At 44.2% G+C, this 72,089-nt stretch overlaps 1 protein-coding gene across 1 annotated transcript; it reads left to right on the top strand.

Annotated features, from left to right (window-relative positions):
* Window positions 1-26,453: 26,453 nt before the first annotated feature.
* Window positions 26,454-71,751, top strand: ARHGEF3 (Rho guanine nucleotide exchange factor 3). The gene is made up of 11 exons (XM_044301065.1): window positions 26,454-26,873; window positions 50,035-50,142; window positions 55,165-55,176; window positions 57,039-57,197; window positions 58,484-58,546; window positions 58,712-58,808; window positions 58,895-58,971; window positions 64,779-65,036; window positions 66,713-66,883; window positions 69,839-70,025; window positions 71,052-71,751. The coding sequence occupies exons 1-11, from the start codon at window positions 26,784-26,786 to the stop codon at window positions 71,393-71,395; spliced, it is 1,566 nt and encodes a 521-aa protein (XP_044157000.1). The 5' UTR covers window positions 26,454-26,783; the 3' UTR covers window positions 71,396-71,751.
* Window positions 71,752-72,089: the final 338 nt, after the last annotated feature.

The raw sequence follows: 72,089 nt of genomic DNA, 5'->3' as shown, positions 1-72,089 counted from the left end.
GAAACGAGATGACAAAGTGAAACCAAAACAAAGAACATTATACAAGAGGTAGAGAAGAAAGTCTGCCAGATCTGGTGGTGACAATTTGGTCAAAAAAGACTACAAAAACATGCACAAGTCAGGCAAACTATGTGTGGCTGCATCCTAATTCTGAAAGAAGAAAAAATGTCAATAAAAAAAGTAAACGAGTGCTTATTGACTTCCTTTATCATTGTTCATTATCTGCACATGTAAAAGGGTTAACCTTATTACCTATAGGGCAACAGAGTAACTGCTGGATTTTTCCAGGATTCTGCCCCCGAAGTGTGTGGAACCTACAGAAAGAATCTCATCTGCTTCCTGCCATTCCAGTCTTGCGCACCTCAGTTCTGCCATCTTCCGGTCCCAGCTTGTTTGGTAGGGACTAAGGTCACATGCATCGCTGCAGCCATTGACTGGCATCACTGGCGATGTGTCCTCAAACTGCACATCAATGCTGGGTCACGTGCTGCTTGGGAACACGTCCCCACTGAGGCCTATCATTGGTTGCAGCAGTGTATGTCACCCCCATCCATACTGTGCCTGGATGTAAACACTTATATTATATTCCTAAACTGTTACATATGACATAAGAGCCAAGAGAATTTTGTTGTATGTACCTTTCCATGTTCTTTTAAGTCAAAGCAGATTCTTTTTTACGCCTCTGCATTTCTTCTTACTTTGTGTTTGCCTTTATAATAGCTCATTCATCGTTCTTGCCACCTCACCTTTCCTCTGGTTTCCTGACTGTTTGATTCCACCATGATATCTAGGCAGGGTTTTCCTCCCTCCCTGGTACACAATGCGGTGTGGACACAAAGGACAGTCAGGATATTGACAAGTCTGAGAGTGGAGCCAGGGCTGTTCCTATTGAAGTGCCTGCGGCGGCGTTCACATTGGGTTAATATTTGCTAAGCTTTTGCTATATAAATGTTTAGTATATGTCACTCTAGACACCAAAGAAACGTAGTTTACTGCTTTAAACCATGGGAGAGCATGGCCATGACTTGGTACACCCAAGTCTCCTTGTCTATGAAGGGAAATCCATCAAAACCAGCCATTAGTTTCAGCAAATCTCCTGCAAATGACACAGTATTAGGTAATGTGTGACTGGCTGCAGTTCGGAAGCTTTGAACATAGCTAAAGGGGTGGTACTTTTGTAGCAATTTCGTGTCCCTGCCGGACTAGAAGTGGCGTGGTTCCATGACTGCTGCAGCAGCCAATCACTGGCCTCAGTGGTCACGCATGCTTGAACGGTACATGCCAACAGATGGTATTGGAGTAAATAACAATCGCGCATATTGCATTTCAACATTTGATTCTTTTGGTAACGAAAGACCGCCATACCAGGTGGTACATGGCTTCCGGCATCTCCTGACTGAGTACACATGCATGCATGTTTATGGGCAAAGCGGAAAAATAGGTGTCTATAGAATAAGCGCTCGACCAACAGCTATTGATGGTGTATGTGTAAGGCTACTTTCACATCAGGGATCCGTCATGGATCAGCAAAAAACGCTTCCATCGCGATAATACAACCGGCTGCATCTATTCTGAACGGATCCGGTTGTATTATCTCTAAAATAGCCAAGACGGATCCGTCTCTAAAACCATTGTAAGGCTACTTTCACACTAGCGTTCGATCGGATCCGTTCTGAACGGATCCGATCATATTAATGCAGACGGAGGCTCCGTTCAGTACGGATCCGTCTGCATTAATAACTTAGAAAAAATTCTAAGTGTGAAAGCAGCCTGAGCGGATCCGTTCAGACTTTCAATGTAAAGTCAATGGGGGACGGATCCGCTTGAAGATTGAGCCATATGGGCTCATCTTCAAGCGGATCCGTTCCCATTGACTTACATTGTAAGTCTGAACGGATCCGCACGCCTCCGCACGGCCAGGCGGACAGCTGAACGCTGCAAGCAGCGTTCAGCTGTCCGCCTGGCCGTGCGGAGGCGAGCGGAGCGGAGGCTGAACGCCACCAGACTGATGCAGTCTGAGCGGATCCGCTCCATTCAGACTGCATCAGGGCTGGACGGAGGCGTTCGGGTCCGCTCGTGAGCTCCTTCAAACGGAGCTCACGAGCGGACCGACGAACGCTAGTGTGAAAGGAGCCTAAGTCAATGGGCGCTGAATCCATTTTCTTTTGTGTCCAAGAAAACAGATCTGGCACCATTGACTTACTTTGTTTTTCACGCCAAATCAGTTTTGCTCCGCATCCCATGACGCAGTCAAAAACGCTGCTTGCAGCGGTTTTTTTCTGTCTGCATTGAAACGCAACCAAACGGAACGGAAAGCATTCTGGTGCATTCCATTCAGTTCAGTTTTGTCCCCATTGACAATGAATGGGGACAAAACTGAATTGTTTTCCTCCGGTATTGAGAGCCTATGATGGATCTTAATATCGAAAAGGAAAAACGCTGATGTGAAAGTAGCCCAAGTTGAAAGGGGTGAGATGGAACACCAGTCACAGCCCATAAACAAGATTGGTGCTGGTTCTCGAAAAAAAGCAGACCTCCTTTTTTATGTATCCTGGACAAGTTCCAACCCATTATTTTGTCTGTAAAGGATACTTCATTATAAAAGATGCCCCTTTATACTGCTTAATTGAGCAGACGATTGTCAGGAAGAAAGTCTTCCTTCCCAACATTCACCTGCTCGTCAGTGGAGGAGACCGCTGTATTTACATGCAGGGATCTCCTCCACAGTATGGGGAGGAACGTATGGCAGCACACCATTACACATGCAAGCAATAGAACTAAGGATTAGGGATTATTCTGGATTAAAGTGGTAGAATACCTACTATACATAAAAAATGGAAGCTCTTTGCGGTCATTTTTGATCAAACGTGTGTCGGGCCCATCTACCGGCGTCAAGGTGGCTTCCGCAGATGGGAACCTAACACTAACAGAACTGCCTCTCCTGGGCCTAATATAAGCCTACAATGTTCAGGGCGGTGTATGAACTAGCTATGTTTATACTCTGCTTAGAAGCCCTGGGCAGATAGTCAGGGAGGGCTTCATCTAAGGGTCCAAATACACATCCGCAATTGTTTTGCAGTCTGCAAATTGCGGATCCGCAAAGCACAGACATTGGACATGTGCGTTCCGCATTTTGCAGACCGCACATTTCCGGCACTATAATAGAAATGCCTTTTCTTGTCAAGAATAGGACATGTTCTATTTTTTTGCGGGGCCGCGGAACGGAAGTGCGGATGCAAACAGCAGATGGTGTTCTGACCACATCTTTTGCGGCCCCATTAAAAATTAATGGTTCCGCGCCCGTTCCACAAAATTGCGGAAGGGATGCGGGGGACCCATTTTGCAGACGTGTGAATGAACCCTAAAGGAGGGAGCTACCCTCCAAACATCACTGCAAGAAAATTCAGACCAGCACATCCAAAGTCACAGGTATACATCCATAAAGCTACTGTAGCATGCTAGCTTTATAAATGTGCACCTGTGACTATGGATGTGCTGGTCTGAATTTTCTTGCAGTATGGGGAGGAATGATCGCTGATACCATCGTTCGTCCCCATACAAAATCATTGTTTGCCGGCAGCAAAGGCTGTATAGATGGCACGATCTGCGTTATGCTCATTCATCAAGTACTCGGCAGTGCCTTTACACCGGCAGATCATCACTAACGAGCGTTTGTATGAATGCTTGTTAGCAATGGTTTGCCCAATGCTTGGTCAGTGTAACGGGGCCATTAGAATACTTATTAGTATTATCACACTTTGGAAATTCTGTTATTCGGCATAACCAGGCCTTTTTATGACGACCTGTAATCTGGAGTTCACTGTCGGGAGCAAATAGCATCTCTATCTTCTGACAGGTCTAAGGGATTGTCACATCGCTTACATAATCCATCCTATAGCTCATTCCTGGATATTGATTTACAGCGGCTAGCCTGCCAGCACTGCGTTCCTAGAAGATAACAACCCACTCGAAGTACTTAAAGGGACACCAGACTGGGATATTTGGATCCGACTAGTTCCCATTAAGCGATCTCTGTTTTGCTTTATTATGTTATGGGTGCAAATGTGACTTTTTTCTTGGTTAAGTGCTATTGCAGCTTTAGTCTAAATCCTGAGGTGATAAGCGGCATTAGAATGTTAAGTAGCTGTAAGTCTGGCTTGTGTGAGTCCATGTGACCTTTATTCCATTTACCAATATGGAGGGAGTAAAGCACCCGGCTCTAAATGAGAGGCTCATACCGAGCTGATGTATTACTGGCTCCATCTATTATTCTGTATATCTATGTACTGACCACTTATGCTCCTGCCGAATATATACAAACAGCCTGTAATATATAGGCAAATTTTGTCATAATTCACTTGGCGCCAGTTTCTGCGATGTAGCAGAGACATAAAGTCAGAATAAACAGCGGGGTTTAAATAGAAGTGTTCACGACGGTTTATTTGGTATTTGGAGGTTTACTGTAAATTCGCCTGCGCAAAAGATAGTAAGTGGCAGCCTAGATTATGATATGATTTTTATTATATACACTCTGCACTGGAGGATTTAAGGGACCTTTTCAGTGGTCTGTGTAAGCCTGTAAAGATGTAATTCCTAGGGTAGAGATCACACGCTATGGTCCCCGGGTGCAAACATCTCTGCTTAGCTTGTATAAATAGTATTAAAGTGTTAGTAACACAGTAACATAGTATATAAGGCCGAAAAAAGATATTTGTCTATCCAGTTCAGCCTGTTGTCCTGCAAGTTGATCCAGAGGAAGGCAAAAAATTCCTTCCCCCCTCCAATCAGGCAATCAGACTAACTCCCTGGATCAACGATCTCTCTCTAGTAGCTATAGCCTGTAATATTATTACGCTCCAGAAATACATCCAGGCAGCTCTTGAATTCCTTTATTGTACTCACCATCACCACCTCCTCAAGCAGAGAGTTCCATAGTCTCACTGCTCTTACTGTAAAGAATCCTCTTCTATGTTTGTGTACAAACCTTCTGTCACGGCTGAGGATGGGGAAAACCCTCAGCCGTGCCATGCCAGAAGATGTTAATGGCTGCTCGGCCAGGACGAGAGAATTAGGGAGCAGGTCGCCTCCTAACGCATCCCTAATCCGACCCTAACTCCTAGCTGCATGAGCCGACCTTGAAGGTAGGAGGGCCCATGCTCAGGAACCTCGGATCCCTACTCACCCTCCGCCGGTCCCTGAACTAGGAGTAGGGTAAGACGACCTGTTCCTTCTGGACACTGAGGAACAGGAGTCTCACTGGCCAAGCTGCAGGGAAAAGGGGAACACAAACAGTCCTATGGATATGGCAGGTGAACTGCACTAGTTCCAGCCACCTGCCACAGCCTTGCTGACTGGATCCCTGTGCTGGCAAGCTGAAGTCCACGCAATACAAAATGAACTCAGCACACACACATCCACACACAGGAACCCAGATCCATAGCTGCACCGAATAACAAAGGAAAACATCAAGTAAACATCACACATAAACCTATGACCACAAGGGTGGCCCCCACTGGCAGATTGAATACACAGGAGGATTCTCCAGCTAACCATGGCTGAAGTACCCATCAGACAAGTGCTATTCACTGAGGCTTTATAGGCCCAAGTAGTCACACCCACACAGACACACCCAGTGTTCACACACACAGAAGGGAATTAACCCTTCAAACACAAGGCAAGGGAAGACGGCCACTTAAAGGGGAATACACACATAAACAAACACACTTCACCTGTTGCCACGGGCAACGGCATGTGTGGCAATCATGTCCTGGGGATCAGCCAAAGGACTGAGACACTGCCACCACATGCACTCAACACCACACGTTGCCACGGACAACCAAGTGTAGGAAAGTGTCACACAACATACCATAGGCTGTGACACCTTCTTTCCTCCAGACACAGAGGATGTCCCCTCATCACAGTCACGGTCCTGGGGATAAATAGATGATGGGATAGATCTTTGTACTGACCCCTGATATATTTATACATAGTAATTAGATCTCCCCTCAGTCATCTTTTTTCTAAAGTGAATAACCCTAATTTTGATGATCTTTCAGGCTACTGTAGTTGCCCTCCTCTGAACCTTCTCAAGCTCTGCTATGTCTGCCTTGTTCACAGGAGCCCAGAACTGTACACAGTACTCCATGTGTGGTCTGACTAGTGATTTGTAAAGTGGTAGGACTATGTTCTCATCACGGGGATCTATGCCGCTTCTGATGCAACCCATTATCTTATTGGCCTTGACAGCAGCTGCCTGACACTGGTTTTTACAGCTTAGGCTACTTTCACACCCGCGTTTTTGACGGATCCGTCATGGATCTGCAAAAAACGAATCCGTTACAATAATACAACGCATGCATCCGTCATGAACGGACCTGTTTGTATTATCCGTAACATAGCCAAGATGGATCCGTCATGAACTCCATTGAAAGTCAATAGGAGATGGATCCATTTTCTATTGTGCCAGATTGTGTCAGAGAAAACGGATCCGTCCCCATTTACTTACATTGTGTGCCAGGACGGATCCGTTTGGCTCAGTTTCATCAAGCGGACAGCAAAACGCTGAAAGCAGCGTTTTGGTGTCTGCCTCCAGAGCGAAATGGAGACTGATTAAAGGCAAACTGATGCATTCTGAGCGGATCCTTTTCCATTCAGAATGCATTAGGGCATAACTGATCCGTTTTGGACCACGTGTGAGAGCCCTGAATGGATCTCCCAAATAGAAAGCCAAAACGCGAGTGTGAAAGTAGCCTTAGTTTGCTGTTCACTAAAATTCCTAGGTCCTTTTCCATGTCAGTGTTACCCAGTGTTTTACCATTTAGTATGTACAGGTGACTTGCATTATTCCTTCCCATGTGCATAACCTTACATTTGTCAGTGTTAAACCTCATCTGCCACTTCTCTGCCCAAGCCTCCAATTTATCCAGATCCCTCTGTAGCTGTATACTGTCCTCTTCCGTGTCAATTAGTTTAGGCAGCTTAATGTCATCTGCAAAAATTGATATTTTACTGTGCACAGCCTCGCTGTCAAGTCTAGAACTTACCTCCTTATAGAAACTGATTAAATTAGTTTGACATGACCGATCCCTCATGAAGCAATGCTGATATGATGTTATTTGCTTATTTTCATCGAGGTACTCCAAGATAGCATCTCTTAGAAAACCTTCAAACAGTTTACCTACGACAGATGTTAAACTTATTGGCCTATAGTTTCCGGGCTCTGTTTTTGGACACTTTTTGAATATTGGCACTACATTTTCTATGCGCCAATCCTGTGGAACACTCCCTGTCAGTATAGAGTCCTTAAATATCAGAAATAAGGGTCTGGCTATGACATTACTTAATTCTCTTAGGATACGGGGGTGTATGCCATCTGGTCCTGGCGATTTGTCTATTTTAATCTTTTTAAGATGCTGCTGTACTTCTTCCTGGGTCAGACAGGGCACTTTTAATGGGGAATTAACTTTTACATTCTGCAGTACTGAGGAGGAAATAGAAAGTAGTGTCGACAAACTGCAGGGATATCAGCAAAGCCAAGGTAAAACACTCTACTGGGTCTGTGCCAGGGGCGGAAAGTAACATAGTATTAAGGCCGAAAAAAGACATTTTTACCATCCAGTTCGGCCTGTTATCCTGCAAGTTGATCTAGTGGAAGGCAAAATAAAACCCTGTGAGGCAGAAGTCAATTCTCCCCACTTAAGGGGGAAAAAAAGTGGTCCTGAAAAAAAATAAAACTTAAAGTGGCCACATGTTGTTGGGTCCAAATTGACAGAAGTAGGCAGGGGCAGCAATACTGTAGTGCAGCACAAAGTACTGCCCCAGCAGAGCCAAATGCTGCAGCATTCAACTGTATCCGTTCATTTTAGGGGTGCTGCAGGGGATATAGGGCCCCTGTTCTCATGATCTAATAGTTATTCCCTATCCTTTGGATACCTGAGAATAACTTCAAACAACCGGAATACCCCTTTAATGCTGAGATTACCAGATCTCTATCTACCTGACCGGCGGCAGTGAGGGGGGCTTGGGTGGGACCACTGGTATCAGCCCACTGGGAAATTTCCCTGTAGGGTGTATGACCTGTACGCCTCTGGTCTCTGTATATTGGACCAGGTTATATCGGTCCAGTTATATGCCTTCAGTTACAGTAGGAGCTAGGGCATTTTTCTCAGCATCAGTATCCAATGTTTGTACTCTTTAGCCCTCCCTGGAAATATTTTCCACAGAATCGGAAGGGTGCATTGTTACCACCACAACATGGCTTCATTAAATCACACCAACTAAACCCATGAGAACATTTCAATAAGTAAGATATACTGTAGTTTGGCACACTTGCATTGAAAATAACGGCATTCAGACTTAGAGGGGTTTCCAAGATTTTGCTATCATCAGTATATGATTGACAAGAGTTTGACACCCTCACTGACAGTGGCAGATCCAGAGCCTGGTCTCGGGAGGGGCACAGACTGTCACTGGCACCGCCACAGTTGTCTGCAACCCGTGAGGTGAGGTTCCGTCCCTGTCCCGACTCCTGCGCGGCGCTCCTCTGTTCCGGACTTCTAGTTCCCGGGCCCGGAACTTGCTGGGCAGCCTAATTAGAACGGCGCCGGCTTGATTCTGGCTGGCTGATAGTAAGATGCACGGGGGTGGAAGGGACAGGGCGAGCCACCAATGTCGCCGGCGCAGCGCCAGTGTATGTGAAGGGGCCCTGAAAAGCTTATTAAAGAGGACCTTTCATGGGTCCAAACATTGTAAGATAACTACTAACTGCACTTACTATTATCCCTGGGCGCCGCTCCGTTCGCCTGCTGTTGCCCCGTTACCTTCTCCCGCGCTGTATGGTAATTGCTACTATCAGAACACCAGGGAGGATACTACTTTTTGTGTCCAGTCCCAACCTCGGGGGCTGGCCACAGAAAGGATGAATGCTGCCTCCTTATTGCCCCCTTAATAAGTGCTTCTCCCTTAGTGCCCCTTCACAGTTGCATTTCGCCTCTTTGTGCGCCATCACAGTACTGCTTTCCCTTTAGTGCCCACCTTACAAAAGTTCTACCCCTTAGTGCCCCCCCCTTTACAAAAGTGAAGTCCCTGTAGTTTAAATAAAATAAAAAGCACTACTCACCTAGCCCTGTTTCCGCCCATGAACAGAGCGCACCACCCCTTCCCTTTGCTCTGTGCACCCGGTCCAATGCAGAGGTCGGCGAATGGTGAAGCAGGGAGCTGACAGCATTTCATTCAATGCAGGATGCAGATGCAATTGAAATCAGGACATACCTCAGCCAGCCCATGACTGTGGTACAACCACCGAAATCAGGGACTGTTCTGGTTGGGAGTTATGCAAAAGCATTCTGCAGTAGACTTATTATGGAGTTCTTTTTATATTTTTAGCACTCCTTTTGGTTTATGTATATATCTCTCAGCAACTAAAACCTCAGTGTTTGCAGTACTTTAAAATTCTTAAACCTTTGCCGTCTGATAATCAGGGTGTGTCCTCCATAATGACACACCAAGACAAGACCACCATAGTCAGTAATTAGCATGACTGAGAACTACAAGGGTGTGTACATGGGAGAGGCAGTGGCAATGTCACTAATTTCTTCACTGCTCGTTGCCTGAAGCAGAACAGCAGCGTTAGGTCTTTTTACATGGGACAATGATCGGAGGTTCCCACCAACGTTTACTCCTGATCCCAAGTAAACATCTGCCAATCAGCCAACTAATGGGCTCCTTTATTAACTGATTGCTTCTTTTATGTGGGCATAAAATGCTCATTTGTTGGCATCACATTTCCCCATGTAAACAGGCAGCAAAGTGTATGAGAGGAGTGGGGTATGAGCGGCTGCATGAACGAATGCCCATTTACCACCATTTACTCATAGAACAGTGAGAATGAAAATATAACAAATGCTGATTGACTTGCATGTTGTTGATGGGCACTTGTAATTGGCAGAGAAACTGCCTGTGTAAAAGGACTCCTAGGGAACAACCATTGTAGCATGCAAAGTGTATGGGGACGAGCAATGGTTGCTACTATCGACCTCCCCCATTCAGTTTAAATTTGACGGCAGCGCATCCCTTATTTCCACAGACAGATGTGCCTCCAACAAGCACTGATTTTTATGCTCGCTTAGAAGATGTAATCAGCCAGCAAACAGCATTTGCACATTCTTCAGCTTGTCTATGGGCACCTCATTTATGAGTCCACATGCTGCGGCTGGCCGCACAAAGCCAAGCTACGCCCGTCAGCAAACGCACAATTCATTAATTCATTTCACTCCAGATTTATCAACAATGACTTTTTACAAAGTTGAAAAAATTGTTGCAGTTTAACTCCAGCAAAGGGGTGACGTAGAAAGTGGAGCTAGGCCGAGGTCATATCACCGTTATTATTCTGTTCTTCTGATCCATCAGAAGAACAGAAAAAAATAACGGATCCGTGTGTTGCTGCCTAGTCTGACTGGCAGCACAGACTGGATAGTGCGAGACTGTGCAGGGACACCCACCCTTTCCCCCTTTACCACAACTGGTAACACCCTTCCGGACCTTAATTGCAAACTGCTGGCAATTAATTCATAAGCTTCAAGTAAGAATAAAAAGAGTCAGATAGGTGCAGGTCCCACCTTTGAGATCCGCACCAATCTGCAGAACGGGCCCCTGAAAGTGAAGGAGAGTGCACCGCGCATGCGCGTCGTGCTCCCCATTCATTTCTGTGGGAGTTCCAAATATAGCTGAGCAGGTGCGTTCTACTGTTTTGGGAAATCCCATAGAAATGAATGGAGAACGCACTGGGCAAGCATGGCCACCACTCCATTCACTTCTATGAGTCTGCTGCAGAGAGCTGAGCCAGCACTCGGTTATTTTCAACAGTCCAATAGAAATTTATGGAGGGTGGCCGCACATGCGCAGCTGCTCTCCGCTCACTTCAGGGGCCCCGTTTTGGAGATAGTTGTGGGTCCCAGAGGTGGCACCTGCACCTATCTGACTATCATGGTACATCCTAGCGATATGCCAATCTGACATGACACAACTCCTTTAAGGAGGACTTTTCCCTTTTCTCTTTACATCCAGTTCTCTGCACTTAACTTTTATGTAAAAAGAAAAGGTCCTGGCGCCGGCGATGCTCTGTACGTAAAACTCACCAGTGCAGGAGCTGGAATGGAACATATAACTTCATAGAGACTGGTTCAGGAAAGGTTTACCTCTTTATTCCACCGTGATCTAAGCGTTAACCGTTTTCTGACCTGCTCTTCTAATCACGTCTGAAAATGTTCTTTATTATTGCCCAGAGCAAAAGTAAAATGTCTTGGCTGACAAGTTGTAGAGAACAGTGAAGCCGTAGAAGTGAACCTCTGCTTTCTACTGCTTTCCCCAGAGGCAAAATTCATTTCTGCTCTAAAGTCCATACTTTCCTCTGGAATTTTCATTGCTTTCATAATTGAGAGGATTTTCCTCCTATTGTGCGTGCCAGTTCTAAATCCCTGTGATCGCTCCCTAATGTTTACGGTTTATAAAAGCTGTGTGTGCACAGAAAACTAGGAGCTGGTAGCCGGCTGCTGCTTAGCAAGTGAGTAACTAAGCAGGGCTACCACCAGGAGTAAGACGGCACATAGAGCGCAGTCGGAGAAGCCGGTCCCTGGATCAGTAGCATGTACAAGGCCTAGTCTTCACAAACTAGAATGTTAAGGTATCCATACACCTTAAAGGGGTATTCTGATTGTTAGAAGTTATCCCCTATGCACCAGATAGGGGGCAACTATTAGATCGGTGGAGGTTCTACTGCTGGGACCCCCACCAATCACGAGAGCGGGAGCCCCGTACCTACTGCAGCCTCTCTGAAATGAACAGATATGCCACTCAATTTATTTCTGTAAGAGTTCCGCGCCACTGCTTCCGGAATTCCCATAGAAATGAACAGGCCTGACCGGCCACTCCATTTATTTCAGGGGGTTTCAGTGGGTACCAGGCCCCCGTTCCAGTTGTCTGTAGGGATTCCAGCGGTAGGACCCCCACGATCTGTTATGCCCTATCCTGTGGATAGGCGCTAACTTCTAACAACCGGAATACCCCTTTAAGGCCTCCATGCATATTAGTGTATTTCGGCCAAACCCACCAAGAACAGCAGGTTCAGCCGGCAATGTAATGTGTATAGGGTGCTCCCGACTCTCCCCCGACAGATGATGTCAAGGGAGAGAGTGAACGGGCAAAATTACATTTTCTTGCCTGATTTTGTTCTCCCAGGAGATAAGCCGTCCTCGAAAGTGTTTGGCAGGGACTTTCTCCTCTCTCCCCATTGACAACACATGCACACTTGGCCAAACTGAACGTATATGTGAATGGGGGAGTAGAGAGACATAGATGTCGGCCAAACAATCGTTCATCCGACAGCTATTGAATGTGCATGGCCAGCATTGGATAGGTGTCTGCTAAATGCTCAGAAAATAAACTACAGAAATAGGAAGGATTAGCCAATATTCATATAATGTGTATGGACAATGTAAAGATCACAGACACTTTTAAATCATTTTTCTTTATTCAAAGAAATAGTAATATTTAATTTAAAGGGGTTATCCAGCCATATACACTCACCTAAAGAATTATTAGGAACACCTGTTCTATTTCTCATTAATGCGATTATCTAGTCAACCAATCACATGGCAGTTGCTTCAATGCATGTAGGGTTGTGGTCCTGGTCAAGACAATCTCCTGAACTCCAAACTGAGTGTCAGAATGGGAAAGAAAGGTGGGCTACAACAGCAGAAGACCCCACTGGGTACCTCTCATCTCCACTACAAATAGGAAAAAGAGGCTACAATTTGCACGAGCTCACCAAAATTGGACTGTTGAAGACTGGAAAAATGTTGCCTGGTCTGATGAGTCTCGATTTCTGTTGAGACATTCAAATGGTAGAGAATGAGAACATGTATCCATCATGCCTTGTTACCACTGTGCAGGCTGGTGGTGGTGGTGGTGTAATGGTGTGGGGGATGTTTTCTGGGCACACTTTAGGCCCCTTAGTGCCAATTGGCCATCGTTTAAATGCCACGGGCTACCTGAGCATTGTTTCTGACCATGTCCATCCCTTCATGACCACAATGTACCCATCCTCTGATGGCTACTTCCAGCAGGATAATGCACCATGTCACAAAGGTCGAATCATTTCAAATTGGTTTCTTGAACATGACAATGAGTTCACTGTACTAAAATGGCCCCCACAGTCACCAGATCTCAACCCAATAGAGCATCTTTGGGATGTGGTGGAACGGGAGCTTCGTGCCCTGGATGTGCATCCCTCAAATCTCCATCAACTGCAAGATGCTATCCTATCAATATGGGCCAACATTTCTAAAGAACGCTATCAGCACCTTGTTGAATCAATGCCACGTAGAATTAAGGCTACTTTCACACTAGCGTTCGATCGGATCCGTTCTGAACGGATCCGATCATAATAATGCAGACGGAGGCTCCGTTCAGAACGGATCCGTCTGCATTATATTAGCATATAAAAGCTAAGTGTGAAAATAGCCTCGGACGGATCCGTCCAGACTTTCAATGTAAAGTCAATAGGGGACGGATCCGCTTGAAGATTGAGCCATATTGTGGCATCTTCAAACGGATCCGTCCCCATTGACTTACATTGTAAGTCTGGACGGATCCGCACGCCTCCGCACGGCCAGGCGGACACCCGAACGCTGCAAGCAGCGTTCAGCTGTCCGCCTGTCCGTGCGGAGGCGAGCGGAGCGGAGGCTGAACGCTGCCAGACTGATGCAGTCTGAGCGGATCCGCATCCATTCAGACTGCATCAGGGCTGGACGGAAGCGTTCGGGTCCGCTCGTGAGCTCCTTCAAACGGAGCTCACGAGCGGACAGCCGAACGCTAGTGTGAAAGTAGCCTAAGGCAGTTCTGAAGGCAAAAGGGGGTCCAACACCGTATTAGTATGGTGTTCCTAATAATTCTTTAGGTGAGTGTATATTGATGACCTATCCTCAGGATAGGTCATCAATATCCGATCCGCTGTTTGAAGAGGAGGCGGTGGTCCATGCGAGCGCAGCTTCCTGGTCATTACACTACGCGTCGTCTCCTGTGGAGCGGCGGTGTAGTGTAATTACAAGTACTTGCTGTATTTAAGTGAATGGAGTGAGTGCTCGTCATTACATTGCACTTCCGAGACGACGCACAGTGTAATGAACAGGAAGCAGCGCTCACATGGAGCACCGCTTTCCCTTTTAACAGCTGATAGGCACGGGTGCCAGGTGTCAGACCCCCGGAGATCAGATATTGATGACCTATCCTGATGATAGGTAATCAATATATATGGCTGGAAAACCCCTTTAAAGGGCTCATGCACAAAAACTTATTTTTTGTCCGTGGCCGTTCAGTTTTTGAGAAAATACAGAAATGCCTCTGTGAGCTTTCCGTTTCCGTATGTCCGCAAGTCTGTTCCGCCAAAAAATAGAACATGTCCTATTTTTGTCCATTTTGTGGACAAGGATAGGCATAGTTAAAATGCATCCGCAAAAAAATTGCATGCAATACGGATGTCATCTGTATTTTTTGCGGATCCATGTTTTGAGGACTGGTTGTGTGCATGAGCCCTAAAGCTGATTTTGATTTGAGAAAGTCATTCAGGAGAGGAACAAGAGAGAGGAGCTGTCAGATTGCTGGATTCGCTAGCTAATGACATGCCGCAGACTGCTATGTATTGAAATACATGCAGGCTGCAGAAGCCAAGCTGTCCCAGTTTTTTTTTTTTTTTTTTCTATAAATACCATTTCAAAAATGTTTCTTTTTAGGCCAAAATATATGCAATTAAATAAAAAAAATGACATAAAGGAGTCCATAGCCTTTAAAGGGGTTGTCCAGGAATTGACCCCATTATAAGACTTCTGTTGTGCAATATTGTGTTGTGGTTTCCGTTTATGATGGAAACCACAGCGGAAATGTGAACAGGGCCCACAGTGTACGGGCAGGTTTAGGAAGAAAATGGAACAGTTATAAAGCTTCACTAAGTACAGCCATAGTAAAGAGATTTATCATAGTTTGCCAGTGATTTACTAAGGCTACTTTCACACTTGCGTTGTGAGGATCCGGCAGGCAGTTCCGCCGCCGCAACTTATGCCGGATCCAGAAATTCGTATGCAAACGGATCCGGATCCCTCTGACAAATGCGTTAAAATTCCGGATCCGTCTCTCCGGTGTCATCCGAAAAAACGGATCCGCTATTCCCCCCCCCCCCCCCGCATTTTTAAAGGTCTGCGCATGCGCAGGTCGGAAAATCGTATCCGGTTTTCCGGAACACTTAGTACCGGATCCATAATTAATACATTTTAATGGGAATGTAGGCCGGATCCGGCATTCCGCAAGTGTTCCGGAATTTTGGTCGGAGAAAATACTGCAGCATGCTGTGGTATTTTGTCCGGCCAAATACCGTAAAGGGACTGAACTGAAGACATCCTGATGCATACTGAACGGATTACTCTCCAATCAGAATGCAATAGGATAAAACTGAAGCGTTTTTTTTCCAGTATTGAGCCCCTGTGACGGAACGCAATACCGGAAAAGAATAACGCTAGTGTGAAAGTGCCCTAAGCTTACCACTATTTTGAGTCAGAAATATGCCCAGAGTGGTTTCAGTTTTTGGAGGGAGTTCCCTTTTAGGCTCCATTCACACGTCCGCAAAATGGGTCCGCATCCTTTCCGCAATTTTGCGGAAAGGGTGCGGACCCATTCATTCTCTATGGGGACGGAATGTGCTGTCCGCATCCACATTTGCGGATCCGCACTTCCGCATCCGTGCTTCCGTTTCCGCAAAAAAATAGAACATGTCCTATTCTTGTCCGCAATTGCGGACAAGAACAGGCATATTCTATTATGTCGGCAATGTGCGGTCCGCAAAATGCGGAAAGCACATTGCCGCTTTCCGTGTTTTGCGGATCCGTGTATCCGCAAAACACATTGCGGACGTGTGAATACAGCCTAAGGGGGTTGTGCCACAGTGGTCCCGTGTACCCCACTCCTTACTACATGAGCACAGTGAGAAGGAGTTTGAATGGAGCAGCGGGCGGGCATGCCCAGTGACTGCTCTATTTAAATACTATGGGAGTGATGGAGATAGCCGAATACAGTGTTTAACTCTTTCCTTCAGCCCCATGCACACTGAATGGGGCAGCAGGGCTCATGCTCGACCACAAATCTCCTCTTCACCACACGACTGCTGTTGTAGTAATCTGTAATGTGTGGCTAGCTAATAAATGTCCATTTTGGGACAAACCCTTCAAAGTGGCTCAGTCACCAGGATCATATAGCCTGGTAGGGTTGTTGAAGCTGATTAAAACGATACCTTTCTTTTCACTGCAGGTACCATCGTTCTTGAGAAATGTAAACTTGTATTATTATGCAAATGAGCTATTGGAGCACCAGGAGGCCGGCTTATGCAATGTGAGCACCGCTCCAGTGATGCCCCTGGTGCTCCATTCTAACGTCTCTCTCCTTCAAAACATGCCCCCGTCCCTTTACATTGACAACAGTGCTAGAGTTCTGTTCTAGCACTGAGATCTCACGCCTGCGCACTTGCCGAGCGAAGATGATTAGTGCGCACGCGCCGCGCCGAGTGAGAGTGCGCAGGAGCAAGATCTCAGGGTTAGACCAGAAGTCTATTTCTGTCAATCTTAGGGGAGGGAGGTTTTGAAGGAGAGATGTATTAGTATTGAGCACCAGAGCCGTCGCTGGAGCGGTGCTCATACCACATAAGACCAGCTCCTGGTGCTCCAATAGCTCATTTACATTATAATAAAAGTTCCAATTTCTCAAGAACGATGGCACCTACAGCGAAAAGAACTGTCTCATCAGCTTCAACAACCCTACTAGGCTATATGCCTGGTTGTACAAGGTTGATCCTGGTAACCGAGACACTTTAAAGGTTACATATATCCATAGGAGCATCCTGTTCAGCAATCCTTATGATGTGACGCCTTCTCCTGGCTTATTGCTCGCAGCATCGGGATCACTGGTCAATAGTCTCAGTGGTCTGCTCTTACAATACACTATATCAGGCATGCTCAACCTGCGGCCCTCCAGCTGTTGCAAAACTACAACTCCCATCATTCCCTGACAGCCTACAGCTATCATTCTACAGAAGGGCATCATGGGAGTTGTAGTTTGACAACAGATGGAGGGCCGCAGGTTGAGCATCCCTGCACTATATGGAGCGTCACCTGGTTGTCTCTGCCAGAAGCTGAACTGCTGCAAAGAGAAAAAAATTACTCAATTTAATGAATGAATGAAAAGAGCAGTAAACAAGTGAATGTCCCAGATCTTGTGAATCAGTACAGGCTGGTTATATAATGTTTTATCATCACATGGTCACAAAACATGATGTTCTGGGTCATCCGAATCAAGTCCATCGTTCCCTGCAGCGCCATCACAGGAGAAATAAAACATTACACAGTTCTCATTAAAAGCAATAGGCAGTCTGAGTAATTTGTGTCCCCCAGAGGGAGGGATGTGCTTTGTAACTCCTCTTCACTAGGGGTAATAGATAAAAGTCCTGAGTGGGGATCACACTTAGGTTCCATTCACACGTCCGCAAGTGTTGTCCGCACCCGTTCCGCAAGTGTGCCGACCCATTCATTCTCTATGGGGACTGAATGGATGCGAAGAGCACACTATGTGCTCTCTGCATCCACATTTCTGGAGTGTGGCCCCGATCTTCCAGTCCGCAGCTCCGGAAAAAAATAGAGCATGTCCTATTTCTATGAGGGTGCCGGCCGGGTGTATCCGCAATGCACTACGGACGTCTGAATGGAGCCTTAATAAAAAAATAAAAAAAAAGCATTAAACCTAGTTTAAAGTATAAAAAAAAAAGAGAACTGGAGATACACTTGTCCACGGAGTTCTCCGTCTGCATGTTCCTGAAACAAATAGTCGGTGGATAATTTCCTGCTGATAAGTTCCATTTTTGGTTTGTACATGGCTGAGGGGCTTAGCCGGAGCAGAGGGAGAGGCTCCTGCTGCAATCAGCTGTCTCACAGCCAGACACAGGAGAAAGAGTAAGGGGGCTGCTGCTCTCCGTTGGGCACAGAAAGAAGATCGCTTTATATATATTTCTCAGGTTTAATTAAAATATGAGAAATAATGGGAGCAAAAAAATGAAGAAAATTAGGCTACTTTTACACTAGCGTTTTGGCTTTCCATTTGTGAGATCCATTAAGAGCTCTCACACGCGGTCCAAAACGGATCAGTTTTGCCCTATTGCCTTCTGAATGGAAAAGGATCCGATCAGAATGCATCAGTTTGCCTCCGTTCAGTCACCATTCCGCTCTGGAGACGGACACTCGTTTTTCTGGCCGCTTGACGAAGCGGAGCCAAATTGAACCGTCCTCGCTTACAATATAAGTCAATGGGGACGGATATGTTTTCTCTGACACAATCTGGCACAATAGAAAACGCATCCGTCCTCCATTGACTTTCAATAATGTTCAAGACGGATCCGTCATGGCTATGTTACAGATAATACAAACTGATCCGTCATGGCTATGCTACAGATAATACAAACTGATCCGTCATGGCTATGTTACAGATAATACAAACGGATCCGTCATGGCTATGCTACAGATAATACAAACGGATCCGTCATGGCTATGCTACAGATAATACAAACGGATCCGTCATGGCTATGCTACAGATAATACAAACGGATCCGTCATGGCTATGCTACAGATAATACAAACGGATCTGTCTGTGCAGTGTGCATGCGGTTTTATTATTGTAACTGGAGAGTTTTTGCAGATCCATGACGGATCCGCCAAAAAACGCTAGTGTGAAAGTAGCCTTAGAGAGGAATTTGATGAGATTTTTTTTATTTCTGTGCATTTATATGTTTATTGTTTCTTTACCGTATGATTCAGTAACAGGGTATTTAGCTGTTGCTAAAACAAACACATTCCCAAATACCTGGGGATTCTGTCACCTCGTTTTAGCTTATAGAGCTGCGGACATGCACAGCTAGATCGCCGCTAGCATGTCCGCAATATCGTAATATACCTGTTCCATAGCGCTGTGTCCTTTTATTGTGTTTAAAAATAGATTTTAGAGATATGTACATGAGCCTGGTAAGGAGCCCACAGGGCTGCACTAACCTTCTTGGAGCCCAGCCACGTCCCCCTGTGAAGGAGCCCAGCACCGCCTGCGTCCTCCGAATCGCCTCCTTTCTTCACAGTTAGATCACCGTAATCTCGCGATGCTGGCATCAGCCTCAAAGAAGGAACTGCGCATGTGCGATCTCACGCATCGCGAGATTACGGTGATCTAACTGTGAGCAAGGAGGAGATTGGGAGGACGCAGGTGGTGCTGGGCTCCTTCACAGGGGCGCGTGGCTGGGCTCCAAGAAGGTTAGTGCAGCCCCTTGGGCTCCTTCTTACCAGGGTGATTTACATATCTATAAAATCATTTTTTAAACACAATAAAAGCGCACAGCGCTATGGGACAGGTATATTGCGGACATGCTAGCAGAGATCTAGCCGTGCATGTCCGCAGCTCTATAGTCTAAAACGAGGGGACAGAATCCCTTTAATGAATGGTCGACGTATAACAGCTATAATTCTTCACAAGGGATTCTGGTGAAACAAGGAATTGCAATTTGCTGAACTAGTTTAAGTCACTTTTTGTAGCAAGAAGCCTCGAGGGGTTGCTGACCTTTGTGTCATTAATTGCTGCTGTGTTTGCTTATGACAGGTATGTGTGCCAATTTGTACTCTTTGGATACGGTGATAATAATTACACTTGCAAATAACCTGTTGACTTTTGCTGTAACACACATTATATGTCAGACCGTATCCGTAATCCACACAAATGACCAATACGAGTGGTTGTGTACAACATTACAGATACTGCTGGTGCTATAAACAACAAAATGTATCATTTTCTAATAGTGTGGAATTACAATAAGATATTAAAATAAGGGATAAGGTGACCATACACATTAGATCAAAATAGGCTAAACCTGCCAAATTTGGCAGGACTGGTCAACCATCTACTGTGTATAGAATCATCTAGGGTTGAACAAGTTCGATTATGAACATGCCTAATCCTCTGGTACTTATTTGAATTTTTCCCTTGATATATATACAGTACAGACCAAAAGTTTGGACACACCTTCTCATTCAAAGAGTTTTCTTTATTTTCATGACTATGAAATCTGTAGATTCACACTGAAGGCATCAAAACTATGAATTAACACATGTGGAATTATATACATAACAAAAAAGTGTGAAACAACTGAAAATATGTCATATTCTAGGTTCTTTAAAGTAGCCGCCTTTTGCTTTGATTACTGCTTTGCACACTCTTGGCATTCTCTTGATGAGCTTCAAGAGGTAGTCACCTGAAATGGTCTTCCAACAGTCTTGAAGGAGTTCCCAGAGATGCTTAGCACTTGTTGGCCCTTTTGCCTTCACTCTGCGGTCCAGCTCACCCCAAACCATCACGATTGGGTTCAGGTCCGGTGACTGTGGAGGCCAGGTCATCTGGCGCAGCACCCCATCACTCTCCTTCATGGTCAAATAGCCCTTACACAGCCTGGAGGTGTGTTTGGGGTCATTGTCCTGTTGAAAAATAAATGATGGTCCAACTAAACGCAAACCGGATGGAATAGCATGCCACTGCAAGATGCTGTGGTAGCCATGCTGGTTCAGTATGCCTTCAATTTTGAATAAATTCCCAACAGTGTCACCAGCAAAGCACCCCCAAACCATCACACCTCCTCCTCCATGCTTCACGGTGGGAACCAGGCATGTAGAGTCCATCCGTTCACCTTTTCTGCGTCGCACAAAGACATGGTGGTTGGAACCAAAGATCTCAAATTTGGACTCATCAGACCAAAGCACAGATTTCCACTGGTCTAATGTCCATTCCTTATGTTCTTTAGCCCAAACAAGTCTCTTCTGCTTGTTGCCTGTCCTTAGCAGTGGTTTCCTAGCAGATATTCTACCATGAAGGCCTGATTCACACAGTCTACTCTTAACAGTTGTTCTAGAGATTTGTCTGCTGCTAGAACTCTGTGTGGCATTGACCTAGTCTCTAATCTGAGCTGCTGTTAACCTGCGATTTCTGAGGCTGGTGACTCGGATGAACTTATCCTCCGCAGCAGAGGTGACTCTTGGTCTTCCTTTCCTGGGGCGGTCCGCATGTGAGCCAGTTTCTTTGTAGTGCTTGATGGTTTTTGTGACTGCACTTGGGGACACTTTTAAAGTTTTCCCAATTTTTCGGACTGACTGACCTTCATTTCTTAAAGTAATGATGGCCACTCGTTTTTCTTTACTTAGCTGCTTTTTTCTTGCCATAATACAAATTCTAACAGTCTATTCAGTAGGACTATCAGCTGTGTATCCACCCGACTTCTCCACAACGCAACTGATGGTCCCAACCCCATTTATAAGGCAAGAAATCCCACTTATTAAACCTGACAGGGCACACCTGTGAAGTGAAAACCATTTCAGGTGACTACCTCTTGAAGCTCATCAAGAGAATGCCAAGAGTGTGCAAAGCAGTAATCAAAGCAAAAGGTGGCTACTTCGAAGAACCTAGAATATGACATATTTTCAGTTGTTTCACACTTTTTTGTTATGTATATAATTCCACATGTGTTAATTCATAGTTTTGATGCCTTCAGTGTGAATCTACACTTTTCATAGTCATGAAAATAAAGAAAACTCTTTGAATGATAAGGTGTGTCCAAACTTTTGGTCTGTACTGTACATTGCACAAAAATATAAACACAACACTCGGTTTTGCTCCCATTTTGTATGAGCTGAACTGAAAGATCTGAAACATTTTCAACATACACAAAAGACCCATTACTCTCCAATATTGCACAGGCAACAGCTCTGGTAGACATTCCTGCAGTCAGTATGCCAATTGCACGCTCCCTCAAACGTTGCGACATCTGTGGCATTGCGTTGTGTGATCAAACTGCACATTTCAGAGTGGCCTTTTATTGTGGGCAGTCTAAGGCACACCTGTGCAATATGCATGCTGTCTAATCAGCACCTTGATATGCCACAGCTGTGAGGTGGGATGAATTATCTCGGCAAAGGAGAAGTGCTCACTAACACAGATTTAGACAGATTTGTGAACAAAATTTGAGAGTAATGGACCTTTTGTGTATGTAGAAAATGTTTCAGATCTTTGAGTTCAGTTCATGCAAAATGGGAGTAAAACCGAAAGTGTTGCATTTATATTTTTGTTCAGTATATATATATATATATAACCAAAGAAAGCAAGTCCGTGGCACACCTTGATACTGGAAAGGAGTGCCAGCGGTGCAAACTCGACCACAGTTGTATAGATAAGAGAAAAAAATGCAGCACTTCCAGATGGTGAAAAATGTGTAATCCTTTATTCACCCAAGTGGGTGAATAAAGGATTACACATTTTTCACCATCTGGATGTGCTGCGGTTTTTTCTATCTTATATATATATATATTTATTTATTTCCTTCTGCGCTTTGATATTTTTGACATTTTTTGCTATTATTGTTGTAAAAAATACCGGAACCCCTGAGAGGGAAGAACTTTTGTCCCTATGACTCTTTCTCTGCAACTGCTGTGCCCCCTGTACTTTGATTGACTTTAGAAGAAGTCAGGGCCAGGTGTGATCACGTTTTCACTGCCTGTCAAGTGCAGAGGGTGCAGCAGTTGCAGAGAGAGCAGAGCCTCTAGGTGTAACGGCAACGCCCCTGCTGCTCCTAGAGGCTTATTTTCATATAGTAGAAGATCATTATTTCTCAGCAATGCGGACACATACAGTATGAACATGGGACCAACACAGATGTCTTCAGCTGCCGAGTGCACATGTAACAGGTCAGCCGGTGTCATAGGTACAAAACTGCTGACAGATGCCCTTTAACACCAACATATTTCACAGCGATGGGGGAGAATTTTTATTCTTTGTGTTTAAAAAAAGACTAAAAATGGCAATAAAAAAGCGCACATTTTAGAAAGATTTGGTATTTGTCTCAAATAAATGCAAAGCTGATGAGTGACACTATGGATCCAGCATTAAAAGTGCAAACACATCATGAGTAAATGCCCTATTAATTACAGATATTGCCAACATACAGACACTGTATGCCATGCCTAAGCAGCAAATATATTGCCTTAAAAGCTTTGTTTAATAGGATTTGTGAATTACAAAAACTCCAATTACTGTAGAACCCCCTCCCCCTGAGCGGCCCTGATTGTTATTTACATGTCTATTGGTCTCTGGCTGAGGGGACATTGTGGATTTGTGACACCATTTAATGGGTATAATGTCAGTGTGAACCCCCCCTCCCTCATTTCAGATTTAGTCCTTCATCTCATTAACATGACTAGTCCTATACGTGTTTGCTCCTGTGTAAAGCAGTATATTGACGTAGGCCAGCAACAGTAAAAGCGAATAGATCGCACATTCCCAGCTATACAGACACCGGCATGCATGCTGACACTAGCAAGATGATATATTTTATTGGTAATAAACGTTTGCGTTTGTTTAGTACCAACTGTTGAGATTTCAGGGTGCTCTGAGGGCAGGTGTTTTTTGTATGCATGATGGTACAGCACTGCATATGTCGCTTATACGGTTGCAGTTTTATCAGTAGGTCAGAGCTGTAAAACTGGCATCGAGCCTTGTTCACAAGGTGCAGTTTACGTGTAGGTCCAGGGGCTGATTGGCCATAGACCTTACAGGGAAACTTCCCGGTGGGCAGATGCCCAAGGGGCCGCCTGAGCCCGCCTCACGGCCGGCCATTTGTGATGGACTGTGGTATAATGTGCCGCAGTATGGTATTGCTGTCCCTGCCTACCTGTGGTGGCCCTGCCTTCCATCAACTTGGACCTGACTAGTATCTTTTTATTTATTTTTTTAAGGGCCACTTTCCAGTCCGCCCCTGTGTAGGGTCTTTAGACAGAGCCAACATGAGACCCTAAAAGGATACTAAGATTAAGGGCCCCATACACTTTACAGTACTGTTGGCTGACCCTGCCGTTTCTAGTCGGGATGGGCGCCAATCTAACGTGTATGTGGAGCTCCTGACTTTCCCTGCGCAGATGATGTCCATGGGATGAGTTGCATTAAATTTCAGTGCCAGTTCTCCCAGGAGATAAGCCACCGTCAGAGGTGTCTGGCAGCAGCTTTCTTCCTATTACCGCACGTACACACTCAGCCTAACCGAATGTGTATATGCACGGACAGACATGGCTGTATGGGCACCTATTATACCCCCCGCAGCTGCAACATGCACTATATATATAGATAGGTGGTGAAAGGAGAATGCAGCAAGAGGAAGCACAGATTTTACATTGTATTTCCTGTAGAATCAATTCTAAGTACATTTCCAAGAACAGAGTAAAAAAAACAAAAAAAAAAACAATTACAGCAAAATGGTATAATGGCTGGTTTTACAGGTCTGTAATATAGCCACATATTAGCGTAGATGCTGCGTCCAACTCCCGGACTACTGTTCAGCTGAGCCAAAACACAAGAGCCCATCTAAACCAGCCATAGTACGGAAAGAAATGAATGAGTCTAAAAACAGAGCATCCTCTGACAATATGTAGCACGTGTACAACAGATCAGACATGGCTGGCACAGGCCTTGTGCTTCTTCTAGTCATATTGATCATATTGACTCACAGGGCGCCCACTCTTCTGCTCCCGAACCGAGTGCTGCGTTGTAATGACTCATGTGCCCCGGATTTGATAATATCTTTTCTTAGGTCTATCCACTGGAGAAACTACAGTACGTGGGTTTCCCCTGAAACATTTCGTCATCGAACTCTCGTATAGGAATCAAAAGGGGAAATGGAAAAACCTAGCCAACAATGGAAATGTTTAAATGAAGCTTTTTGCTGCATTACTTCGTAGTTCCTTTTATTGCCTTTACTTTTGGATAGAAATGCCATTTAATGAGAAATAATGCATGTGTAAAATAGGAAAGAGAGAGGAGAACGCGGTCAAACAGAAATACAGAGACAAGTGTAGAGCGAGATGAGATGGCAATGTGGATGACAGTAAGAGACAGGGTGAGATAAAAGGGGGGATGAGAAATGAGAGAGAGAAGAGTATGTAGATAAGGCTACATTCACACGACCGTAGTGTTTTGCGGATACGCAAAACACTGATAACCGGCCTGTGTGCGTTTTGCAATTTGTGGACCGTACATGGCCGCCGCTGCCATAGAAAATATCCTATTCTTGTCCGCAATGATTAGGACATGGACATGCTTTATCTTTTTTGCGGGGCCGCGGAACGGAACTACGGCAGCGAACAGGACATGGTGTACTGTCCGCATCTTTTGCGGCCCCATTGAAATGAATAGGTCGGCACCCATTCCGCAAAGAGAAGTGCATAGGAGTTTGTATGTTCTCCCCGTGTTTGCCGGGGTTTCCTCCGGGTTCTCCGGTTTCCTTCCACACTCCAAAGACACACTGATAGGGACCTTAGATTGTGAGCCCCATTGGGGACAGTAGGATGATAATGTCTGTAAAGCTGCAGCATATAGTGGCGCTATATAAGTGCGTATAATAAATAAATAAATAGAGATGAGATAGAAGTAGAAAGGAAGAGACAAGGTGAGATAGAAAGGGGGAAGAGGACTGAAGAGAGAGAGAGAGAAAGAGAGAGAGAGAGGGTGGATAGAGAACAATGAGATAGAAGTGCATAGAGATGAGAAAAGATGAACAGAGGAAGACAGACCTGCAAACAGAGAGAGAGAGAGAGAGAGAGAGTCATATAGAGACCACTCAGAGAGGGAAAGAAACAGATTGAGACAGTTATTATATAGAGAGCAATAACACTAATAGAGAGGGAAAAGGAGATATATATAGAGAAGAAATGAGAGAAGTAGACAGCATTGAGAGAGGGGAAGAGACAGATAGAGACAGGTACTGTATACACAGAGCAAGAAGACTAATAGAGAGGGAAAAGGGAGAGAGATATAGAGGACGGAGGAGAGAAGTAGACAGCATTGAGAGAGGGGAAGAGACAGGTGCTGTATATACAGAGCAAGAAGACTAATAGAGGGGAAAAAAGGGAGAGAGATATAGAGGACGGAGGAGAGAAGTAGAGAGCATTGAGAGAGGGGAAGAGACAGGTGCTGTATATACAGAGCAAGAAGACTAATAAGGGGGGAAAAAAGGGAGAGAGATATAATGGACGGAGGAAAGAAGTAGACAGCATTGAGAGAGGAGAAAGGTGCTGTATATACAGAGCAAGAAGACTAATAGAGAGGGAAAAGGGGGTGATATATAGAGGACGGAGGAGAGAAGTAGACAGCATTGAGAGAGGGGAAAGGTGCTGTATATACAGAGCAAGAAGACTAATAGAGAGGGAAAAGGGGGTAAAGAAGTAAAGATCACTGAAAATCACGGAGAAGGAGGAGAGAAGAGCATATATAACAGAGCAATGAGTTAGAGAGAATGAGAGGGTGAGAAGAAGCTTGTGTTCTCAGTGGCTGAGGAGCAGGTTGTGGAGCTGCAGCCACTTCCCCCAGTGCAGCAGAGAGGAGGGATTTCTCTAATGGCTGTGGTGGTGTAGTGTTTCCAGTGCTGACACCATCGCTTTCCCTCACCCTCCCCTGTGGCAGTCAGACTCAGCAGTCAGCCAGTGTAATGCACTCACAGAAAGATCACAACTGGATTTCGCCCTCTCTCCCGGCTGCCCTGGAGCTCTGGAGCTGAGAGCCTGCACTTTTACACATCTGATTTACTCTCAGGATCCACTGTGACCACCCAAAGGACTAACCCCAAAGCCACAATGGTGGCGAAGGATTATCCCTTCTATCTCACCGTCAAAAGGGTCAATTTAACTCTGGAAGTCAAGAGTGCAACCACCAAGAGCATTGAGGTAACATGGGACAGATGGATGGATGATGAGAGTCTTGCCTGTTGCTGTGTCTTTGCATTGCAGTCTTATATTAAGAATATGACCCCGGCGAAGGTTCCCCGGAGAAGGGAAATGAATGAGGCTTCCACACTCCATAGTATGTTGGACGCAGTCCAGCCTGTCTGCTATTAGTGTTTAGATTCAGATCCCCCTTGCAGGTTGTAAGGGTACGGCCACACCATCAGGTTTCCTGATGCAGTTTTGGAAGCCAAAACCAGGAATGAATTGAAGAAGACGTACCTGTCCTTCACACCTTCTCTCCTTTTATGATCCCCTCCTGACTTTGGCTTCCAAAACTGCCTCAGTAAACCTCACCGTGTGACCCTAAAGTCTGTGTCTGAAGTCTCCAATGTAAAGTCTGTGACTTGTGCTGATTCTTCAAGACAGGAGACAATGAGCAAATGTGGGGTTTGCAGTGATAAGTGCACTATTTGTCTCCAGCCGGATGCATAGTAATCCACCAACAGTAAATGTCTACAAATTGTAGCAAAAATGCAACAACAAATCCATTGCGCTTATTGCAGAAATGCGTCCTTGGGTCTAGATTGCAGGTGTTTGCCTTGTGTGCACGCTCAGCTGGCGATGAAAGGGTTAAACCTGGCAGTGTGTTTTAGCAAGGATAGGTAATGGACACCAGTAAAGTGTCACTCATGCGAGACTGCAAAACAGAACATTTTCTAACAGACCTGTCCGGACACATCTGTTGTGAAGCTTTTTACCTGTCGGGACACAGTGAATTCCCACTTACAGACTTTTAGAGCCACAAAGCCAAACCTGGTATAATCCACCCTGAAATCTTCTAGCAAGGCCTCTTGCACACGACCGTATGGCGTTTTTCAGTATTTTGCGGTCCGCGAAAAACGTATCCGCAAAAGATACGGATGACGTCCGTGTGCATTCCGTTTTTTTGCAGGAACGGAACAGCTGGCTCCCGATAGTACTATCCTTGTCCGTTATGCAGACAATAATAGGAACATGTTCTATCTTTGAACGGAAATACGGAAACGTATTTTTTTGCGGAACCACTGAAATGAATGGTTCTTTATACGGAATGTAAAAAACGGAACAAAAAACGTTTGTGTGCAAGTGGCTTAGGTGACTTGTATCTAAACTTGTCAGGTAGAATATTTATTAACCGTCCTTCTTTATCCCCCCCGGCTCTTCTCTGTTGTCGAAGCTTGTACTTACCTCCCATAGACATAGGATACTGGTAGGCAGAGTTCTACCAGCGTGGTGACATTACCTAAGGGTTGCTCACAAAGTTGTATGTAGTGATCATTAATAATGAGGAACCTGGCGTCCCTGGTGGTAAAATGATCAACGTCCGTAAACTGAATCTTTAGGAACATTTTGATTTATTAGTTTAATGTTAAATATATTTGGGGGGTTATTAATGTCCTTCTTCAGATTTGCTACAGGATTTTCATCAACCTGTGCCTGGATTTCTGCAAGCCCCTTTCAGATGAATGGGACGGTTTCTATCCTTTCTGCAAGAAACCTGATGCAAGTCCTTCGCCTCTTTACAACTTTCCGCTTTTGTGTTCCATCTGATGCAATCTCTAGGTTATCAGTCACAGGAGAATCTATATTTAGGTTTCAGAAGAATATAAAAACCGAATCAGATCTGCGGCTCGTATTTTAGCTGAAGTGAGATGATAAGATCTTATTGCTTCTTTGTGACATAATAACAGAGAACCGATATGAATAAATGGCAGGAATCGGCTTCAGGTCAATAAAGATCTCAGGAGATCCTGATGTGAATGTGGCTTCCTGGGCACCTCTTTTACAGTTTGGTTAATGCATTGGGTGATGGCTTACAGAGCGGTGCTGGAGACACCACCAGGCACGGCCTTGTACAAAGCTGCGCCTATGATGACGACGGGTTTGTGCTGTTCTAAGTGATTCTAACAACCTCTCGGGGCTGGTTCACATTGCCAAAGCTCAGGGTCTGTTCTGTCTTTCATTTTACAAGTAAAAAAGAAAGGGAACTGGGCGGCACAGCCTTCTGCTTCTCAGTTGGAATATGTTTTGCCTTTTCTTACAACAACATTAATCTAAAGCAGGCATGCTCAACCTGCGGCCCTCCAACTACAACTCCCACAATGCCCTGCTGTAGGCTAATAGCTGTAGGCTGTCCAGGCATGCTGGGAGTTGTAGTTTTGCAACAGCTGGAGGGTCGCAGGTTTAGCATGCCTGATCTAAAACATCTTAAAAAACTATTGCACGCTACGCTGCACCGGCCATGGTCATTGGTTTTAATGCCCCCTCCAGTTGGAAATGATGGACACCACATAGAGCTCCATTGTACCCAACCAGCAAGCTTCTAGCCTCATATATATATATATATTTAAGTGAGCCCTTACCATGCATTAATCTGATTATTGCCTGGATCACATGCAGGACATACACTTACTATTACACGTTGCATGCCTTGTAGCATCTGGATGATTTCTTCATGTTTTTAAAGGGACTATCTGACTCTCACTGCATGAACCACATCATGAACTACCCATCCTTAGTTGGCCTTGGTGACAACACATCAATCATTTACACCAACAGATTATCTGACCAATTTCTGTCCAATCAGACCAATAGTTGGTGTGTGTATAGCAAAAAAAATCGGTCACATTATCTGTTGGTGTAAATGCCCCCTAATGCACATTTCCATATAGTAGTTCTATGGACTACGTTTCATACATGGACTTCTACTGTATATACATGTAACACAATTCTTGACATTGAGAAGACCCTCTACATGCCATATGTATGTTCATTCTCAACTTATTTTTCAACCTGCCGTTCGCAAGGAAAGAAGCGGTCTACACCGTCTGCTTTATTTTGTGAAGATGGACTCAGTCTTCGGTGTTTGCTGGCAAATGTAAACACTTATGGTGCAATCCGCAAGGGTCATATGCAATCGAAAGCTAGCAGATCCCACCATAATTGGCCATCATGCCACAATATAATGCCTCTGTTTGTAAATCTGGGCAGTTCAGTCACTTGCAGGGATGGACTGGGAACTTAAAGTGGCCCTGGAATTTTTTTTTCAAAGTGGCCCCATGTCATAGGTGGATCCAGATTATCACAAGTAGGCAGGACCAGCAGTACCTCAGTACAGCACAAAATACTGCCCCAGCATAACCAAATACCACAGCGCATCATAAAATACTGATGCCTGCGTTGCAGTATTCAACTGTATCACTGTCCTGAGGATGGTGATACAGTTGAATTCAGGAGGGCACCTGCAGATGCCGTCTAGGGGTAGAAGTACCTGATACTCATGGCGTCAGTTAATGCTGAGAGCATCAGATCATTATGTTCTCAAATGGTGGCCATGAGGAGGGCTTGGGCATTGGCCCCTCTGGAGAATTTCCCTGTAGGATCTATGGCCAGTCCACCCTTGGTCACTTGGGTATAAGTAGCTAAGATGGACTGTTAGTAAAGTGGTCTCACTCTCTTCTACTTGACTTCTTTTTGGCTTGTTTTTTTCCCCTTGTTATGTTTGTGCTCTGTGCACATTGTGCCGGGAACAATGGTTTGTTATGAATCTGGCTTCTAGGCAGATTGTATGTGCAGTTTCCGAAGAGGAGGGAGGGTTCTCCCAGATAACCGAGCCTTGAAAAACTTTGACCTTTGTTTTCTCAGGCACTTCTAGACATGCACCAGCTGCCAGAATCTCTATGGGATCAACAGGTTTCCGCAATCTTTGAAGAGACATTTTACAGCCAAAAAGGCAGCATTCCAGGTCCAGGGCAGCAGGGTTCATCAAAGCAGCTTGTGGTCACAGGCAGGCCATCCATCCCCGTAGGAACATGCTGCAGCACAGTCTTATTTTTATTTTGGCACCTACTGTAGAATTCAGACTGGGTAGTATAAAAACAAGAAGAAAAAGTTATAAATGACTTCATTAGAGAATTGGCAAGCTTACAACTCCCCAATCAGCGTTTACAGGCGGTAATTGTTCCCTTCATAACTGGGTTATAGCTGCTGTGGAGGTTGTGTAGGTAGTCTTGACTCAGTCTTGCCAACAGTATATACCTATATATTATAACTGTAGACCTCCCCCACCCTTAAAAAAATCCACTCTCTTTTTTCCATCCTCTCATTTTTACTGTAAAGAAAATCGGCACTGGGAGAGTGAAGTATATGTATGCTCTTGCCAATATTTGTTCTCTGGTTGATTAACGGACATGACAAGCATTCTAAGATTGTTCTGATCTCTTTCCCATCCTTACTGTATTTGTTGGTGCTGATCAGGTTCGGGGAAAAAAAAATGTTGGGAATCCAGGGAAAGCGGAACTAAGAAATTGTCAAATGAAAAATGTTCTGGTAAATTTACCATTTTAGGAGAATATACACTCCAGACATAATGATAGGGAACTTTGGGGGTTGTCTCATCTGAGACAATGGGGGCATATCGCTAGGTCCTAGCCTGTCTGTTAGCGACGGGCCTATCGCTAGGACCTAGCGATATGCCCCCATTGTCTCAGATGAGACAACCCCCAAAGTTCCCTATCATTATGTCTGGAGTGTATATTCTCCTAAAATGGTAAATTTACCAGAACATTTTTCATTTGACAATTTCTTAGTTCCGCTTTCCCTGGATTCCTAGCGGCTAGGATATGCCCCCATTGCCTGATAGGTGTGGATCCCAGGCACCTATCTCCTAAAGGAGGCCTCGAAAGTGTTGACTACATATTCACAGACGCCCTCCATTTATTTCTATGGGGAAGCTATTTCTTTTGGGCCCATAGAAGTGAATGGGAGCGGTGGGCGGTCATGCCCGGTGCACTCCCATTCACTTCTATAGGGAGCCGGCTTGGTGGTGGCTGGACCAGAGTCCTCCAGCCACCACTTTGCCCGCTCCGTTCTCGATATAGGTGCAGGGTCCCAGTGGTGGGACCCGCAGCCATCAGCTAATGGGGGCATAGCCTAGCGATATGCCCCTATTGTCTCAGATGAGAATACCCCTTCATGATTGTGACCTCCATTGGGGACAGCAAGTGATGAATATGTCAGCGCTATAAGTGAGTAAACTAAATTAATAAAATATGACTAATTTACCTGAGTAGCGCAGTTCTGACAGCGGTTCCTGGCAGTTCTGTAGGTGTCTCGCTCACAGGGTGGCCACCTTACCAGCAGATCTATCTGCTCATTACAAATCTATGGGCAAATTTACCAACCTTGTTCCCATCCTCCAGCATAATACGAGCTGAACAGATATTGTGCGTCCTCCGTGTATTGGCGAATCCTGAGCAGAACTGTTGATGAAGCTTTTCTCTGTACATGCAGGACGTGTCATTCAACGCAAATCGGGAAAGGTAATCTTCAGCATTTTTTCTTCCATACGCTCCATGCTATTAATAGGGTAATTATTGAGCTGTAGGCACTCTTCGGTGTTCCTCCCATCACCGACCTCTCCAGCGCGTTACACAACACGTCATTCGATACCTCCGGGGTTCTCCTTTTATGCCCTAATAATCATTACTCACATACGCCATGTGCTGTCAAAGTCGACTCCTAAATAGTTAATCAACATAATTAACATTTGGCAGAAGTGCTTAATTTAATTTATGCATATTGCTATGAATGTTTTAATTTCTTAGAACTCTATAAAAAATTATTGCATCATTTCTGGCTATAGACATCTCCATTTCTGCCCGCTCAGCGATCGGGAAGATAATCAGGCTATGTAGAAACTCCAAGGCCTATTGCACACTGTACCAGTTCCAACTGACAGGTATCTGTAATACAGCGCAAAACTGGAGATTTCCAGAACTTTGTGTGATGCCATATTTTTTACACCTGATTTTTTTTATACACAGACCATGTGTTGGTGCATTAAAAAAATGTGACATGTTCCATGAGCTGCATCATTAGATATAGATGTTTCCTCCAAGAAGTCAACAGAGGGTGGAAAATTGGATCTGTGTATATTGACCCATGAAAAACTTCCTTGAAGTTTTCGATTCTTAAAGGGGTTGTCACAGCTTGGCTTTTCACGGCCGAGATAGGAATAACCAACAGTAAGCAGCGACCCAGGGAGACCGAGCTACTGAAATTGCGGAGCACCAGGTGCGAGGATGAATTTTAAGCCACTTTAGACTAGAACTGACTGTGAGTGATTCCCATCTTGCCCATGAGTCATTTTAGCTGTAAGCATCTAGATTTCTAAATTGTCCACTCCTGGTTAACACAGCCTTAGGCCTCATGCAACCATAATACAGTACCTATAGAGGTCTGTGGGACTATACTATATATCTGACTTGATACAGAGGGGATACATGTGTGCCATTCCTCATCCCATACAAAAGAAATGATCATCTCCGTTGAAGAGCAAGCAGTTATCAGAAAATAATAGTTTGTTCCCGATAATTGACTTAGGCCTCATGCAACAATAATACAGTGCCCATAGGGGTCTGTGGGACTATACTGCACCTCTGACTTATTACAGAGAAGATATGTGTGCGCCATTCCTCATCCCATACAGAAGAAATTATCATCTTTGCTGGCGAGCAAGCAGTTATCAGAAAAGAATGGTTAGTTCCCGATAATTGACTTAGGCCTCATGCAACCATAATGCAGTGCCCATAGAGGTCTGTGGGACTATACTGTAACTCTGTATACCTCTGACTTCATACAGAGAGGATTTGTGTGCGTCATTCCTCATCCCATACAGAAGAAATTATCAGCTCTGCTGTCGAGCAAGCAGTTATCAGAAAATAATGGTTTGTTCCCGATAATTGACCCATCGTTTAAATCTCATTTTTACATTCAGCATAATTTTGTTCGAATTTTTGGTGATTGTTTAAAAATGATCAGGTCACTATATTTAAGACCAATTATAAAATCATGCAGTTTTCTCACTGGCCACTAACGTCCTGTCTTTTCAAAGCAGCTCCATGGGTCTTAGACACAATGGGCAGGAGCTGACCATATTGACTTCCATGGGAGAGTTTTCTAGGCATGCTCTGTGACCTTTACAGAGGTCATGAGGGAGCAGATAAGCTGTGATATCACCTATTGTAAGCCATAGGCCTTGTGTTATCGATACAGAGGTGTTACTTGAAATTAATGATTATGATAATTGTTACTGAAAAGTTACCTGTACAGAACAGGAAATCATGACTTATTATTAGTTTTTTTTAATAATTATAATTATTACTTATCATTACCTAGTGGCCAAGGTGAAAATTGCAGGATTATATACATTAAAAAAATAATACAGTAACATGGAAAATTAAAATAAATTTAAAAAAAAATCACCAAAATTTGTTAAAAAAAATGTTTAACATAAAAAATTTATTTAAACAATAGGTCATTTTCTGATGACACATTCCCTTTAAGGCTCAACCTGTAATTTCTCTACATGGCTGAAACTGGAGTCAGAGTCCTTAAGGAAATTAATTAAGACTGGCCTAATTTCACACGGGACTTCAAACAACTTTCTGCTAATTACTTTCTGGTTACGGATGATCTGAGCGGCTTTTGAACCAGCAAAGCTTAGTAAAACTGGCTGTCCAGCTGATAAACCCCCAGCCCCTCCAAATGAACCCTGTAACCTCCATGTAAAGGACGGAGGCCACCCTAAAGTACAAACAGTCATCTCAACCATACTAATTGGACTTAAACAAACCGTGTCATTGCTGAGGAGCACATATTTCCTTTAGGAGCTGGACCATTAAACATACAATTAATAAAACCATCGAGTAGTGAGATTTCGACAGTAGACAACCAGTTTGTAAGTTCTCCCGGTATCTGTCTACAGCTGATCAATACAAATTAGATGACGTGTTATTAGTTATATTCTGACTACAATACCATTTTATAGTATAGTTCAGGGTTTTCCAAAACATCGGCTTTACAGTTGTTGCAAAACTACAAATCCCAGCATGCCCGGAAACCGTAGATCTTAGAACATGCTGGGATCCATCTTCCATTTGCTTTGTGAGGCCGATCTGTGATGCATGGCCGTAGTTTAGATGACGGTTCCTTTAATGTGTGTAGATGTGTGTCTTCTGTTATGTTTTCTACATGTTGAAATACAGTATGCTGGTACTGTACAAATAGTAATTGTGGCGGAGGTGCGGAGTTCCCTCTGCTTTGGGAAAACACACATGGGATTCCCACAGTCGGACTCGTTATACTGGCTTAGTTAGGATAATCTCACGTTAAGTAATTATTCCATATACTGTAATTCTCAGCTGTAAAGCTCCTTACATACGATGGCATTGCCATTCAGGAGACTGGGCTACAACTGCAAGAGTTTGATACTTTGTTGCAGTGAAAGCGTTTGAGGTTCTTATTTGTTTACATCATTATTTCATTCACATGCATCATACCCGCCTCACAAGAGTTACATTCATGCAGTATCGGACTGGTGTTATCACTACCCCCCTGCGCTGTTCTACTGCCTTAAAGGCCTTTCAGGCCTAGTGGCTTGAAACCTATGAGGCTGAAGGGTGGGTACAGGACCATAGGCTCCCATGCCCCGCCATACACTGCCACCCCCCTCAGAGGTAAGTCTGCCACCGCCTGAGGCAAGATGCTCATCTCACCTCATGGCAGAAGCGGCTCTGCCTAGGCCCACCAGAAGATCCTCTGGTTGGCCAGTCCAACCCTATATTCATTGGTGGAAAACAATTAATTTTCAGTGTTGTAGTGCATGCAATCTCACAAGGCAACCCAAATCTGTCTAGGACCCTTACCTGCAAGCTGGATTGATGCAAAACTGCTAAATTCCATAGCTGTGAACTCGTGGATTGCATTAGATAAATGTTTTCCAAATCCAACCATCGGTCAACCATCTAATGTCTATACCTGTAAAAGGCAGAAGCCACGGTGGCTGTCATGGGGGCTTACTTTATTGGGATGATGTTATCATAGTAACTGTATATGGTAGATTTGTGCATACGTTGGCCATGGGTGTTCAAGCTGGATATGTGAGTCTGTATGTATTACATTCAATGCTAAGTCCTCAATATGGATGTTGAAAGTTCACAGTGGCACCAAAATCCACATATACAGTATAGCTAGGCTATATATGTGCCTGCCACCTCCGGGTTGTTAATGTGTTGATCTTAGGATATTCAGAAAGTGATAGATATACAGTACACAATATATGATTTTTCATTCACATATATTTATATCTGCAGCGTAATTCACACTGCAAGTCTGTCTGCTTAATGTACTATAAATGTGAAAAACAAGGGGGTTAATTCTGAGGCCACCCTTCCCATGCCGTGCCTCCAGATCTAGAAGATAATGCACCTACACGCCCTCACCTTCTTACACCCAAGGCTACTTTCACACTGACGTTTTGGCTTTCCGTTTGTGAGATCCGTTCAGGGCTCTCACACGCGGTCCAAAACGGATCAGTTTTGCCCTAATGCATTCTGAATGGAAAAGGATCCGCTCAGAATGCATCAGTTTGGCTCTGTTCCGTCTCCGTTCCGCTTTGGAGGCAGACACCAAAATGCTGCTTGCAGCGTTTTGCTGTCCGCCTAACGAAGCGGAGCAAACGGATCAGTTCTGACACACAATGTAAGTCAATGGGGACAGATCCATTTTCTATGACACAATATAAAACTGATCCGTCCTCCATTGACTTTCAATGGTGTCCAAGACGTCTTGGCTATGTTAAAGATAATACAAACGGATCCGTTCTGAACGGATGCAGACATTTGTATTATCTGAACGGATCCTTCTGTGCAGATCCATGACGGATCCGCACCAAACGCAAGTGTGAAAGTAGCCTCAGGGCGATTGCCTCTTCCTTTCTTTTCAGCCTGACAGAAAATAAGGGCTCATGCACACAACCGTATGCCCTCCGAGACATACGGTCCGTGAGCTGGTCTTATGTCCCATGCAGAATTTTTTTTATGTGAAATGTCTTCTGAAAGCTAGGTGCACGTTATGTACGCGGAAACAGAGTCCAGTAGCAAAAGTGTAACGCTGGGTTCACACCTGAGCGTTCGCGATGGAGCGCTCTGTATGCGCGATTGTACGGGCGTTTGCAATCGCGCATACAGAGACAAGCGAACACCTATTGTCGCGCGTTCCCGCTGAAGTCTATGTACAGGAACGCGCGACAAGATGCCCCAATGAAGCTCATGTACTTCTTGGGGCTTCGGGCGTTTTACAGCGCGATCGTACGCGCTGTAAAACTCTCAGGTGTGAACCATTCCCATAGGGAATCATTGGTTCTTGCCTGTTGAGCGTTTTACAGTGCGTAGGAATGCGCTGTAAAACGCTCAGGTGTGAACCCAGCCTAAGTGTGTCAGTCTGCTTGATGATGGCTCCCACATCCAGATTACATGTGCCCGTGGCAGAGGGTCCAGCACCTTCACCATTCATTTCCCACATTCCCACCACCTGTACGAAACAAGGTCAACATGATCAGCAGGGCAGTTCCTCCTTTTCGTGAGCACAAAGCAGGATAGCTCCAGCCTGAGGTGGGACTCTCGTTCCACAAATTTCTTTTAATGTTTTACAGTTTTCCTGCAATTGAAAATCCGCTCCTTACATCTGAATGAGGTTGTTTTGGCTACAAGCATGAATGGGCCTATTGCACATATTGTTGCCACAGATCTGCCCGTGTGAGTTCTCCTATAATGTCTTGATGGATATATTGCTGTGTCAATATATTTGTAGTGAAGATGGGGGAAAGGCTTTACATGTCGGCCCCTTCCCAGCCATCCAGTTCCGGTTTCCATACAACTAGACATACTCTTTACTTGTTATCCTTAGATTTTTGTGAAAATCAAAACTCCTAAGGTTGATTCATTGTCCTTCATTTTCACGCAAGATGAAGGTTCTTCATACCTTCCATGATCCATGAGGAATTCACCAGGGATATCCTAAAGGCCTACATACAGTAGTGTACTGTTAGCCGAACCCTGGCGAGAACGGCTGATCTGATGAGTGTGAGGAGCCTCCAATCAAACTTCCAACTGTTCATCGGGTGATCCTGTGGTTCGTGCAGGCACCACCGATCATCATTTCTGGGCAGCAGATCATGTGGTCTAAACAGAGATCTGCTGCCCAGAAACAATGATTCTGTATCGGGACGAGGGATCACATAGCGACTGCTCATCCTCATACTGTGAAGGAGATCACCGCATGTAAGTGTGTCTCCTTCACTGAGCGAGCAACCGACTCTCGGGAAGGAACGCTGCCTTCCTGACAATCAGCCGCTCCATTGGCCCGTCTAAACTCACCTTAAGGCTGGCCATTCACATTCAATAGCTGATCGTTTAGGTCTCTCTCCCGACTCTCCCATACACATTCGGTTGCACCAAGCCTATATATGTATTTAAAGGAGGGAGAGGAGAAAGCTGGTGGCAGACACTTCTGGTGGCAGCTTATCTCCCTGGAGAACAAAAGGAGTGGGCAAAAATATTCACTTCAGCCGATCCTTCTCTCCCTTGACATTATCTGTGGGGAACAGTCGGAGGCTCCCCCCAAACATTAGACTGTCGGCTGAACCCTCCGTTCTCGGTGGGTTCGACTGACTATCTGCAGGGGGGCCTTAGGTCTGTGTAACAAGAGCAGGTTTCATAACTCCCGGCTTTGATTGATGCTATCTCCAGTTCTTGCTGTTTTGTGTGGTTTTGGATTTCTGACAAGTTATGAGACTAAACTCTTACAATTCTGCGGATTTGGGGCCAGTTTTGCCAGTAGCAGACTAATAAAGTAAGGGCTTTTGGCAGGAAGCCATAGAAAATGTTGACTTACCTCTCCGAATGCTGAACGCATTTGATATCTTGTAGGTTAAATTCCAACTAATATGCTGGCAAGATGTAACATCTGTGAATAATAATGCTCCGTTTGATTTCTCTGACCCTGGTGTGATTTGGGGGTAATAGTTTTGTCATAAATTACTGGTAATGTATGTTTTCTGGCAGCAGGAAGTTCAGATCTTAGTCATAGGTTCTTGTGGCTTGAAAAAGAAACTATATGGTATAGAATTTACGTAAATGTAGTCTCTACCTGTCAACTGTAGATATGCTCTAAAATCCACACCTAGTACCTACCTATAAAATATGCTGGTTCTGGTGCTGAGCTGCAATATCACAGTCCATGGATAAGAGCGGTGCTAGTTCTGGGGCTGAGCTGCAATATCACAGTCCACGGATAAGAGTTGTGCTAGTTCTGGGGCTGAGCTGCAGTATCACAGTCCATTGATAAGGGTGGCGCTGGTTCTGGAAATGAGCTGCAATATCAGTCCATGGATAAGAGTGGCGCTGGTTCTGGAAATGAGCTGCAATATCAGTCCATGGATAAGAGTGGCGCTGGTTCTGGTGCTGAAGAACTGCAATAGCACAGTCCATGGATAAGAGCGGTGCTAGTTCTGAGGCTGAGCTGCAGTATCACAGTCCATTGATAAGGGTGGCGCTGGTTCTGGAACTGAGCTGCAATATCAGTCCATGGATAAGAGCAGTGCTCGTTCTGGTACTGAGCTGCAGTATCACAGTCCATGGATAAGAGCAGTACTGGTTCTGGTGCTGACCTGCAATATCACAGTCCATTGATAAGAGTGGTGCTGATTCTGGGGCTGAGCTGCAGTATCACAGTCCATTGATAAGGGTGGCGCTGGTTCTGGAAATGAGCTTCAATATTACAGTCTATTGATAAGGGTGGCACCGGTTCTGGAACTGAGCTGCAATATCAGTCCATGGATAAGGGCTGTGCTGTTTCTGGTGCTGAGCTGCAGTATCACAGTCCATGGATAAGAGCGGTGCTAGTTCTGGGGCTGAGCTGCAGTATAACAGTCCACTGATAAGGGTAGCGCTGGTTCTGGAAATGAGCTGCAATATCAGTCCATGGATAAGAGTGGCGCTGGTTCTGGTGCTGAAGAACTGCAATAGCACAGTCCATGGATAAGAGCGGTGCTAGTTCTGGGGCTGAGCTGCAGTATCACAGTCCATTGATAAGGGTGGCGCTGGTTCTGGAACTGAGCTGCAATATCAGTCCATGGATAAGGGCGGTGTTGGTTCTGGGGCTCAGCTGCAATATCAGTCCATGGATAAGAGCGGTGCTGGTTCTGGTGCTCAGCTACAATATCACAGTCCATGGATAAGAGCGGTGCTGGTTCTGATCTGCAATATCACAGTCCATGGATAAGACTGGTGTTGGTTCTGGGGCTCAGCTGCAATATCAGTCCATGGATAGGAGCGGTGCTGGTTCTGGTGCTCAGCTACAATATCACACATAACGCATGGATAAGAGCGGTGTAGTGTCTGGTAGAAAGCAGCCATGTTTTTTAATCTCCCTCTGTAAGGCAGGGCTGCGCGCTATGGTTCTTTAAACCATTTTGATCGATCCATGTTCTATTGGTTGGTATGAAATGTAAAGGGCCAGTTCACACTGAGTTTTCTGGTGCGTTTCCACGTCAAAATCGTTTATTTCAATAGGAAGCAGCACTTGCTTCTTTTTTCCATTTCTCCGGAGGATGCATCATGGGTACCATATGTTGTGTCATCATCTTTACATATAAATATCTGCACAGTTAATCGGTGCCCCCATCACCCAGACTCTTGACGGCCGCCCCAGGCGAGCAGCATAAAGACCGTCTTCTCCGTAAGACTCTGACTCACAAACCGTTTAACCCACTTCAAAGCTCGCACTCTTCTTACTTTTGGGACTTCAGCGTAGCTTCAAGAAGATGTGTTTAAGGCATCAGCAAACGCTCAGGGTCTGTGTAGTTGAAAGACCTTGATCTGTTGGTAGCGAGAAGCTTATTTGAAGTCGGTCACAGCTCACTTGTCCATAAAGGAACACTGTATTCTTGCAACGTGATACGTGCAATGTAATAAAGGTGCTAGATCTGTGTGATCCTGACACCCTTTTAAAGATCTGTCCCCTCTCCTGACATGTCTGTTTTAGTAATTACTTGTATTCCCCATGAAATGACAAATTGTGAGCATTTTTTTTTTTTTCTTAGAACTTGTTATTCTGTTATTCCTCCTGGAAATATATAAATAAATGTACAACTGGTTGCTACTATTCCAATTTGTCAAAGGGGTATGTCCCTACAGTCTCACCTACAGCACTGATTAGACTGCGTAGAGACACACTTTGGGGGTGATTTAGGCTGCTTTCACACTAGCGTTCGGGTTTCCGTTCGTGAGCTCCGTTTGAAGGAGCTCACGAGCGGACCCGAACGCAGCCGTCCAGCCCTGATGCAGTCTGAATGGAGGCGGATCCGCTCAGACTGCATCAGTCTGGCGGCGTTCAGCCTCCGCTCCGCTCGCCTCCGCACGGACAGGCGGACAGCTGAACGCTGCTTGCAGCGTTCGGGTGTCCGCCTGGCCGTGCGGAGGCGTGCGGATCCGTCCAGACTTACAATGTAAGTCAATGGGGACGGATCCGTTTGAAGATGCCACAATGTGGCTCAATCTTCAAGCGGATCCGTCCCCCATTGACTTTACATTGAAAGTCTGGACGGATCCGTCCCAGGCTATTTTCACACTTAGCTTTTTTTAGCTAATATAATGCAGACGGATCCGTTCTGAACGGAGCCTCCGTCTGCATTATTATGGGCGGATCCGTTCAGAACGGATCCGCCCGAACGCTAGTGTGAAAGTAGCCTTACTAAGATCGGCTTTTAACGCCGGTCTTAGATTTTTCTTCGATTTTCTCCTGCGCTGCCATAAGATTTGACTAGTTTTAGGCAAATCTGCCGGGAGAGAAAAACGACTCCAGGCCCTGGCTAGAGTAGTTCTCACCAACACTTACTTCTGTTTCCCGGTGTAAATGTTAATATATTTGCCAGGGCGAGACTCCCAACCCTAGCCGGGCCCCCGACACACACCCTGCTCCGACCCCATCCTGCCGAACACAACATAAACCCGGACAGTTAAAAAAGGGACTTGCGACTATTTTTACAACTAAAATAGTCCAAGTACCTTAATAAATGACCCTCACTATTTTGACAAGGGGTGTAAATTTATATAGTTTCCAGGAGGGATAAAAGAGGAATGTCAGATGGTCCAGAATATTTTTTGGGGGGTATTTTTTAAAAGAGACATGCGAGAAAGGTTTATGGGTATTTCTGCACTTCTCCTACTAGAGCTGTATATCAACATGAAATGAATTATGTTTGCAGCTCATAAAGCGATGGCATGTGCATTATGGTTGGTGGGGGTCTGCCTTCTGGGACCCCCACTGTTTCTGAGAATGAATGGATGAATCAGTTCTGTGGCCCATTCCCTCTGTAGCTGTGCTCCTGGCCACCCGGATGTGCAGGGGACTACAGCATGGTACCCATTCAGTCTGCAGCTACTGGCATATTGAGTGGCCGGTGCACCATCATGCTGGGTAAACAAGGGGTACAGCTGTATTCCTGAGATGTAGCCCCCTTCATTCTCAGGGTTCCCAGGGTTTGGACCTCCACAATCATGGAGATTTACTTTAAGAGATCGGAGTACCCCTATAGATTACCATCCAGCTATTGCAGCTGTGGTTCACTTGTGACTTTCTCCTCTACAGGGAACAGCTGAAGTCACATTGAGACGTTACCGTGATTCTTAAAGGGGTCCTCTAACCTCTGCAAATAGCATTTATTATGTAGAGAAAATTAATACAGGGCACTTACTGATGTACTGTGATTGTCCATATTGCCTCCTTTGCTGACGATTCATTTTTCCATCACATTATACACTGCTCGTTTCCATGGTTATGGCCACCCTGCAATCCATCAGTGGTGGTCGCGCTGGCACACTATAGGAAAAAGCACCAGCCTCTTTGGTGGCTGGGACCGTGGGCTGGTGCTTTTTCCTACAGTGTGCCAGCACGACCACCATTGATGGATTGCAGGGTGGTTGTAAACCCTGGACACGAGCAGTGTATAATGTGATGGAAAAATGAATCCAACCGGCATAGAAGGCAATATGGACAATCACAATACATTAGTAAGGGCCTTGTATTAACTTTCTCTACATAATAAATGCTATTTGCTGAAGTGACACAACCCCTTTAAGTGCCTGTTGTGCCCTGGCACAGCAGTCTTCGAACCTCATTAGCAGGCAAGTGGAGCTCAGTCCTCTATTTTCATTCTGACCATTTCGTCATTCATTCTGTACAGCGACTGGGTTCGATAAGCTCTGCACTGTCATCTGCTCTGCAGTAAGAGGTGACCTTCATATTTCTCCACAAGCAGTTTTCTCTGGAAGTGGATGAGCCTCTGACCTCCGCGGATGAAGCGAGAACTCTATTGCCACCTTGACAGCTGGTGGAGAATAAAGCAGAAGGCTGGGCTATTGTATCGCACCTGGAAGAAGAGAGCGATTCCTCGGTTAATGTTATCCAGGTCACTGGCTCTTGTATTCCCAGCACAATAGGGAGTGGGTCTGAATGGAGCTCGTCTTTCTATAGGAAGCCAAATCAAACTTGACTTTCAGTGGAGTGTGCTCTCCAGCAGAATGCGGTAATTAGTGGTCTGTGGGTGGTCCGCCGCTCTGAAATGGAATAGAGCGCTAATCAATACTAGGAGAAAACAATTTAACTTGACCCGACAGCCCGGAATATTCCCTTTCTTCTAAACCATTAAGGCCTATGTATCAAACACTAAAATCCCAGCAACAACAATGCAGCCCAGTAGAGAAAGACTGAAGGAATGTTGTCTGGGCTTCTTCAATAACCGTCCAATAAAGTCCTTTGGAGCTTTATGAAATGAATCATTAGGTTGTCTGCATAAAAATGTTTAAAAAATCTGTGTTTTTTTATTTATTCCAGGAACAGCACCACTTCTGACCATGGGCTGTGTTCGGTATTGCAGCCTGCCTCCATTCACAGGCACAGACATTGAGTGGTGCTGTTTTTGGCTAAAAATAAATACTATTTTTTCCTAATATTGGACAGCCCCTTTAAAGTGTCATTGTACTTTGAAAATACTTTAAGGCGGTTATCCAACCCCTATAATGACCCCCCCTCCCCCTTCATGCCCGGGCTCCTCATATAGATTATACTTACCCCGGTCTCTGGCACCCGCAACGCTCCTGATCCCTGCACGACCGCCATTGCATCTCTCCGTCACACGAATCAAAACATCCGGCGACTAGGGAGGCAGCCAATAGAGGGCTGCGACTGGGGACGAACCTCCCTAGCGTCACCTTAGCATTGCGGATGTTTTGACCCGCGCGATGGGGAAAGGCAGCGGCAGGCATGCAGGGATCAGGAGCAACGCGGGTGCCAGGGAGCGGAGTAAGTACGGCATAATCTATATGAGGCGCCGGACACTGGGAGGTCATCATAGGGGTTGGATAACCCCTTTAGGAGGTCATAGCGACATATCAAAGGTTTTCATCGGTGGGGGTCTGAGTGCCAAGACTCCCACGATTTCTAGAACAAGATGAGAGAAGCACGGCCGTACGGGCTGCAGCGGGTTCTAATTAAACTAATAAGACCACACCGTTTAGTCGCTCTGTGTTGTTAATGTATTTTCAATGGCGGCCATTGCTGTCCGGCCATTAACAATACAGAACGACCAAACAGTGCATTCTCATTAGTTTAATTAAAACTCGCTGCAGCCTGTCCAGCCACGCGGTGCTCGAACGTTGCAAGCGCCACACAACCACGCCGTGTGGTCGTACTCTTATGGGTACTGAATCCTACAACATTAACAAACCTGTCCTGAATAAATATAGTAGCATGTAACTTCTGGCGATCTCTTTGTGGTGAAACTACACCTCCCAGCATCCCTTGACAGCTTCAGGTACACAGGGAGTTGCAGTCTGACCACCAGGGCCTGACTAGTCCACCAGAGCTCTGACAATAATGGACCCCTAGTAAAACAGGGTCTGTATGGTCCTATATACACAGAGGGTGGGCCCTCTGAATCATTTCCTCTGGTGGGCCTAAGGAACTTCAGTCCGACACTGCTAACCACCAATGGATCATGACATCAGTTTTAACAAACCTAAAGGTTCCCAGTGACGTCCTGCCCCCAGCACTCCAATCTCCAATCACTGATAGAATTAATGCAAAGAGATAATAAAATCACATGTGGAAGTTTGACTTACTGCTGATAAGCAAGGCGTTGACTAAACGCGATAGTATGAAAGGGAGAAAGACTGGATTTGATAAGAGTTTCCACCTTCTCAGACTGGTTCATGTGTTCACCGTCCAGACCAACTAGTCCTTACCTGTAATTTACTGATCAACTGGAAGTCAATGGGGGTCCGGCATAAAAACAGTCACAAGACCCATTTATGAATGCCCATGCAGCAATATTTTGTCACACAGGAATTTCCCACCATCCTCACCACTTGGGAATGGAGGGGACCAGGACTTTGGCCTCAACACATTTACTGTCTTTTACGCCAGGCATAAAAGAGGAGTGAAAACGATGCCGGTCAGGGGCTGGAGTAGTTTTTACTCCAGGCGCATGGACTGCCTGAGGTGCACCTAATTTATTACAAGACCTGAGCCTCATCATAAATTAGGCGCTTTCTCCTCCAGCTCAGGGGAAAACAAAGACCGGTGTAACATGCTGGTCTTTGTAAATGACTCCCAATAACTATTCGGTGCACAACACCAAAATCTAGGAAATTAGGGTACTTTCACACTTACGGCAGAGGATTCCGGCAGGCATTGAAATACTGGATCCGTCTCTCTGGTGTCATCCGGAAAAACGGATAAGGTATTCATTTTTTTTTTTACATTTTTAGAGGACTGCACAGACAGGAAATCCGGATCCGTTTTTCCGGAACACTTAGTGCCGCATCTGGCACTAATACACTTTAATTTAAACGAATGCTGGATCCGGCATTCCGGCAAGTGTTCAGTATTTTGGGCCGGAGAGAAAACTGCAGCATGCTGCGGTATTTGCTCCGTCCAAAAAACGTAAGAGGGACTGAACTGATGCATCCTGAACGGAATGCTCTCCATTGAGAATGCATTAGGATAAAACTGATCCGTTTTTTTCCGGTATTGAGCACCTGTGATGGAACTCAATACCGGAAAACAAAAACACTAGTGTGAAAGTACCCTTAGAAGAAGGGAGAGACCTGAGAAAGAGTAAAGAAGAAGGATCTGATCTCCTGTGCCATGTGTCAACCATCCCAGTGTATAGCAGCAAATTGGGATTTAAAGCAACTGGAGATCTGTAGGTTTTCACATGCCAGTGCTTACGGCAGTGCTCTCCAACCTGTGGATCTCCAGCTGTGAATCTATGGCTCTCAGGATGCTCTGGAGTTGTAGATTCATTGGAGTCTAGTGCCTTATAGACTATAGTATGGTCAGGATCTACTTGCCTCGTATATTTGTATAGCACCTACAGAAGGCACTCAGTGGAGTCCACAGTCTAAGGCCTCTTTCATGCATCTGCATCCGTGAAGAATCCATGTTTGGTCCGTGTGTCAGTTTTTTGCCCTCCATGTGTCATCCGTATTCCATGGACTCTGCTAGGCGGATATTTAATTTCCAGAGCATCTCCTTCCAATGGTCCATGAAAACCATGGACTGAACATGGATGGATTTTCATGGAGCCTTAGGCTATAATGTGAGGGATCCGTAATCAAGGACTAAAATAGGGCATGGTCCCGTGGTATCACCACAGACCCACAATGAATGCACACATTAAAGTCAGGGTGTACGTGAGCAGTCCATGGAGACCAATCACATCGCACGTTTCGTCATTCACTGTGAAAGAGGCCTATTTTTCCAATTTTATAAGAGGTCCATACATATGCATGCTTAGCCAGACTGGTGGTGGCTTATTTCCTCATTAACAAAGGGGGGTATGTTGAAATCCAACATGCCCATCCCTTCTTTCCCTCAACATCTGCTGTCAGGAGACAGTAGGGACTCCCCCGGCCCCTACACATTCAATGGTCAGCCAGCCCTGCCGAAATCAATGGGTTTAGTCAATGTGCATCTAAAGGGGATGGACCACCAGGAAGGCAGCAGTGCTAACCCTCAAGCTGGTCATACACTAGTGATTTATATGGCTTTCTGGTGAATGACCTATCATTAATAGTTGGTTTTGAAGGACAACCATACATTATATGGTAAAAATAGTAACATTTTTAGCTTTTATTACTAGTGTATGAGCATCCCTGTTTACTACTAGATACAAGAAGCCAGAAGCTTCATAATGTCTTCCAAAACTAGGACTTCTTCCCAGGGTATAATCATTAACATGCCACAATTGGTCTACAAGAGTACCCACAACTCTGGATAGTACACAACACTCCCATTCTGTTATGTACCCTGGCAACAACCAAAGCTAAATGCCTTCCTCCTTAAATATATTTTATCACCTGCCAAAGCCTCTTGTACTGAGAAGCTAAAGCTCTTCCAGATGTGATTGCCTCTGTCAGTTTGCACAGTACGATGGTCTTTTGTCTTGCTGTTTGCATACACATGGCCACACAATGCATGCCGTGCACACAGAACACAAATCTTAACTTGTTTAGGGACTACCCCGGCTTTTCTTGGTGATAGCGGCTCAGGTGTCTGCAATACCTTAACAGCTGCTTTGTACCTAATCTTGTTTATTTGCTGAGCTAATTTGCTTCCTTGTAACTCAACAAGTTCTTCAGTTTGACATCCTATTTGTACACAGTCAGTCAAACAAACTAGCGGCCAAAACAATCCACCAGCGTAGCGAACAGGCCACCGTGTAGTGAATAGACGCAAATCACAAGAGTCTATGGATGAAAAACTCTCACAAATAGTGTTCCTATTAAATAGTAAATTTTCTTTATTATAAATGTCCTGAAAAGTAATAATCTAAATGAAATCAATGAAGAATTATTGATCCTGCAGGCCCTTTATGTGGTACCTTCATGAGATGCTATAGTCCGTAAAATCGCATCTTTTATTTAAAGGGGTCGTCCCACAAAGTATAGTCTACATTTTTCAAACCAGCACTTGGCTATGAATACTTTTGTAATTGCATGTGATTAAAGGGGTTGTCCAGGTTCAGAACCCGGACATATCCCCTTTTTTCACCCAGGTGAGTGGAGCCAGACCGAGGGAAAGTTTATGCAAGTAACCCATGTTGCTGCTCCAACAGCCTTCCCAAGAACTGAAGGGTCAGGCATGTTTCTCAAGACATCTACTGTCAAAGGGTAGTTGTGTCAATCCTATACACATTAGAAGGTCAGCGGGTTTGGCCAGCATTAATCCAATGTTAATGTCTAGCTTGAGGCTGAATCTCAAGAACCCTCTTGCCTCTTTGGCTCCGTAAACAGCACATCAGGTGGCCATTAAGTCCATTATAATTGGGTATTTTATGAGTCAAACTTTTTATTCATTGGGCATTTTATCAGCATCCTAAGTAAAATGTACTTGATGAAATATGTTGTGATAATGTAGGCTTTCATTTATTATGGAGCCATGTCAGCTTAATTCTGAATGTGTTTCTTAGAACTTACGGGTGTAGTATCAATGGATAATTCAATAAATCTCCTCCTAATCTACTGAGGGACACTGGACAGAATACAGGGAAGGAAGATAGGAGACACTATTCATACTTTGGGCTACCTCCTGAATGATTCCTGTCTTGTCAGGTCCCCAGAGACCTTGAACGCTCCAGAACAATGATTGGTGACCTGTCCTGGTACCATACATAAACTGCCCATGGTACACAACTGTTGACAGTAGACAGAGAGGGCTCCGACGTGACTCTCGTACCATTGTTCGGGCATTGGCAATGGCAACCCAAGTCTTTCCGGAGAGGAAAATATTGGAACAAACTTCATGTTCCTTTGAAGATAAAATTCCATCTGCGTCAGATGGACACAATAGGGTCTGAGAAGTGGGACTGCATTGTTCTGAGGATCCAGACGAAGGCTGCTGTACTGCACTGGGATGAGATACAGGAACTTCCTGTCCGATGAGCCGAAAATCAAACATTTGTTTGTGTTTTGAATATAAAAGCAATCTTCGTGCATTTCCTTTATTGTACATTACAGTAAGAGAACGTGCCCATGGAGATCACTATCATCCTAGACTAGAGTCCTACCTGAACTTGTATTTTTTTAGTGTATTTCCTTTATTGTACATTACAGTAAGAGAACGTGCCCGTGGAGATCACTGTCATTCCAGACAAGAGTCCAACATGAACTTGTGTTTTTTTTGCGCATTTCCTCTATTGTACATTACCGTAAGAGAACGTGCTTATGGAGATCACTATCATCCCAGACTAGAGTCCTACGTGAACTTGTACTTTTTTTAGTGCATTTCCTTTATTGTAGATTGCCGTAAGAGAACGTGCCTGTGGAGATCACTGTCATACCAGACAAGATACGAGAGTGCAGTGTGAAATTATTGCAGATTTTGCCTGTACCCTTATTCTATACTGGTTCTATAGACATACTCTGTTGGTGCATATAGTTTCTCTCTGCTTTTACTCACAGTCAATTTATAGTGTGCAAGGCAATTACAATATGGAAAATCTGTGCAGCCTTCCGTAACAGGTGTGTTGACTTCAGCAATGAGGGGCCCTAAAATGAATGCTCGGGTCCAAATTATTTACAAAAACACGATGTCTCCTGAAGATGAAGACAAGATTTTGTATAAATCTTATGTAAATAACTAATGTGTGCCTCGATATGAAATGAAATTCATGGCTGCCCTATTATCGCTCCATACACCAGAGATGTGGACAGTTTGGTTTACAGCTATCCTCGATGTAGCTTTGACTCATAGACACTCTACAATGTGCTCTTATTGCTATTTACCTGTTAGCATATGGTTTTGGTATCCATTTGGTGGGGAAACGGGACATTTATATTGGATATTATTAACTACAGCACAGAAAAAAAACACTCTAATTCTTCTTACCCTTCCATTTCCCTGCCTGGATTTCTGCTTTCCCTCCGCCTCTTGGTTCTTTCATTCTCCTCCTGACACCTTTCTTACATCATCATTCGCTTTCAATGTCATCTTGTCCCCTCCTTTGAGTTTAAAATAACAAAGATATCATCTTGGCAATGAAACGATGTATATGCACATCCCCAGTAATGTTGAAAGATGTCCATAGAGATTGACCATTTGGGAATTGCATCATTTTGTGTTGATGGATGTCACCTTTATTTCGTTTGTCTGTGTCTACATTTTGTTCACGTTGAATATGGTCAGTAATATGCTGCTAATTGTGCTTTCCATATAGGAACCAAGTACCAAACGGGTCAAACCACTTTCGAGGGTCACATCACTTGCGAATCTTATTCCCCCAGTGCGGGCAACTCCTTTAAAGCGATTCAGCCAGTCACTGCAGGTAAGTGAGATTTGTTGTTACAGTATGTATCTCCTGTGCTATATGGAGTGCTTGACTGTAATGTATGTAATGTAATCCTACTGTCCTATCACTGTGTTGAAGGGGTTCACCCATTTCATACATTGGACACCTATCGCTAGAATATGCACCCAATGTCAAATAGGTGCAGGTACCACCTCTGGGACCTGCACCTATCTCTACAATGGAGTTTGCATATTAAAGGAGAGCGCACCGCGCTGCCGCCTTTCATTCACTTGAATGGGAGTGACGAAAATAATCAAGTCGGGGGCTTGGCTATTTTTGGAAGTCCCATAGACATGAATGGGAAGCACACTGTTCAAGCGCTGTTGACAGAAATCACAAAGCCAGCACTTGGCCATTTTCGGCAGTCCCATAGAAATGAATGCACAGTCCGCTGTCCTTCTCTTTGCAGGCTCCGTTTTTAGAGATAGGTGGGACCTGCGCCTATCAGACTTCAGATATTCTAGTGATATGCCCCCAGTGTATGGGATGGGCCAATGCCTTAAAGGTCTTCATACACTTAGCTGTTAGCTGAACCCTTGTATAAAATCCCACCATAAACATGCACTTTCATCTCAGCAGAGAGCGAGACAATCCACAACAATTTATCACTCGTTGGGACCAAGGATTGAGCATGGGTCAGGCAACCCGATCTCCATGACTTATCTGTTGGTTGCCAATGAAGGAGCCTACAGTAAATAGATTCTAATTATTGGGATAGACCATTGATGTTTGACCTGTGGAGGTTCAACCTCTAGGACCTCCACAATGAAGGGACTAGTTTGGTCATGCAATGACGATTCTGGATTATTAGAATTTGGCTGTATATAATTCAGTGAGACTGGGTAGTTGTTCAGGAGTGGCCTGCTTTACCAGATATACTGGAACTGTACATGATCATGCACTACATATGAAAAGCCTCTGAAGAATTCACAGAAATATGTGTGACATACTTACTGTGCTGATACAACACCCTAGTAATGGTATAATAATTGTATCATGTGGAGGCTTTAAAGAATAAATGAGCGTAAGCTGTTTATTAAAAGCTGTAAACATATAAAAAGTCTATACCTATTATCTTGGGATTAATACGTTGCATCAAGTTCTAACCAGTTCCAGAAGTGAGACATAAAATCAGAAATTCATTTCCTGATCTGAGACTCCATGAAATAATATCAGGAACGAGACCTTGTGATCTTCAGTAGTTGCTTGGATGCAGCTGAAGAAACTATAGCTTTTCTGTAGGAGAAGGACAAGTTCTCCAGACGCTGCACATACAGGGACCCTTCTGTCTTCCATATGTTTGTGGGTTACATACAATGGCTGCATTTACAGACAGTCTGCAAGTCACTGAAGTCGCTTCGGCCTCTCATCCAGAAAGCAGCGTATAGCGTGACTGGAACAGAAAATAGTGTACAGTCACTGGTCTGGAAAGATCCCACCTTGGCAGCCAGCAGCCTCCTTGTATAACGTCGGGGGACAGACCTATAATACTTTGCAGAAGCTTGCCGATGCTGAAGAGGTCAAGGAAAATATGTCTTAGGTCTGAAAGAAAGGCTTTATTAGTTACAGTTGTGAGCACCAATGTGGAAAGTAAATTATGTTTTGGCTAAACTTTTCTCCGAGGCCAGAGCTTCACTTTCGTGGCTTAAACAGCTGTTTCCCTTCTGTAAATGCTCCCACTGTTTTATCCTAGATTCGTCGGCTTTTTTAAAGTTATTCCCCAAAGTCACAGAATTAAGAATGATCCAAACAGAGTGATCCATAAGACACTGTTATTTAAGGACAGAGAAGTCTAGAGTAGGGGGGAGGAGACGTATATCAACCTAAAGAAGACTGCGGCCAACAAATAGCGACCAAGCCAGACTCATAAAGAGACGCTTAAATAATACAGTGGAAAAATGTATGAAATCTCTCTTCTATGGATTAGGACGACTCTCCAAGTATAAGCTCCAGGTGTCCATTAACTCCACTTTATGTATTAGCATAAATAATAAAAATCATATATTCCAAGGCTGAAATGGCGGCTTGTCTGAGGTCCAAAAGGCCAGAAGGGCTTTACAAGCGACAGTGATGGTTTCACGTAAAGACCCCTGTTAGAGCATATGGATGTCAAGGAGGGGGTTCACCGCACAGGACCCCCTGTATGAGTCGCAATGGGGAACTGTTACGCAACACGGCTCCCACTCTGGTGGACGCAACCTGGCAATGTATTACAGGGAGGTCCCTTAATTTGAATAAATGACAAGTAATACTACTTTTCACCTGTAGCATGTGAAACGTATTTATGAACTAAGCTTCCCCTGGGGTTTAGCTGCGTGCTGGGGGTTCCAGCTTCTGTTTGGGGTTCGAAAAAACGGGTCTTCTTGGAGAGTTTTGGATTTGCCAGTGATGATACAGCACCCAGGAAAGGTCTAGAAGCTGACAGACTATAAAGGGATATTTCAATCTGGGACATAGATGGCATATTGTTAGGATAAGCCTTAAGTGCTGGTCACACCTCTAGGAACCATTCCTATCTTCAGAACGGTGCCCCCGACGTGATCAAAGAGCAGATTCGCATGCGCAGCCACCCTTTGTTCACCTTTATGAGAGTTCCGGCTCTGCAATTTTCAGCAGTCTCGTAGTAGTGAATAGAGAGGTGGTCGCTCTTACGAAGTGCGTTCTCCATTCACTGCTATGGGACTTCTGAAAATAGCCAAACACACTCACTTTGCTATTTTTGGAACTGCCTTAGCAATTGTAGCGATATTACATCAAGGTGCTAGGTTGATGGACCAACCGCTTTAAGGAAGGAATGTTTTAAATGCTGGCAATGAAAAATAAAATGAGCAGAATAGCCAAAGACATCTGTGACTGTGCGGGGCATTCAAATTTTATTATCTGTGCCATTTAGCGCTCCATAGGGTAGGTTAAAGTTTGTTTTCACACAATGAGTATTCAGCCGTACTTGACCGGCTGCATCGATGATCTGTCCTTCAGCCAAGGCTGGTGCAAGGATTTTTGCCTACACAAGCAAAGCTACATTTTGAGCAAGTCCTATTCTTGTTCATACTTTCAGATCTCAGATCAGACCCCCATGTCAGCCATCAGCCCCCATCCATTAGCCCCCCATGTCAGCCATCATGCCCCCATGTCAGCCATTAGCCCCCCATATCAGCCATTAGCCCCCCCATGTTAGCCATTGCCATCATGCCCCCATGTCAGCCATCAGCCCCCCATGTCACATTCCCCCCTCCTTTTTACAATCCCCTTTGTCACATCACCCCCATGTCAGAATTCTCCCCCTCTATGTCAACTTTTACTCCCTCCATGTCACATTTCTCCCCCTCAAGGCCTCAATGTCACATTTTTCCCCCTCCATGTCAAATCACCTATGTTAGTTACATCAGCCCTCCATGTCACATTTGTCCCCCTCCATCCATGTCACATTTGTCCCCCATCCATGTCACATCACCCCCTTTGTGTCACATCACGATCACATCATTTCCCCTATTGTGTCATATTTCTCCCCATGTCACAGACTACAGACTTTGTCCCAACTGCCATCATGTCACAGTCACCATCCCCCCCCCCCTCCATTTTTGATTGTGGTTTGTGTAATATTTTTTTTTAAACACATTTATGCCGTGCACTCTGGTGCTAGTGGCTCATGAGTGATCACCTACCCACCTGTCTTGCTGCTACGGCAATCTGGCTGTGTGTGAGTCAGACTCACAGACACAGTCAGCTCCCTGCTCCCGCCCCTGTGCCATTCGCCAGTCACACCTCCCTGGCCTGACCCTGTGACCGTGTTGCCGTGCTGCATGTAGGCTGGGGCGGGTGGCCGGCGGCACTGCGGCCCAACTCACAAGTAAGTGATAAAAAATAAAAATAAAAAAAAGGTTAATTTTTCCGCCCTCCCCCAGGGTGCGCCCTAAGGCAGCCGCTTGTTCTGCCTTATGGTAGACCCGGCCCTGCCTTGAGCAAGATTTCAATTGCAGATGGATGTAGAACCTAATGGTGGATACCTGTAAAGGAGCATTCCCATATCATCACTTTATAATCAGTGTGTGAGGGTCTTACCCCTGCCATCACGTGATTGGAATACCCCTTTAAATTGAATGCACATCTTACAGCCGACCAGTGCTGTAGCTAAAGCTGCTTTTACATGAGCCAAATTATCGGGAACGATCGTTCTTGACATTCTGCCCATTTAAATGTGCTGCCGATCACCCGATGAATGAGCGAAACTCTCATTCATTGGGTGATCCTGTTGTTCATGCAGGCACCACCGACCATCGTTTCTGGGCTGCAGATTGTATGGTCTAAACAGAGATCTTCTGTCCATAAACAATGATTCTGTATGAGGACGAGCGATCACAATAGCGATTCCTCGTCCTCATACTGTGAAGGAGATCGCTGCATGTAAATGTGTCTCCTTCACTGAGCGAGCAGCCGACTGTCAGGAAGAAACGCTTCCTTCCCGACAATCGGCTGCAGAATCCTCCCGTGTAAATCCACCTTAAGCCCGTGTTAGATGGTAAAACAAATAAGACAGAAAGCGAAAATACCAATTGGAAAGTTGCTGATGATGTGGAAAAGAAAAAACTCCTTAGACAGAGCATACCCACACTACTCGTGACAAAGCACTGCTTACTCATTTATCTTCTACCTTCATTTGAGATACGGACAATGCATTTTTAAGATGCAGCCAGTCCTTTCAGAATACAATAAGACTGTTTCAGAAGATGATTTCTAGTCCGGCCTAGTCAAGTTATATAAACCATATAAAAGTATAATTCTGCAACCTTCTACAAAATCACTTAGTATTTGGAGACCGCCTGAAAACATTTAGGTCACATGATGCCTATGAAGTCAAGTTATACAAGCTCCAGTATATATAGTACTTGTCTCTTATCTCATTTCCTATCACCCAGTGTAATTACCGCACAGGTTTATCTGCTCGAGGACCATTTTATTGCCCAGAGTATTTGATGTTGGATTAGTTTCTGCTATCAGTTATCTGTCTCAGTTAGTCTATCTTTCTGCTACTTTGCAGTGAATTGAGTTGTTCTAATTTCCAGGCTATTTTTATTATACAGCCTTGCTAATCTCATATATATATATATATATATATATATATATACTGTAAGCCTCAGCATGTTTTACATGTGCAATGATCGGGAACAAAACCATTCATTCTCCATGATTGCCAGCTTGCCCAGAGGCGTTCACATGCAGCAATCATCCCCTTTGTATGCTCGCTACTGCGATAGTTCACTCCCATACGTAATCATTATTTGTCAGAAGCACACCCCTGTATACATAGGGCGATGTGCTGCCCACAAACAACAATTATAGGGGCTGCATGAAAGATGTGATCACTTGGGTGATTGGTGGAACCTTTACACGGGGCTGTTTTTGGAAACTAGGGTTTGTGCGAAAGTTTAGGCTGCCCATAAACAATAGATAAACAGTGAAACCTGCCAATCTTATTGTGTACGAGGCATGGATTTATTTATTTATTTTACGCACTTATATAACGCTGCCATATTCTGCAGAGCTTTATAGTCATTATCATTGCTTGCTGTCTCCAATCTAAATTCCCTATCAGTATGTCTTTTAAAGGGAACCTGTCACCCAAAAATCGCCTATTAAGCTGTTTACAGTACCTTATAGTGCTGTATAGTCGTTTCCTGATGCACTTTTTGTTAGTTTTGCAGCATGTATGCTCAGTCAGAAATCGATGTTATATTCAGCTGCTGCCCCGTGCTTCAAGTCAGGCTTGAAGTCACGGGGGCAGCGGCCTCGGCGTCTTACATGGCCCTCTCCCCGCCCCCTGCCTCTGTGACTGACAGCCGAAATCCGATTCCGGGACCGCGCTCAACGGCCGCATGCGCAGTAAAGGGCGGCAGGAGCGCGGTCCCGGCTGCCGCGCGTTTTACGCGCCGTCTTACTTTCGCCGCACTGCGCATGCGCCCGACATCCTGTATCAAACGCGCCCGCGCCCGGCATCTGGGCGCGGGCGCGTTTGATACAGGATGTCGGGCGCATGCGCAGTGCGGCGAAAGTAAGACGGCGCGTAGTACGCGCGGCAGCCGGGACCGCGCTCCTGCCGCCCTTTACTGCGCATGCGGCCGTTGAGCGCGGTCCCGGAATCGGATTTCGGCTGTCAGTCACAGAGGCAGGGGGCGGGGAGAGGGCCATGTAAGACGCCGAGGCCGCTGCCCCCGTGACTTCAAGCCTGACTTGAAGCACGGGGCAGCAGCTGAATATAACATCGATTTCTGACTGAGCATACATGCTGCAAAACTAACAAAAAGTGCATCAGGAAACGACTATACAGCACTATAAGGTACTGTAAACAGCTTAATAGGCGATTTTTGGGTGACAGGTTCCCTTTAAGTACCCGGAGGAAACCCACACAAACTCCATGCAGATGTTGTCTTTGGTCAAACATAGGACCCCAGCCGCTGCAAGGCACCAGTGCTAACCACTGAGCCACCATGATGCCCGATTTCAACATTGTTCTTTGTAGTCTGACAGTGGTTCATTCCCTTCTCCCTATTCAGAAAAAACGAGCCGAGCATGCATATGATTAGGGAGTTCAGGAGGAAGATCTTTCCTCTCTGACGAGCATGCATCTGACAGCTAAGTATATGGCCAACTGTGCTGTAGATTTCTAGTATTAGTCTAAGGTTTCCTGCAGTTCTGTGAATATTAGCATTTCACCTGGGTGACCTGGTGCCGTATACTCCTGCAGGTCAGTCTAATTGTCATCTCTGATGGGTATCTGACCTGGTTTTAGTGCTGTGTATATAATTATGCATATAGCTTTAGGATACTATCATGTATACATATTTTATCTCTTTTCACTTCCAGCGTTCTATTAGTTTCGGGGTGACAGTCGTCCAGATCTGTTTACCCCAAGACCATGGTCAAGAAATGCTGCTCCTTCCATCACAAAACGCAGGGACAGCAAACTCTGGAGTGAGACCTTCGACGTTTGTGTCAATCAAGTGCTGACATCTAAGGAGATCAAGCGTCAGGAGGTGTGTACCATGGCAGAACGACTGTCAGCTGCTTACCCTGTTTATAGGGCTTGTCTAGGATTAGAAACGGGGCCTGCTTTTTCCCAGGAACAATGTCACTTGTCCATGAGCCGTGTCTAGTATTGCAGCTCATCTCTAATCAAGTGAATGGGTCTAAAGTACAATATGAGACATATCCCTCAGACAAGAGTCGGAGACAACCCCGTTAAGGGAGGGTTCACACTAGCGTTAGGGATTCCGTTATGGCTTTGCGTTATAACGGAATCCATAAGACGGAAGGGCAGATCCGTTTTGCTGCCCATAGACTTGCATTATGACGGAATGCAAAACGGACGCCTTTAAAAGGTATTCCGTTTTGCTCCGTCCTAATAGAAGTCTATGGGAAAACATAACTGATCCGTCTGCTTCCCCTTATGCAAGAAGGAAAACAAAGTCCTGTCGACAGGACCTTGTTTTCCGTTTTGCATAACGGGACCCAGACGGATCAGTTATGTTTTCCCATAGACTTCTATTAGGACGGAGCAAAACGGAACGCCTCTTAAAGGCTTCCGTTTTGCATTCCATCCTATGGATTCCGTTATAACCCTGTTATAACGGAAAGCCATAACGGAATCCCTAACGCTAGTGTGAACCCACCCTAATTCAGTCTCTGTACTTTTATTGCTTTCCACCATCCAACACAGAGCATGGCTCCCTCCTGCTAAGCAGCATTACGTAACGTGCATCAGCGTTTTAGCGATCATTATGAACATGGTTACATCCCAGCATGGTGTGTGTTTAAAGCATCGTGACCATTGTTAAGGGATCACATCGTTTCCCAAAGAATAATATAGGCATTATTGAGTAAATACATCCCGGCAGGGAACCCCCACCCCCCCGCAGAGCCATGGACAGAGCAAGGTAAAGTGGCCGTTTTCCCTCCTTCCGATAGTGGCTCTGATCTCACCCCACGTGTGAAATACTTTATATGTTAAATGGATTTAGCATTTGCTGGGAGCAGGTGAGAGGTCTCACTCTTCTCCAAACTTTGATCTTCGTGAACAGCACTTTTAAAGATGTGCTTCGCCTCTGATCATTCTTGGCATGAGATTTACAAGGGGAACTGAGGCAGGTTATGAGGACAGCAGAAGATGATGCCGTTGTTTTGAAATATAAGGATAAAGTAAAAATCTATAAATTTAGGTTATAAAATCTACGTTACATACAAAATAGATTTGATTAGATAGATGGACAGATACCCTTCATAATTACAGTATAGTGAACTTATTTATGTGTCATTTTCACAGGCTATTTTTGAGTTATCTCAAGGAGAGGAAGACTTAATAGAAGACTTGAAGTTGGCAAAAAAGGTAAGCTGCTGCTGGCAAATACATGTATATGTTATAAGGAGCTTGTGCGGCCTTTAGTAGGCTAAGCTGCAGTACCAGACACGACCCACAGACAAGGTGGCACTGTTTCTCAGTTACTGCACAGCAGTTGTTTAGATGCGTCTAACCTGTTTCACTTCCATACAGGCATATCATGACCCAATGTTGAAGCTATCTATAATGACAGAAGAAGAACTGATGCAGATATTTGGAACCTTGGATTCTCTTATTCCTCTGCATGAAGGTATATGTTTGACTCAGCCTTTTTTAAAGTTCATCCATATTAAACATGATATTTTTCTAAAAAATGTTGTTCTATGATTTCTGCAGATCTCCTCAGACGCTTGCGTGATGTCAGAAAACCAGACGGGTCCACAGAGCATGTTGGTCACATCTTAGTCGGCTGGGTAAGACATGACTCATTTTTCAGATGAGCGTTTGATTCAGCGTCCTGTCATTTGGCTGGCACCGCTATTCAATTTACCAGTGACAGAGGAAGTGGCCGCTTTACAGGAGTAGTAATTCTATTCAGTTCTCCAGAAACAAAACAGCTACATGTCAGGGAATGTGTTAGTTCAGTCTGGAGTAGACAGAAAATGGGCTGCCCCATTTTGAGAACACCAGCTCTCTAAACGTTAAAGGGGTTGTCCGGGCATTATGAATAATACAAGCATTCTGCAGACTTTTGGAAGAAAGATGGTTTTGTTAATACCCCGTCCCTTGCTCCACCAGCTGCATTTGCACAGGCTGTGAGCTCTTCCACCTGGGTCCTAACCAGATTTGTGCCCTTCTTTTTCTTTTCAGCTGCATAGTAGTGCATTCAGCTGAACAGGAAAAGAAGCAGACACATCCGGTTGGGACCCAAGCAGAAGAGCTCACAGCCTGTGCGAGCGCAACGGGGATTACTGCAACCATGGCATGGTGGAGGGGTAAATATTAAAGGGGTTGTCTGATATCAGCAAATGGCATTTATCATGAAGACAAAATTAATACAAGGCACTTACTAATGTATTGTGATTGTCCATATTACCTCCTCTGGTTACTTGATTCATTTTTTCCATCGTATTATACACTGCTCGTATCCAGGGGTTACAACCACCCTGCAATCCAGCAGCGGTGGTCGTGCTTACACACTAAGAGCACTTGCCTCTCTGGTGGCCGGGACATGGGAATGCACATAGGTTGGCGCTCCTATAGTGTACAAGCATGACCACTGCTGGTGGATTGCAGGGTGGTAATAACCCCTGGATTACAAGCAGTATAATGTGATGGAAAAAAAGATCAAAAAGCAATATGGAACTTACAATTAGCGACCAATACATCTCCAGTGTTCTTGTATAAATTTCTTTCTATATTAGTAAAAGCAATTGTCTGAGGGCTGTGTAGAGAGCACCCCCCTTACATGCCAGCTCCTCATGCCTGTTAACCCCCCAGCTGCCACTTTGAGCAATCCCCCGTTACAACTCCACACAGGCTACACTGAGGGCTGCCATGCTGAGGTAAAGCCACCTCGTTAATGGCACGCCACCAACTTTGCTCACCGATTCTCAGTCTGCAGGAAGAGCGTGCATCCTTCATGGTGCACTAGACAGACCCCTTTAATGGTTGATGATCAGTATTACCAAATCAATAGGAGAAAATATTAGTGCATTTTAAGAAACTTAAGCTAAGAAAATCTCTGAATTTCCAGTTCATAAGAGTCACATGATATATATTCTCATGATTCCTGGGTGATTTCCAATGTGCATAGAACTGAGAAAGACCAGTGACAATTACTAGAAAATGATACTTAACAGATCTGGAAATGTTTGGAGATGGAATTTCTACAAGTGTATTAGGAAGTGAGATTTGGCCTTTTTTTCACATAGTGAAATGTGGAACTAAGAAAACTATTTATTTCAGTTTTGTAATCCTTAAAATAACATCAGATACGTATTCACAAGTGTTTGTCACATGGTTGTATCTGTATCATTCCTGTACTCATGTATGCACGTCTGGCCGCACACTTGTTTCCCTCCGTCTTCTGTGGACATCTTTATGTGCTGCTCATTAGAAAAATGGTCTGCAATAACAAATGCTTTATCGTCAAGTCATAAAAAGCAGTGGCATCAGTTAACATGTAGCGGTAATATACTATAATGTAACAAACTATTACCTGACGGATGACAGGACTTTGCTCTGTAATCTGGAGTTTAGGAAAGGTGGCTTCTGAGAAAAAAATATGTAACCCTGTCAACGCTTAAGGGCCCTTTACACAAGCCGATTCATGGTCAGTCAATCGCATTCGTAGGAATGCTCATTAGTGATTATCTGGCAGTGTAAAAGTGCCGGCAATTACCCAACGAACGAGTGAAACGCTCGTTCATCAGGTAATCGCATCATTCACACGGTCACAAAATCGCTGTTAGACAGCAGCAGATTGTGCCGTCTAAACAGCAAACAATGATTACGTATAGGGATGAGCGATGGCATAATAATCGCACCTCCCACTGTGTAAATGCAGCAGTCTCATCCACTTACGTTCAGGCAATTGTTGGGAAGGAACGCTTCCTTCCTGACAATCTCCTGCAAAATTGACCCATGTAAAGGGGCCTTTAATGTCTGTGCAAGGTGAAACTGGCAAGAGTTGTAGTTTTGCAGTATTTGGAGAGGGACAAGTTGGAGACCACTGGTATAGAACAGTTTGGGGCAGATTTATTAATCCAAAAAGTAGCATCAATAGAGATAGGATTTACACCTGCAGCAGATCTATCACAGGGGCTCAGGCTGGATGATAAGTCTGCTGCAGGGACAGACACTTTTGTCCAACTCTATTCCAACTATTGGTTGGGTTACACAGAGACAGAATTTTACACCAAAATTGTGGTACAATTTTGTTGCAAAATGGTAAATTTTAGGCCACGTTCCTTTTCAAGTGAGTAAAAAAAAAGCCAAAAATATGGAGCAACCCAATTTAAGCCACCACGCATTCATAAATTTGGGCCTTTGTGCGCTAATGCTTTAACCGTGCATAGTTTACATAGCTATATTTATCAAGACTATGGGGCACATTTATTAAGACCAGCGTTTTAGACGCCTGTATTAAGAGAGCCCTATACCTGGTGGTGGATTTCCAAAGTTGTGAAGAGGCGCCAGCCTCTCCATAACTTCGGTGCATCCAGCACCAGTCTAAATGTATGACGGCTTCCTAGCTGTCTTACATATAGACCTTTTTCTACGCCTGAAACAGGAGTAGAAAATGGTAAATGAAAACGGGCCAGTGCCTTTCCCCACCCACCTATACACCTAATATAGGCTTATTTCAGTATAATAAATGACCCCCTGTATGTACATATTGACTTTTATAACTCAGTGATTGACAGTGAGAGTTGTGAATACAGAGAAATTTAGCTGTAAGGGGGTTTCAGAATCATTGAATAACGTATATTCCCATACAATATGTCTGAGAATGACAGAAACTCAGCTGCTTGCTAATGATAATGATTTAAGGTAATACTACCCTTTATAATGAAGCAGACATGCTTTTACTAGAATTTGGTTGCTGCTGCTTGGGCCTCCCATTGTAGCACAGAGAAATGTCATTTGCAGCTCGGCTTTGCATGCCTAGGGTGGTTTAACTGGCTCAGTGAGGTGAGAATGCATTGTATTCCCCAGATGTACTTCAGCTTATCAGGAAATCCACACACCCTGCCCGGCCTCCTGCGTGGGAGAACTTCATTATCACCCCAGGTTGCAGGATAAAGCTGTGAAACGGGGAATGATAGGTTAGGATTTTCATAGATCTACATCTATACATTACCCGACGTAATCTTTTGTTCTTCTATAACGAGTGGGAGCAATTTACAGGTCTCAGGAAGTCTTATTTATTCATCCCTCAGGGCACCTTATATCAGCATTTCAATGGAACACCTGAATTGCTGGTGCAGCACTGTTTTCAGGCTATACTTATTCTTAAATAAATGATTTTTTTGGTGCAGACTATGATTTTGTGTGCAGACTGTGATTTTCCCATGTAACACTAGAGGAAAAAAAATAAACTCCACAATATAATCAGGGAAGAGTAGATACTACTACAGTTTGTATTATAGGAAGACATTTTGGTCACTATTTGTAGAGGCCAGTTGTATGAAGTAAGGTGAACCTTTTCTACATTTTAAAAATTGGGATACGTCTAAGACATAAGCTGCAGCAGTATTTCCAGTGATCCATGTAAGGCACCCCCATAATGTCACATCTGTATGTTCTGAACAGATTACTTTCAGTCCATTTGTGGTGACTGGAGTTTCCATCAGACTCACAGAAGTGACCACCCCCTAGCGTGAACCTTTCTTGACTTTAAAGGGAACCGGTCACCGGGATTTTGTGCATAGAGCTGAGGACATGGGTTGCTAGATAGCCGCTAGCACATCCACAAAACCCAGTCCCCCATAGCTCTGTGTGCTTTATTTTCAACGATTTCTTTTGGATCTGAGATGATCCGGCCTCGCTCATACACATACAGGATCCAATCAGGTTAATTTATGCATAGAATGGTAAAAAATCCGATTTGATACATAGTAAAAGTTCCACCGACTATACATTCATTCAGGTTAATGCAAGTTAAAGACCTAAACGCGTTTGGGGACGGGGTATTGCGGATGTGCTAGCGGCCATCTAGCAACCCATGTCCTCAGCTCTATACACAAAATCCCGGTGACAGGTTCCCTTTAAAGAGTTATAACATGGTCCTAGATCAGTACTGATTATAGGCAATTAAATTAATTGAAATGTGCTTCGTTCAATTTCTCCAATATTCCTGAGTTTTATCAGATACTGGCAACACGAGATACCTTTTAGCCGAATTTATCCCAACTGCCCCATACACATGCTTTCTCAGATTGAATCTGAATGTGCATGTGTTATATGAATGGGAAGGGGGGAAAAAATGGACTGGGCCTGTTGTAATCCATCAGCTCAATCCTTATATTCTGATTGCTGTCAGAGAGGAGTTAAGAGCCCCTTCTACACATTAGATGGTCTGTCAGTCTAAAGGCAGGTTTACACATTCCCATGGAGCAGGCAATTGTCAGGAAGGAAGCGTTGCTTCCTGACAATTGCCTGCTTGTCAGTAGAGGAGAAAACTGCATTTACATGGAGCAATCCCCTCCACTGTATGCCATCGCTTGTCCTCATACAGGGTCATTGTTTCTAGGCAGCAGGGTGCCGTTTAGACAGCACGATCTGCTGCCCACAAATGATGATTTAGGTGTCCGCATGAACAATTGTTTCACCCAATGAACAATCGTTTCACTCATTCATTGGGTGATCGACGGCACCATGACGTGCAGATTATCAGGAACAAGCATTCGTAGGTCGTTCATCGCCAATAATCTGCCCGACAATCAGGCAGTGTAAAAGGGCCTTAAGTCCTTGTACCTTGAAACACTTAAAATAATTGCATTATGTATTTATTTACATGGGCGAGGACTATACTTGATGCAGCATCAGAGAATCTCACAGACGCTTCCAGGTTGACCCCTAAGAAAGGATTATCAACATGCAGTGCGTTGCGGTGAATGTGTGCACAAAACTGTGTCTAACTTAGCAGGAGTTATTTTAGCTCATTTGTTAGGACTCAATAGGCTGTCAGGCCGGCTTTGTTAGGCTCCCGTTAGTGGCGTTCATGAAAGGATGGAAGTGCCTGACTGTCCTTTGATTCGGTGGCTCTGACATTGTGTTTACAGTCTGTCACTGATGAAACATGTCAGGGTATTATCATCTGGATGGAAGGAAGACAAAAGAGTCTGAAAATTACCATTAACCTTGTTCCTGAAGGAATCTCTGATAGAGTTTCCCTTTGATCTTCATGACCCTCATCACATGTGAAAGGGTTTCTTGAAGTTAATAAATCGGACCCATCATTCTTTATGGGAAGCGGTTATGAGCATTTAAGTGCATAGTGCGAGTTAACAATATTCATTCACTTTACTTTTAAGAGTAAATAAACCCCCAATAACAACTCAGTCCCATAGCCTCATAGCTTCTTTCGTTGACTCTGTAGACAGCGTTCAAGATTTTGCTTTAGATTTAACCCTAAACCTAATCTCAGGGACTATACATGAAGGACATTGCTGTATTTCTTTATTCATAAATATCTATATAGCAGACCAGCCATAATGTTATTTTACAATTAGATACCGTTGCTGAATATATCATGTTTTCTTCCCCTTTGCAGTTGCCATGCCTAAACTCCTATGACAGCTACTGCAGTAATCAAGTGGCAGCCAAAGCCCTGCTGGACCACAAGAAACAGGACCATCGAGTGCAGGACTTCCTACAACGCTGCCTAGAGTCACCTTTTAGCCGAAAATTAGACTTATGGAATTTCTTAGACATCCCTAGGAGTCGACTGGTGAAATATCACTTACTACTGAAGGAAATACTCCGACATACTCCAAATGATCACCCAGATCAGCAGCATTTAGAGGAAGCTGTAAGTGAACACTGAAATATTTTTCTTTGGGTCAATGGGAGAATTGGTCAGTGCTGATAGAAGTCAGCAGTTTCTCTGTTCTAGTAAATTAATTCAATTGTACAATTCTGTACGTAGTTTGAGAAAATGTTTTTTTCCCCTCACAAAAATCTTAATCTGGGCACACACAAGATCACTCGAACGACAGCTCTCTCTCCAAATTCTCCCATACATATGCATGTGTAGTGAATGGAGAGACTAGAATCTTGACAGCAGCTTATCTCCTGAGCATAAAAGTATTAGGCAGGTGAAATCCCATGTGCCCGATCATTATCACCCCCAACAGCAGCAGTTGGGGTCGAATAGGGAGGACCACCATACACATTTGATGGTTGGCCTAACCTGACGACACAGATCTAATGTGTATGGCCATCTTGAAGGCCCCTTTATAAAATGTTGATAGGAATAAGTCTCTTATGTAAAGGTGCCACTGATCACCCAATGAATGAGAAAATATCTCATCTATGCAGACACCAAAATCATTGTTTCTGGGTAGCATCTCGTCTTGCGGAAACCACAATCTGCTGCCCATCAACAATGCATCTGCGATTGCTCGTCCTCATACAGAGAAGCTGATTGTTGCATGTAAATGCAGCTTTCACCTCCCCTGACAAGCACACAATTATCAGGAACAAATAATTTGTTTCCAATAATTGCATGCAAAGTTGCATGTTTTAACCAAACAACTTAAAACAGTTGACCCAGATGGACAAACCATTGTCTAAAGAAAGCTTCCCTATCAATCAGCTTCATGTTGCAGGTCCAGCTTTTGCAACAGAGGTCAGTGATCTTCTCGATTGCGCACTTAACACATAGTATTGTGTGGAGCCTATTTATATGATATAGCCTAGCTGGCCACAGTGGAAGCTGCTCTTTGCAGTCACATTCTGCTTTTACTGAGTGGGACCTTCCTCTATGACATTCATATTTCCTAATATAGTATAAGACCAACTGGACAACCCCTTAAGGGCATATATATCAACTATCACAGAAATGCCCACAAGATGAAATGTTCTGTTTTACTTTTGCTTTTAAGAGCAGCACGCTGTAAACATTATCTGACTTTCTAAAATAATGAAGATGTAATATAAACGTAGAAACTAAAAAAGATCATGCCAGCTCTCATGAAATACAAGACGGCATCCTGTGCCTTTCCCGTGAAAGCACTGCGTGGTATATAACAAGTCTCTCTGCACAATCTGCTAAGATAAATATACTGCTAAGTTGTATCTGGACAGAAGTTTATTAAACACTCTGGGTGTATTTATACCTGGAAAGAGTGTTTTCCAAGTATGTCACCATCAGCGGTACTATATGTGGCTTTCTCTCGATATAAAAAGCTGAAGTCATCCAGAACTTCGCATAGCCATTTCTGCATACCCTTTGCTGTCAGGATTGTTGATTGCGTATCTTGCAGACTGTCCTGGAAAGTCTTATATAGTCCAGAGAAAAAAAAATGAGTGGTTAAATAATTCAGCAACTCCTGTCTTGTTCTCTTCTATCTTTGGAAAATTTCAGTGCATATTTCACACAGAGACGACACCACTGTAATTGTTCATTCTTTTTCTATGAATTTTATATGTGCAGAATTGAGGTGGATGAAGCTGATACTAATGCGGTCCCTTATTTTCTGGCAGATTAATATAGCTCAAGGGATTGTAACAGAAATTAACATAAAAACGGGAGAGTCTGAATGTCACTATTACAAGGAGAGGCTGATTTATCTTGAAGATTGTCAGAGGGATCTGCTGATTGATAACTCTCGGGCTCTGTGCTGTCATGGGGATCTGAAGAATAACAGGGGAGCAGTAAGTAATTCTTATACACAATATAACAATACTGGTATTTATAATAGGCTGTATAATACCCGGCAGTATATATATATATTTTTACTCTAAGGCTCTGTTCTGTTTTTAGGTTTTCATCAGGGTTTACGGTATTTATAACAAGAATTGTGCAGGCTGCAGTGCTAATTTTGCCATCAAAAATACTGGAACCCCAATGGAAACCTCATAAACTCTACTATAACTCAGTGGGGTCCATAGGATTCATAGGCACTTGTTTGAAAACAGACATGGAGCCATTGCAGCTATGTCAGAGACATTTTAAAGCATAATCTGGAAAGATCCTGAAAGACCTCATTGGGGTATTTTAGGATCTGCCAGCATAGATTTCAGGTTTAATCTACACATTTTCTGGCATAAGTAATCTTAAATCTGTTGGGCCACATAGACCCGGCTCTCTCCCACTTTGAGGAAATGAGGCAAATGCAGCATAAAAAGGGGAAAAGTTGTAAATTTGTGCTCAAAATGGTACTTGCATCAAAACATATGACTTTTCTATGCTAAAAATACAGCCATAAAGCATTAAAGGGGTTTTCTTAGCCTTTTATACTGATGATCTATGTTCTGGATCAGTATCTGATCAGTGGGGAGAAATGGAAGCTCCCCATACACATTAGACTAGTAAATATAAATCACAGCAGAATTCTGTTTCTTTGAGTTTGTCTTTTATTACTGTTTGCTCGGTACATATAGTTGAACGGCAGTGTTATTCAACTATATGTACCGAGCAAACTGAGTAATAAAAGACAGAATTCTGCTGTGATTTATATTTACTAGTGAAGGAAAGGGGTGGGAACCCTATACACAGCACACGAGACGGGAAGCGACAAAGTTCGTCTTTATACACATTAGACTGTTAGCTGAACCCATAATTCTTGGTGGGTTTGGCCAACAATATATTAATGTTTATGGGGGCCTTTAGACATCACCTAAATTCATTTTTCATAGTTTTTATGCAAATTTGTAAAGGACCAATTTTTTCACAAGTAAAAAGTACCTTAGTTATTTTGCCTTGTGACCTCATTATATGTTGAGTATTCACTACAATTGTTATTATTGACCTATTAAGGTCACTGGGTCTTTTTTAACTCTAAGCACTTTTTTACAACCCTCAGATCATGTCATGTAAAGTCAAGTCCTTTCTATTCTTACATGGCACTCATTAAACCTCTCACAACCCCCACCCCTGTCCTTTCCTCAAACAGCCTTTCAACAGCAGTGAAGGATTTGACATCAGCCAGAACTGAAGTACTTTGATCTTTTGTAGCTGCAGCTCTTCAAATGTGATCATTTTGTTATTTGTACTGATTACATGATCATTGGCAAGTGCGGTTCTTACATCTCTTACTTAACCCCAGCTGCCATTGTTTTATGTAAGCTTGGCATAATATTCAGTACCATGTGTCGCTTACAGATGAAAGAGGTCTATGCATCTTGTAGGGTCCAATTTCACTGAGAGTGATGTATACTTGATATGGACATACTCACAGTTGTCTGCACGGCCTTCCTAGGCTTATCAAATATCTGGTCATTGCAGGTTCCAATAGAATAAATTTTTTCTAGTTTCTTGAATGTATGTTAGACTCTGTGCACACAGCATTTGAGCCTTCTATCAAAGATGTACATTTCCATTGTATACCTCTAATGGAAGGCTTTGATGTATGCCAATTTATAGACATACAGTGACATACATTGTCCATAGGGTCCTATTGCAAAAAACATATACTACGCAATATACCGATATTTTTCACCCTATAAGACATACCTAGGTTTTTTTCATTAGACCTCAGATCAGACCCACAAACAGACCTCAGCTCGGACTCCAATGTGAATGACCCCCATTCAGACCTTAGATCAGATCCCCCATACTTCAGATGAGACCCCATACCTCAGATGAGACCCCCACGCCTCAGAGCAAATAAAAAATAAAAAAACAACTTACCTCTCCTGCTGTGGGCGCTGCTGCTCCTAGAATCAAGCTCTTATCTTACTCCTGCCACGCTCTGTGCTGTGACCCGACGCGCACAGCATGAGCAGTTACAGCACAGCGAGCAGTGAGTGCAGAGCCCGGGGAGCACTGCATTCACCTTTTCCTGGTCCTAATGTACTAATGACGCTTCCATAATGGAGACGCTCAATAGTATTAGCCTCATAAGATGCAATGACATGTTCCCCCCACTTTGGTCAAAAATATATATATTTTTTTTTTGCAGAGGTCCTCTGTATAGTCTTCCGCGCTTTGCTGTATGCCAATCCATACCAGCCCGACAGGTCGAAAGGACATTTTCAAATTTATGGGGGCCTATGAGTATATTTAATGTATACACAAGGAAAAGACTCATTGTGACCTAAACCTTATCTAGGACTTACGACTAGGCTACATGCACACAAACGTTGTTTGTTTCAGTGTCCGTTCCGTTTTTTTGTGTGGATAGGATGCGGACCCATTCATCAGTATGTCCGTTCCGTAGCCCCGTTTTAGGCATTGTTACAATGGATCAGCAAAAAAAAAAAAAAAAAAAAAACGGATGGCATATGGATGTCATATGTTTTTTTTTGCGGACCGCAAAACACATACGGTCATGTGCATGTAGCCTTATACAGACAATACACAAAATCTACACCTTGTCCAAACTGTGTTCATAAAGCAAAGCATTCTATAGGCAGAACAGATGAATCTACAAATTCACCAGGAAATAGTGGTATTACTGCCCCACGAGGGGTTTTTCGTTTACGTCATCGATTTTCCTAGTTCCTCGTTAAGGTGCAGTTTCACAGATACGCTCCAGCTAGCTGCTGACAATGTTTTTTCTTTACATACATGATAATATGATAACATTTGGTTAATATTTCACTGACAAATTAAAAAATGCCATGTAAAGGATCTCTTACCTACTACAGGTGCCATTTCTCTTCCAGAAGTTTCACGTGTTCCTCTTTCAAGAAGTCCTGGTTATTACAAGAACTATAACGCAAAATGACAATGTTTGCTATCAGCTCTATCGACAACCAATCCCTGTAAAGGAGCTTGTAGTGGAAGACTTGCAAGATGGGGAGGTCCGCGTGGCCGGATCGTTACGTGGTGCCTTCACCAACAATGAGAGAAGTGAGTCTGGCTTTATTGTGTTTCCTTTGCAAACTTTGACATGAACATCTACAATTTAATGCTGGCCCCCCTTTCTGTGGGTGTTTAGAAAAAGTGGATTTTGAAGTTGGTTTCATTTGCAGGTAAGGCTAGGTTCACATCTGCAGTGGAGTTTCCAGCAGGAGCCTTTGTTGCAGATTCTGGCAAAAGAAAAAAGGATGAAAAGGAAAAAATATCCAGTATAGGAGTTACATGCTTTAAATATTATTTAATATTTATTTTGCTAACAGGTTGTTTTAAATGCATACGGTTTTTGGCTGATTTTAAAAAGTGTTCAGTATCTCTGGGATATCATGTGTGATCATTGTGGGTAGGGATGAGCAAATCGACTTTGGGTGAAATATCCAAAGGCGATTTGCATAAAAATGTGTTTCAATACTGTACGGAGCAGTAAATAAATAAATTTCTACTGTAAAAAAACATTTCCCGAACGAGTTCGGGAAATGTTTTTTTACAGTAGAAATTAATTTATGAAGTTATTATGCGAAATCTGCGAAATCTCTAATATGGTACGGAGTGCTCGCTCCGTATAGTATTCAAACAAAGTATTATGCGAATCGAGTTTGGCTGTTTTATCCGAGGTCAATTCGCTCATCCCTAATTGTGGGTTCAACCACTGGGCCCTCCATTGATCATGAGAAGAAAGAGGCAGCAGTACTTGGTGGGGCATTGCAAACCCTTCAGCTTTTACTAGGCACAGTTACACCTTTGTCCATGTGTGCTGTGTCTCATATTGCATCTCAGCTACCTTCAAGTGAATGCATCTGGAAAACAGTTGAGAGCAATAGCAGTATCATTGATAGCTGTGGGACAGACCCCTGGGAAGTGCTCTTTGTCGTGAAACACTATTTGTACAGAACCCCATTATCTAGAGCGAGGATCCCTGTTCAGTACTAGATGTAGGTGTTTCATAAATATGCATGACTTTAAAAATCATTAAAACTGCATAGTGTATTAATAGTCTTCTCTTCATGTTTCTATTTCCAGTTAAAAACTTTTTCAGAGTAGGTTACAAGAATGGTCCCCAGGCCCAGTCTCATTCTTTTCAAGCAAATGACACTTTCAACAAGCAACAGTGGCTGAATTGTATCCGGCAGGCCAAAGAGTCGGTCTTGTGTTCTGGAGGAGACAACCTGCTGCCTTTAGAAGGACACTTAATATCGGCAGAGGGAAGCAGTGATCCTCAGCCGACCACGAGGTCTGAACAAATGGACCACTCAGATAGTATCTCAGACTGCAGTATGGACACAAGTGAGGTCAGCATGGACTGTGAACAGATGGAACAGACGGACTGTAGCATACACAGCAAGCACGTTGAGAGCGATGTTTGACAAAACCTGGAATTTAACTGCTTGTTACCTGTACAGTATTTGCATTCCGCCTATGGAGCAGTTAGAGAAGCACTTTTATAACGGAGGTCGCCACCGAGACTTGTAGTATTCATGGACAACAGTACTGTAGCAACCGGCTGTAACTGCCAGCTGGACCTGCACCTACCCCATCTTCTAAATCAGCTGTGCGCTGGCTGGGATAGATTGTTTCTATCCAGAAAGCTCCACCGGCATGCTGTCAAGAAGAGTCTTTTAAACTACTGTCTATATGTGTATCATATACAAAAATATATGTTTACTGTAAAAAGAAAAAAAATGTACTATTTTTTTCTACAAATTAACACTGTGTCTTAGTACAAATGCCTCAGTTCTCTTTTTAAAATAAGGAACATCTTGATAAGATATCAAGAAAGTAGAAAAAGTTCCCTGTGCTAGCTAAAGGGTCTTACCAGTACAAGTGATGGCATATCATCAGGGGAGACCTGATTTCCGGTCCTCCACTGATTCTCCGAATGAGAACTCCTTCACAGTTTCCCCTGCTCACAGCCCAATTCACTTAAAGGGGTTGCCAGCTTTTTTTTAAATTTATATTGATGACCTATCTTCAGGTCATCAATATCAGATTGGCTGGGGGCCTTACTCTGTTACCTCTGCCGATCAGCTGTTTAAAGAGACAACAGCATCTTCTCTTCCC

The sequence above is a fragment of the Bufo gargarizans genome, chromosome 7 (genome assembly GCF_014858855.1).
Source record: "Bufo gargarizans isolate SCDJY-AF-19 chromosome 7, ASM1485885v1, whole genome shotgun sequence".
Classification (NCBI taxonomy): Eukaryota; Metazoa; Chordata; class Amphibia; order Anura; family Bufonidae; genus Bufo; species Bufo gargarizans.
The sequence above is the reverse complement of the archived record's forward strand: the minus strand, read 5'-3'. Positions and strand labels throughout refer to the sequence as shown.

Excerpts from the sequence above, each read along its gene's own strand:
- ARHGEF3 (XM_044301065.1), top strand. The coding sequence starts at position 26,784 with ATGGTGGCGAAGGATTATCCCTTCTATCTCACCGTCAAAAGGGTCAAT. Across the intron at positions 57,198-58,483 it reads AGGAGATCAAGCGTCAGGAG|GCTATTTTTGAGTTATCTCA; the intron begins GTGTGTACCATG and ends TCATTTTCACAG. Across the intron at positions 66,884-69,838 it reads TGAAGAATAACAGGGGAGCA|AAGTTTCACGTGTTCCTCTT; the intron begins GTAAGTAATTCT and ends TTTCTCTTCCAG.